Raw genomic sequence first — 72089 nt, 5'->3', positions numbered from 1 at the left:
GAGATGAGGCTGGGCTGGGTAGCATCACCCTGTATGGTTCCTTGCTCCATCTCATCATGCTCCGCCTGCAATGTCTCCTCATTAATTGTGAGCAGAGAGCGTTTCAGTAAACAGAGACGCGGGATGGTGACGCTAATAATGGCGTCATCGCCGCTCACCATCTTGGTGGAGTCCTCAAAGTTTTGGAGGAGGGCACAGATGTCAGACATCCCTCCCCTTATGTGCGGAGGCTGACCTGAATGCCGACGGACGTGTTGAAGCTGGTACTCAACAACTGCTCTCTGCTGCTCAAAATCATTCCAAACATCTGCAACGTTGATTTCCAATGCGTAGTCACATCACACACCAGTCGGTGAGCTGGAAGCTGCAAACACTGCTGAAACCCTGCCAGGGCGGCGGAAGCTGTAGCTGACTTTCTGAAATGGGCACACAGGCGGCGTACTTTCACAAGCCGCTCTGGCAGATCCATGTAGATTTTGAGAAACTGCAGAACACTAAGTGCCTAGCTTCAGAGCTGACACCAGGTTCTCTGATACAGCTTTCAACAACTCTGCAACGGTGTGCGGTTTGTTGCCTAAGCATACAGTCCTGCTTATTGTTATTGCCACACACAAAGTTTAAGTAAATAATCTGGAATATGTCCTGAAAAAATAAATCAAGTGATGGAGATGGAGGCTGAAGAGGAGAAGGAGGAGGTGATGCAGGAGCTGTAGAATGTAGGGGTAACCCTGATTGACCCAGGGCCCGCAATCCTCTGCGTCGGGAGGATGCATTCCATTCCAGGGTCCCACTGGGTCCCGGCTTCCACAATATCAATCCAGTGGAATGCGTCAGTGAGATGAACCGTCCCTGGCCACATTTACTTGTCCACGTGTTTGTGGTTAGGCGGTCCTTCCCACTTAAGTGCACTGGGGAGGGCACGGGTAATGTTCTGGGACTCGCGCTTGTGGAAGGCGGAGATGATACAGGGAGAAAAAGTGGTGGCTGGGAACCGAGTATGGACACCCAGCCGCCGCCGCCATGAGATTGTGAAAAGCTTCCGCCTCCACGAGCCTAAAAGGCAACATTTCAAGTGCAAGCAGTCCAGAAATGTGGCAGTTTAGCATTGCCACCTGTGGGCGGGTGGGTGATTGACTGCATACTTGCGCTTGCATTCCAAGTAACATAGCTAAGGAGATGGATGATCCAACTATCATGAATAATTTGGTCGTTGTCTAGGAGACTGAGCACAATATTAACCCAGTGACATGCGTCCGTGAGATGTACCGTCCCTGGCCACATTCACCTGTCCACGTGTTTGTGGTTAGGCGGTCCTTCACAGTAAGTGCACTGGGGAGGGCACGGGTAATGTTGTGGGACCCGTGCATGTGGAAGGCGGAGACGATACCGGGAGAAATAGTGGCGGCTGGGAACCAAGTATGGACATGGACTTTGGTCAGGGCAGTTTCAGTGGAGTGATGCAGTTGGAAGCCAGATTGTAAGCGGTCAGAGAGGGAGCAGGAGGAGAGGTGGGAGGACAGTTCAGAATGGATGTGTTGTTCCAGTGGTTTTGAGGCATAGGGGAGTAGGGATATGGGGCGATAGCTAGACACAGAGGATGGGTCAAGGGAAGGCTTTTTGAGGATGGGTGTGATTGAGGCGTGTTTGAAAAATGAGGGGAAGACACCAGTTGTTACTGACAGGTTGAAGAGGTGGGTTAGAGTTGGGATGAAGACTGTGGTGAGGTTAGGGATGAGGTGGGACGGGATTGGGTCAAGTTCACAGGTGGTGAGATGTGACTTGGAGAGTAAAGAGGAAAGTTGATCTTCTGTAATGGCGGAGAAGCTGGTTTTGGAGGAGGAGAGTTGAGTAGTTGTGAAGAGGGACTGGAGGGACTTATGGCCAAACTTTGCCTTATGTTGTCAATCTTCTGCTTGAAGAATGAGGCAGAGTCTTCAGCTGAGATGAGAGGAGAAGGAGGAGGTGCTGGAGGACAGAGGAGAGAATTGAAAGTACTGAATAGCTGTTTAGGGTTGTGCGACAGGGAGGATATCAGAGCTGAGAAGTAGGTTTGTTTTGCTGCAGTGAGTGTGGACCTGAAAGTAGTGAGGGACTGTTTGAATTCGATGAAGTGTGCGTTGGAGTGGGACCTTTTCCATCTCCGCTCAGCAACCCTGGAAGCCCGTCTCCGTTCTTTAGTCAGGCTGGTGTGCCAGGGTTGCCTGTTGATTATGCGAGCTTTGGTATGTGTGAGGGGGGAGACCGATTCAAGAGCTGCAGCTGTTGTGGTATTATATAAAGCGGCAGCAACATCTGCATTATGTAAAGAACTGATGTCTATAAGAGGGAGGAGGGATTCAGAGAGTGAATGTAGTTCAAAGTGTTTGAGATTTCTGCGAGGGTGTGCAAGTTTGTGGATGGGGGATTGTGGACCTGGAGAGGAGAGGGAAGAGAATGTAAGTAGATTGTGGTCAGAAAGAGGGAGAGGAGCGTTAGAGAGGATAGATGGGGAACAGAGGCGGATGAAGATGAGGTCCAGAGTGTGGCCACCTCTGTGGGTAGTTGCAGAAGACCATTGAGCGAGGCTGAAGGAGGAAGTGAGGGATAGGAGCTTAGAGGCAGCTGAGAGGGAAGTGTCAATGGGGATGTTGAAGTCGCCCATGATGATGGTGGGGATGTCAGCGGAAAGGAAGTGAAGTAGCCAGGTGGTGAAATGGTCGAAGAAGGTGGTGGCTGGTCCTGGAAGGCGGTATATCACAGCCAGTTGGAGGGGGAGTAAATGCACACACAGTGCACCTCAAAAGAGGGGAGAGTAACACAGGGTGGCAGTGGAATTGGGGTGAAGGAGCAGTTGTCTGATAGGAGAAAACCTACTCATCCGCCATGCTTGCCGCTGGAGCGGGGTGTGTGAGAAAGATGGAATCCGCCAAACGAAAGTGCAGCTGGAGAGGCCGTGTCAGAGGGGGTGAGCCAGGGTTCGGTGATGGCAAGGAAGGAAAGTTTGTTAGTGATGAAGAGATGATGGATGTAGGAAAGTAACATTCTAGGATTCCCACCATATTCCATCCTAGTTTTCCACCATTTCTTCTATTCTCTGTCATTTGTGCACATAGAAGCCTTGCACAGCTGTGACTCCTCCGACCTTCCCCGTGAACCCTCTGCAGCCTCAGCTTCACCCAAATTACCTCAGAAACGGGTTGGGGGGCTGGCATAATGCCGAGACTGAGCGGGCCACGGCCGAACATATTGAGGTTTTGTATGAACAGTAAATAACCAGAATTGGAAACGTCTGGAAAAAGTTTGTGCACAGTTTACATGAAGCAACGACTGGAGGAGGAGGCTCGTCAGACCTGGTGATTCATAGGGAACCGGTCAGAAGACCGTCATCAGTACTGGTGACCTGCATCCTGCAGTGTCTTCTTATAGTCCACACTGAGGCGTCAGCGAGCAGAAGTCTGATGACACCTGCACCGGATCCTGACCAGTTGTATCCAAGCAGGGGCGCTGCAGACACGTCAGGCAGGGTGGATGTCCCTGTGGACAGGATTTGTAGTGACATCTCGGTGCCACCAGGCACTAAAGGGGCAAAAAAGACCCGACAGATTCCCTTTAACCCCTTCCAGCACCTGCTATATCTTCTTTTTGCGCTTTCCTTTTACCTTCCCTTCTTCTAGGATCCATAACTTTCTTATTTTCCATCCTTGCACTTGGACGAGGGCTTGATTCTTGCAGGACGAGTTGTAGTTTTCTGCCCATTTTACTTTTTATGTGCTGAAAAATGGGAAAAAAAATCTGAGTGCAGTAAAATCAAAATAACACCGTTCTGCTGGAGTTTTTTGGGTTTTGTTTTCACGGTGCTGAATGTGCAGTAAGTATGACCTGGAGCCGGAGTCTCCGGGTCGCTGCGATCACTGCGGTGGTGTCACTGGATACAGCACCGCTCCAGTGGGGGTTTATCAGCGCTGGATTGTTGCACCCAATGGAAGGGTTCCCACCGTTTTTTAACTTTTTTAATTATGAATTTTTCGTTTATTTTTCCCGCCGCTCAGGACACTTCCCCTGCGGCCCCTTGTGCTGTACAATGACTCATCTGTCAGGATCTCAGACACGTCCGGTGTAGGACCCCAGGATGGTGGTGCGGGGGCTTTCCTGGATCCTCACACATCCATGGACACGCTGGAGTTGCCTTGTTGGGGTGATGGAGATAAGAAAGCCTGCGCCAGGCAACGCACCGCCCACGTGCTGCGCTCAGAGACTGACAGCCACATTTACACCATGTTCACACACACATTGTGTTCTTTTCTGCAGCTAAATCTACTGGAAATCTGCTGACAACTTTTCTCTAGCAGGAAAACAGCTGCGTCAAAAATGCAGGTTTTCCTGCATTTTTTCCACTGTTCTTCTGTCTCTATTTAGGCCTGTACATAAAGTTCTGTGAAAAAAAGAACCCCATTCTATTTTGCCATCAAAAACTCAGCAAAAAAAACGCAGGTACTTATTTTGCTGCATTTTTTTTCCACCACCCATTACTTCCTATGGGTGAAAATACCGTGAAAGAAGTGACTTGTTCTGTTTTCCAAATAAGCAAGCAAGGCAGAAAATACACAGCAAAAAAAAAAGCAACGTGTGAACAGAGAATTCCGGTTTCTCATAGGCTTTACTGGTACTGCAAAACGCAGCTGAAATAGTAATCCTCAGCGGAAATTTCCGCAGCATGTGCGGGACCATGGGGCACGTATTACTAAGTGGTTTTTAAGCGTTCTCGCTGCAAAAATTCTGCGGCAAAAACGCTTGAAAAACGCATAGTGGGCACACAGCCTTAAATAGAAATGTGACAGCTGCATAGTAAAATGAGAAAATAATGTAGGTGAGAAATGCAGGAAGCTGCAGCGGATCCCAGAGCCGGGGGTCGCCAGGAGCTCGGACACCGAGGACAAGAGGAGTCACACGCTGTGCTGCCGCCCGAGCCGAGTCCTGCAGCTGCGCACTGAGCTGCTGGATCCTGAGCCGGGCTGGTGATTGATCACATGCTCCTGACGTCATCAAAGGTCCTTCCGCTCAAAGCAGCAAACGATGACCCGGAGACTAACTCCACCCACACACGTGAGCGAGCACATGATCCTGACGTCATCAAAGGTCCTTGTGCTCACTAGGATGCAGCATCTAGAGCTCGGGAGAAGGACGATCTCTTGATGCTCAGCCGATTCATCGCACAGAGCCGCCGACTGTCCAGCATGGCGGTGCAGAGTCCCGAGTTCAAGGCTCTCTTCACGGAAGGCCTCAAAACCTTAACAGGTGAGAACTAGTGGGAAGGTGACAGCGCAGATAGCGAGGAGGCGACTGTACAGGTAAGGAGGAGGCGACTGTACAGGTAAGGAGGAGGCGACTGTACAGGTAAGGAGGAGGCGACTGTACAGGTAAGGAGGAGGCGACTGTACGGATAGCGAGGAGGCGACTGTACGGATAGCGAGGAGGCGACTGTACGGATAGCGAGGAGGCGACTGTACGGATAGCGAGGAGGCGACTGTACGGATAGCGAGGAGGCGACTGTACAGGTAAGGAGGAGGCGACTGTACAGGTAAGGAGGAGGCGACTGTACGGATAGCGAGGAGGCGACTGTACGGATAGCGAGGAGGCGACTGTACGGATAGCGAGGAGGCGACTGTACGGATAGCGAGGAGGCGACTGTACGGATAGCGAGGAGGCGACTGCACGGATAGCGAGGAGGCGACTGCACAGGTAAGGAGGAGGCGACTGCGTAGGTGAGGAGGCGACTGTACGGATAGCGAGGAGGCGACTGTACGGATAGCGAGGAGGCGACTGTACGGATAGCGAGGAGGCGACTGTACGGATAGCGAGGAGGCGACTGCACAGGTAAGGAGGAGGCGACTGTACGGATAGCGAGGAGGCGACTGTACGGATAGCGAGGAGGCGACTGTACGGATAGCGAGGAGGCGACTGCACGGATAGCGAGGAGGCGACTGCACAGGTAAGGAGGAGGCGACTGCGTAGGTGAGGAGGCGACTGTACGGATAGCGAGGAGGCGACTGTACGGATAGCGAGGAGGCGACTGTACGGATAGCGAGGAGGCGACTGTACGGATAGCGAGGAGGCGACTGCACAGGTAAGGAGGAGGCGACTGTACGGATAGCGAGGAGGCGACTGTACGGATAGCGAGGAGGCGACTGTACGGATAGCGAGGAGGCGACTGTACAGGTAAGGAGGAGGCGACTGTACGGATAGCGAGGAGGCGACTGTACGGATAGCGAGGAGGCGACTGTACGGATAGCGAGGAGGCGACTGTACGGATAGCGAGGAGGCGACTGCACGGATAGCGAGGAGGCGACTGCACGGATAGCGAGGAGGCGACTGCACAGGTAAGGAGGAGGCGACTGCGTAGGTGAGGAGGCGACTGCGTAGGTAAGGAGGCGACTGTACGGATAGCGAGGAGGCGACTGTACGGATAGCGAGGAGGCGACTGTACGGATAGCGAGGAGGCGACTGTACGGATAGCGAGGAGGCGACTGTACGGATAGCGAGGAGGCGACTGTACGGATAGCGAGGAGGCGACTGTACGGATAGCGAGGAGGCGACTGTACGGATAGCGAGGAGGTGACTGCACAGGTAAGGAGGAGGCGACTGCACAGGTAAGGAGGAGGCGACTGTACGGATAGCGAGGAGGCGACTGTACGGATAGCGAGGAGGCGACTGTACAGGTAAGGAGGAAGCGACTATACGGATAGCGAGGAGGCGACTGTACGGATAGCGAGGAGGCGACTGCACGGATAGCGAGGAGGCGACTGCACAGGTAAGGAGGAGGCGACTGCACAGGTAAGGAGGAGGCGACTGCACAGGTAAGGAGGCGACTGCACAGGTAAGGAGGAGGCGACTGTACGGATAGCGAGGAGGCGACTGCACGGATAGCGAGGAGGCGACTGCACAGGTAAGGAGGAGGCGACTGCACAGGTAAGGAGGAGGCGACTGTACGGATAGCGAGGAGGCGACTGTACGGATAGCGAGGAGGCGACTGTACGGATAGCGAGGAGGCGACTGTACGGATAGCGAGGAGGCGACTGCACGGATAGCGAGGAGGCGACTGCACGGATAGCGAGGAGGCGACTGCACAGGTAAGGAGGAGGCGACTGCGTAGGTGAGGAGGCGACTGTACGGATAGCGAGGAGGCGACTGTACGGATAGCGAGGAGGCGACTGCACAGGTAAGGAGGAGGCGACTGTACGGATAGCGAGGAGGCGACTGTACGGATAGCGAGGAGGCGACTGTACGGATAGCGAGGAGGCGACTGTACAGGTAAGGAGGAGGCGACTGTACGGATAGCGAGGAGGCGACTGTACGGATAGCGAGGAGGCGACTGCACAGGTAAGGAGGAGGCGACTGTACGGATAGCGAGGAGGCGACTGTACGGATAGCGAGGAGGCGACTGTACGGATAGCGAGGAGGCGACTGTACAGGTAAGGAGGAGGCGACTGTACGGATAGCGAGGAGGCGACTGTACGGATAGCGAGGAGGCGACTGTACGGATAGCGAGGAGGCGACTGCACGGATAGCGAGGAGGCGACTGCACGGATAGCGAGGAGGCGACTGCACGGATAGCGAGGAGGCGACTGCACGGATAGCGAGGAGGCGACTGCACGGATAGCGAGGAGGCGACTTCACGGATAGCGAGGAGGCGAATGCACGGATAGCGAGGAGGCGACTGCACAGGTAAGGAGGAGGCGACTGCACAGGTAAGGAGGAGGCGACTGTACGGATAGCGAGGAGGCGACTGTACAGGTAAGGAGGAGGCGACTGTACGGATAGCGAGGAGGCGACTGTACGGATAGCGAGGAGGCGACTGCACAGGTAAGGAGGAGGTGACTGCGTAGGTGAGGAGGCGACTGCACAGGTAAGGAGGAGGCGACTGTACGGATAGCGAGGAGGCGACTGTACGGATAGCGAGGAGGCGACTGTACGGATAGCGAGGAGGCGACTGTACGGATAGCGAGGAGGCGACTACGGATAGCGAGGAGGCGACTGTACAGGTAAGGAGGAGGCGACTGTACGGATAGCGAGGAGGCGACTGTACGGATAGCGAGGAGGCGACTGCACGGATAGCGAGGAGGCGACTGCACGGATAGCGAGGAGGCGACTGCACGGATAGCGAGGAGGCGACTGCACGGATAGCGAGGAGGCGACTGCACGGATAGCGAGGAGGCGACTGCACGGATAGCGAGGAGGCGACTTCACGGATAGCGAGGAGGCGAATGCACGGATAGCGAGGAGGCGACTGCACAGGTAAGGAGGAGGCGACTGCACAGGTAAGGAGGAGGCGACTGTACGGATAGCGAGGAGGCGACTGTACAGGTAAGGAGGAGGCGACTGTACGGATAGCGAGGAGGCGACTGTACGGATAGCGAGGAGGCGACTGCACAGGTAAGGAGGAGGTGACTGCGTAGGGGAGGAGGCGACTGTACGGATAGCGAGGAGGCGACTGTACGGATAGCGAGGAGGCGACTGTACGGATAGCGAGGAGGCGACTGTACGGATAGCGAGGAGGCGACTGTACAGGTAAGGAGGAGGCGACTGTACGGATAGCGAGGAGGCGACTGTACGGATAGCGAGGAGGCGACTGTACGGATGTCGAGGAGGCGACTGTACAGGTAAGGAGGAGGCGACTACGGATAGCGAGGAGGCGACTGTACGGATAGCGAGGAGGCGACTGTACGGATAGCGAGGAGGCGACTGTACGGATAGCGAGGAGGCGACTGTACGGATAGCGAGGAGGCGACTGCGTAGGTGAGGAGGCGACTGCACAGGTGAGGAGGAGGCGACTGTACGGATAGCGAGGAGGCGACTGTACGGATAGCGAGGAGGCGACTGTACGGATAGCGAGGAGGCGACTGTACGGATAGCGAGGAGGCGACTGTACGGATAGCGAGGAGGCGACTGTACAGGTAAGGAGGAGGCGACTGTACGGATAGCGAGGAGGCGACTGTACGGATAGCGAGGAGGCGACTGCGTAGGTGAGGAGGCGACTGCGTAGGTGAGGAGGCGGCGACTGTACGGATAGCGAGGAGGCGACTGTACGGATAGCGAGGAGGCGACTGTACGGATAGCGAGGAGGCGACTGTACAGGTAAGGAGGAGGCGACTGCACGGATAGCGAGGAGGCGACTGCACGGATAGCGAGGAGGCGACTGCGTAGGTGAGGAGGCGACCGTAGGTGAGGAGGCGACTGCACAGGTAAGGAGGAGGCGACTGTACGGATAGCGAGGAGGCGACTGCACGGATAGCGAGGAGGCGACTGCACAGGTAAGGAGGAGGCGACTGCGTAGGTGAGGAGGCGACTGCACAGGTAAGGAGGAGGCGACTGTACGGATAGCGAGGAGGCGACTGTACGGATAGCGAGGAGGCGACTGCACGGATAGCGAGGAGGCGACTGCACGGATAGCGAGGAGGCGACTGCACAGGTAAGGAGGAGGCGACTGCGTAGGTGAGGAGGCGACTGCACAGGTAAGGAGGAGGCGACTGTACGGATAGCGAGGAGGCGACTGTACGGATAGCGAGGAGGCGACTGTACGGATAGCGAGGAGGCGACTACGGATAGCGAGGAGGCGACTGTACAGGTAAGGAGGAGGCGACTGTACGGATAGCGAGGAGGCGACTGTACGGATAGCGAGGAGGCGACTGTACAGGTAAGGAGGAGGCGACTGTACAGGTAAGGAGGAGGCGACTGTACGGATAGCGAGGAGGCGACTGTACGGATAGCGAGGAGGCGACTGTACGGATAGCGAGGAGGCGACTGTACGGATAGCGAGGAGGCGACTGTACGGATAGCGAGGAGGCGACTGCACGGATAGCGAGGAGGCGACTGCACAGGTAAGGAGGAGGCGACTGCACAGGTAAGGAGGAGGCGACTGTACGGATAGCGAGGAGGCGACTGTACGGATAGCGAGGAGGCGACTGTACAGGTAAGGAGGAGGCGACTGTACGGATAGCGAGGAGGCGACTGTACGGATAGCGAGGAGGCGACTGTACGGATAGCGAGGAGGCGACTGCACGGATAGCGAGGAGGCGACTGCACAGGTAAGGAGGAGGCGACTGCACAGGTAAGGAGGCGACTGCACAGGTAAGGAGGAGGCGACTGTACGGATAGCGAGGAGGCGACTGTACGGATAGCGAGGAGGCGACTGCACGGATAGCGAGGAGGCGACTGCACGGATAGCGAGGAGGCGACTGCACGGATAGCGAGGAGGCGACTGCACAGGTAAGGAGGAGGCGACTGCACAGGTAAGGAGGAGGCGACTGCACAGGTAAGGAGGAGGCGACTGTACGGATAGCGAGGAGGCGACTGTACGGATAGCGAGGAGGCGACTGTACGGATAGCGAGGAGGCGACTGTACGGATAGCGAGGAGGCGACTGTACGGATAGCGAGGAGGCGACTGTACGGATAGCGAGGAGGCGACTGTACGGATAGCGAGGAGGCGACTGTACGGACAGCGAGGAGGCGACTGTACGGATAGCGAGGAGGCGACTGCACGGATAGCGAGGAGGCGACTGCACAGGTAAGGAGGAGGCGACTGCGTAGGTGAGGAGGCGACTGTACGGATAGCGAGGAGGCGACTGTACGGATAGCGAGGAGGCGACTGCACAGGTAAGGAGGAGGCGACTGTACGGATAGCGAGGAGGCGACTGTACGGATAGCGAGGAGGCGACTGTACGGATAGCGAGGAGGCGACTGTACGGATAGCGAGGAGGCGACTGTACAGGTAAGGAGGAGGCGACTGTACGGATAGCGAGGAGGCGACTGTACGGATAGTGAGGAGGCGACTGTACGGATAGCGAGGAGGCGACTGCACGGATAGCGAGGAGGCGACTGCACGGATAGCGAGGAGGCGACTGCACGGATAGCGAGGAGGCGACTTCACGGATAGCGAGGAGGCGACTTCACGGATAGCGAGGAGGCGACTGCACAGGTAAGGAGGAGGCGACTGTACGGATAGCGAGGAGGCGACTGTACGGATAGCGAGGAGGCGACTGTACGGATAGCGAGGAGGCGACTGTACGGATAGCGAGGAGGCGACTGTACGGATAGCGAGGAGGCGACTGTACAGGTAAGGAGGAGGCGACTGTACGGATAGCGAGGAGGCGACTGTACGGATAGCGAGGAGGCGACTGCACGGATAGCGAGGAGGCGACTGCACAGGTAAGGAGGAGGTGACTGCGTAGGTGAGGAGGCGACTGCACAGGTAAGGAGGAGGCGACTGTACGGATAGCGAGGAGGCGACTGTACGGATAGCGAGGAGGCGACTACGGATAGCGAGGAGGCGACTGTACAGGTAAGGAGGAGGCGACTGTACGGATAGCGAGGAGGCGACTGTACGGATAGCGAGGAGGCGACTGTACGGATAGCGAGGAGGCGACTGTACGGATAGCGAGGAGGCGACTGTACGGATGTCGAGGAGGCGACTGTACAGGTAAGGAGGAGGCGACTGTACGGATAGCGAGGAGGCGACTGTACGGATAGCGAGGAGGCGACTGTACGGATAGCGAGGAGGCGACTGCGTAGGTGAGGAGGAGGCGACTGTACGGATAGCGAGGAGGCGACTGTACGGATAGCGAGGAGGCGACTGTACGGATAGCGAGGAGGCGACTGTACGGATAGCGAGGAGGCGACTGTACGGATAGCGAGGAGGCGACTGTACGGATAGCGAGGAGGCGACTGTACGGATAGCGAGGAGGCGACTGTACGGATAGCGAGGAGGCGACTGTACAGGTAAGGAGGAGGCGACTGTACGGATAGCGAGGAGGCGACTGTACGGATAGCGAGGAGGCGACTGCGTAGGTGAGGAGGCGACTGCGTAGGTGAGGAGGCGACTGCGTAGGTGAGGAGGCGACTGCGTAGGTGAGGAGGCGGCGACTGTACGGATAGCGAGGAGGCGACTGTACGGATAGCGAGGAGGCGACTGTACGGATAGCGAGGAGGCGACTGTACAGGTAAGGAGGAGGCGACTGCACGGATAGCGAGGAGGCGACTGCACGGATAGCGAGGAGGCGACTGCGTAGGTGAGGAGGCGACCGTAGGTGAGGAGGCGACTGCACAGGTAAGGAGGAGGCGACTGTACGGATAGCGAGGAGGCGACTGCACGGATAGCGAGGAGGCGACTGTACGGATAGCGAGGAGGCGACTGCACGGATAGCGAGGAGGCGACTGCACAGGTAAGGAGGAGGCGACTGCGTAGGTGAGGAGGCGACTGCACAGGTAAGGAGGAGGCGACTGTACGGATAGCGAGGAGGCGACTGTACGGATAGCGAGGAGGCGACTGTACGGATAGCGAGGAGGCGACTGTACGGATAGCGAGGAGGCGACTGCACGGATAGCGAGGAGGCGACTGCACGGATAGCGAGGAGGCGACTGCACGGATAGCGAGGAGGCGACTGCACGGATAGCGAGGAGGCGACTGCACGGATAGCGAGGAGGCGACTGCACGGATAGCGAGGAGGCGACTGCACAGGTAAGGAGGAGGCGACTGCGTAGGTGAGGAGGCGACTGCACAGGTAAGGAGGAGGCGACTGTACGGATAGCGAGGAGGCGACTGTACGGATAGCGAGGAGGCGACTACGGATAGCGAGGAGGCGACTGTACAGGTAAGGAGGAGGCGACTACGGATAGCGAGGAGGCGACTGTACGGATAGCGAGGAGGCGACTGTACAGGTAAGGAGGAGGCGACTGTACAGGTAAGGAGGAGGCGACTGTACGGATAGCGAGGAGGCGACTGTACGGATAGCGAGGAGGCGACTGTACGGATAGCGAGGAGGCGACTGTACGGATAGCGAGGAGGCGACTGTACGGATAGCGAGGAGGCGACTGTACGGATAGCGAGGAGGCGACTGCACGGATAGCGAGGAGGCGACTGCGTAGGTGAGGAGGCGACTGCGTAGGTGAGGAGGCGACTGCGTAGGTGAGGAGGAGGCGACTGTACGGATAGCGAGGAGGCGACTGTACGGATAGCGAGGAGGCGACTGTACAGGTAAGGAGGAGGCGACTGTACGGATAGCGAGGAGGCGACTGTACGGATAGCGAGGAGGCGACTGCACGGATAGCGAGGAGGCGACTGCACGGATAGCGAGGAGGCGACTGCACGGATAGCGAGGAGGCGACTGCACGGATAGCGAGGAGGCGACTGCACGGATAGCGAGGAGGCGACTGCACGGATAGCGAGGAGGCGACTGCGTAGGTGAGGAGGCGACTGCGTAGGTAAGGAGGAGGCGACTGTACGGATAGCGAGGAGGCGACTGTACAGGTAAGGAGGAGGCGACTGCACGGATAGCGAGGAGGCGACTGCACGGATAGCGAGGAGGCGACTGCGTAGGTGAGGAGGCGACCGTAGGTGAGGAGGCGACTGCACAGGTAAGGAGGAGGCGACTGTACGGATAGCGAGGAGGCGACTGCACGGATAGCGAGGAGGCGACTGCACAGGTAAGGAGGAGGCGACTGCGTAGGTGAGGCGACTGCACAGGTAAGGAGGAGGCGACTGTACGGATAGCGAGGAGGCGACTGTACGGATAGCGAGGAGGCGACTGCACGGATAGCGAGGAGGCGACTGCACGGATAGCGAGGAGGCGACTGCACGGATAGCGAGGAGGCGACTGCACGGATAGCGAGGAGGCGACTGTACGGATAGCGAGGAGGCGACTGTACGGATAGCGAGGAGGCGACTGTACAGGTAAGGAGGAGGCGACTGTACGGATAGCGAGGAGGCGACTGTACGGATAGCGAGGAGGCGACTGCACGGATAGCGAGGAGGCGACTGCGTAGGTGAGGAGGCGACTGCGTAGGTAAGGAGGAGGCGACTGTACGGATAGCGAGGAGGCGACTGTACGGATAGCGAGGAGGCGACTGTACGGATAGCGAGGAGGCGACTGTACGGATAGCGAGGAGGCGACTGTACGGATAGCGAGGAGGCGACTGTACAGGTAAGGAGGAGGCGACTGTACAGGTAAGGAGGAGGCGACTGTACAGGTAAGGAGGAGGCGACTGTACGGATAGCGAGGAGGCGACTGCGTAGGTGAGGAGGCGACTGCGTAGGTGAGGAGGCGACTGCGTTGGTGAGGAGGAGGCGACTGTACGGATAGCGAGGAGGCGACTGTACGGATAGCGAGGAGGCGACTGTACAGGTAAGGAGGAGGCGACTGTACAGGTAAGGAGGAGGCGACTGCACGGATAGCGAGGAGGCGACTGCACGGATAGCGAGGAGGCGACTGCGTAGGTGAGGAGGTGACTGCACAGGTAAGGAGGAGGCGACTGCACGGATAGCGAGGAGGCGACTGCACGGATAGCGAGGAGGCGACTGCACAGGTAAGGAGGAGGCTACTGCGTAGGTGAGGAGGCGACTGCACAGGTAAGGAGGAGGCGACTGTATGGATAGCGAGGAGGCGACTGTACGGATAGCGAGGAGGCGACTGTACGGATAGCGAGGAGGCGACTGTACGGATAGCGAGGAGGCGACTGTACGGATAGCGAGGAGGCGACTGTACGGATAGCGAGGAGGCGACTGTGCAGGTAAGGAGGAGGCGACTGTACGGATAGCGAGGAGGCGACTGTACGGATAGCGAGGAGGCGACTGCGTAGGTGAGGAGGCGACTGCGTAGGTGAGGAGGCGACTGCGTAGGTGAGGAGGCGACTGCGTAGGTGAGGAGGCGACTGCGTAGGTGAGGAGGCGGCGACTGTACGGATAGCGAGGAGGCGACTGTACGGATAGCGAGGAGGCGACTACGGATAGCGAGGAGGCGACTGTACAGGTAAGGAGGAGGCGACTGCACGGATAGCGAGGAGGCGACTGCGTAGGTGAGGAGGCGACCGTAGGTGAGGAGGCGACTGCACAGGTAAGGAGGAGGCGACTGTACGGATAGCGAGGAGGCGACTGCACGGATAGCGAGGAGGCGACTGCGTAGGTAAGGAGGAGGCGACTGCGTAGGTGAGGAGGCGACTGCGTAGGTAAGGAGGAGGCGACTGTACGGATAGCGAGGAGGCGACTGTACGGATAGCGAGGAGGCGACTGCACGGATAGCGAGGAGGCGACTGCACGGATAGCGAGCAGGCGACTGCACAGGTAAGGAGGAGGCGACTGCGTAGGTGAGGAGGCGACTGCACAGGTAAGGAGGAGGCGACTGTACGGATAGCGAGGAGGCGACTGTACGGATAGCGAGGAGGCGACTGTACGGATAGCGAGGAGGCGACTGTACGGATAGCGAGGAGGCGACTGTACGGATAGCGAGGAGGCGACTGTACAGGTAAGGAGGAGGCGACTGTACAGGTAAGGAGGAGGCGACTGTACGGATAGCGAGGAGGCGACTGTACGGATAGCGAGGAGGCGACTGTACGGATAGCGAGGAGGCGACTGTACGGATAGCGAGGAGGCGACTGCACGGATAGCGAGGAGGCGACTGCGTAGGTGAGGAGGCGACTGCGTAGGTGAGGAGGAGGCGACTGTACGGATAGCGAGGAGGCGACTGTACGGATAGCGAGGAGGCGACTACAGGTAAGGAGGAGGCGACTGTACGGATAGCGAGGAGGCGACTGCACGGATAGCGAGGAGGCGACTGCACGGATAGCGAGGAGGCGACTGCGTAGGTGAGGAGGCGACTGCGTAGGTGAGGAGGCGACTGCGTAGGTAAGGAGGAGGCGACTGTACGGATAGCGAGGAGGCGACTGTACGGATAGCGAGGAGGCGACTGTACGGATAGCGAGGAGGCGACTGTACAGGTAAGGAGGAGGCGACTGTACGGATAGCGAGGAGGCGACTGCGTAGGTGAGGAGGCGACTGCGTAGGTGAGGAGGCGACTGCGTAGGTGAGGAGGCGACTGCGTTGGTGAGGAGGAGGCGACTGTACGGATAGCGAGGAGGCGACTACGGATAGCGAGGAGGCGACTGTACGGATAGCGAGGAGGCGACTGTACAGGTAAGGAGGAGGCGACTGTACAGGTAAGGAGGAGGCGACTGCACGGATAGCGAGGAGGCGACTGCACGGATAGCGAGGAGGCGACTGCGTAGGTGAGGAGGTGACTGCACAGGTAAGGAGGAGGCGACTGTACGGATAGCGAGGAGGCGACTGCACGGATAGCGAGGAGGCGACTGCACAGGTAAGGAGGAGGCTACTGCGTAGGTGAGGAGGCGACTGCACAGGTAAGGAGGAGGCGACTGTATGGATAGCGAGGAGGCGACTGTATGGATAGCGAGGAGGCGACTGTATGGATAGCGAGGAGGCGACTGTATGGATAGCGAGGAGGCGACTGTATGGATAGCGAGGAGGCGACTGCGTAGGTGAGGAGGCGACTGCACAGGTAAGGAGGAGGCGACTGTACGGATAGCGAGGAGGCGACTGCACAGATAGCGAGGAGGCGACTGCACAGGTGAGGAGGCGACTGCACAGGTAAGGAGGAGGCGACTGTACGGATAGCGAGGAGGCGACTGTACGGATAGCGAGGAGGCGACTGTACGGATAGCGAGGAGGCGACTGCACAGGTAAGGAGGAGGCGCCTGCACGGTTAGCGAGGAGGCGCCTGCACGGTTAGCGAGGAGGCGCCTGCACGGTTAGCGAGGAGGCGCCTGCACGGGTAGCGAGGAGGCGACTGCGTGCGGCTAGTGAGGAGGCGACTACAGATAATGAGGAGGTGCCTGTGTGCGGATAGCGGGGAGTATACTGTAATGAAGTGGTGACTGCAGATTTCGAGGAGGCGACGGTAAGCAGGTGAGGAGAAGGTGACTGCACACATATAAGCACTATACACAGGTCACAGGGGACTGCACACAATCCCTGTTTGTTGGTAACGAGGAGGTGACTGTACACATAGTGAGCACTGTACACGGGTCAGAGGGCCCTGCATCCACTCCCTGTACGCAGGTAATGTAACTTTTCGCCTTCCTGCTGCTGCAGACTTATTTGCACGGGAGAAGTACGAGTTGCGGATCGCGGGAGGAGCCGTCCGGGATCTTCTCGCCGGGAAGCAGCCGCACGACGTGGACTTCGCCACCACGGCCACCCCCGATCAGATGAAGGATCTGTTCCTGAAGGAGGGAATCCGGCTGATTAACAACAAAGGAGAGAAGCATGGCACGGTGACCGCCAGGGTGAGCGCTCACTGGGCGCCATGTTGTTTTCCTGCCTGGGGGATATTCTTATTCCATCTCCTCCACACGTGTCCTAGGATTTCCAGGGATGGGGGGAGCTCGTGAATTCGGGAGATTATTTTTTGGCGTTTTATGTCCTCTTTCTCCTTTTTTCTCAGATTAATGATCAGAACTTTGAAGTCACCACGCTGAGGGTCGACCTGCGGACGGACGGACGCCACGCAGAGGTGGAGTTCACTACGGATTGGGAGCAGGACGCAGAGCGGCGAGATCTCACCATCAACTCCATGTTTCTGGGTAATTGGGGGAAAGGGCCGGGGGTCCGCACACTGCTCACTAATGCAGGTGGGACGTTTGGGAAAGCTGTGTCCTACAGAAGCGGCGTGGCAGTGTCACTCTGCCGCTCACCTCCCCCAGGGTAGCTGTGGCCCCGCGATCAGTGCAGGTGTGCCCCGCGCTCACATTATTAAAGTTCTGCGTCTTCTCAGGATTTGACGGCACGCTCTACGATTACTTCAATGGTTACGAGGATTTGAAGAACCGACGCATCCGATTTGTGGGCGATCCCGCCAAGCGCATCCAGGAGGATTATCTGCGGATTCTGCGCTACCTCAGGTGAAGCTCTTCAGATGAGGGCGTTCGCTCTGGAGGACTGTTCACTACTACATATGTTCTGTCACATTCAGAGCTGCATTCACAACTCTGCTTGAGTCTTGTTCTGCTGCGCTGCATTGTTGAAGATGCAGTGTGGACAGCGGGCATGGTGCGGCTTTCTGGGGTAGACGAAGGCTTCACCTCCTGCAGTGCGGCACAATGTGGGCTCTCTTGAGAGCGTGAATGTCTGCACAGCTGAATTTTGAGTGCAGCTCTGGAGGTGACCAGAGCATAAGAGATGATGTAGATTTGATGTCCTACAGGTTTTATGGACGGATAGCGGAGAGATCCGGAGACCACAGTCCGTCCACCTTGGAAGCCGTACGGGAGAATGCGCCGGGGTTGGGCGGCATCTCTGGGGAAAGGATCTGGGTAGAACTAAAGAAGATTCTGGAAGGAAACCACGTCAATCATCTGATCCAACTGATCTACCAGCTGGGAGTCTCTGCTCATATTGGTGGGTTTCCGGCCCTCCTGAGCAACTCAAAGAGCGGTTTCGTGTCTGTGGATCGCGGTTTAGTTTTGATCCAATTCTGCTTTTATTTCAGGATTACCGGAGAATGGAAATCTGGAGGAGTTTTGTCGCGTCTGCTCCCAGGCCGGGCACTTGTCTCCTAAACCTATGACCCTTCTCACCGCATTGTTTTCACGCCCAGACGGAGTCCAGAAACTGGACCTGAGGCTGAAGATCTCCCGGGAGGAGAAGGGTCTGGCGTTATTCTTATTGAAAGAACGGAAGGAGCTGACGGTGGATCACTCAGAGCGCGAACCTCTGAAGCCGTACCAGGACTATGTGATCGATGTGAGCAACATAGGGTTAAACTCAGATCCGATCATACCTGACCACACAGTAGATCATATGGGACCGTAGACCCGACCGCGCGGCGCATCCTGCCGGACCGTAGACCCGACCGCGTGGCGCATCCTGCCGGACCGTAGACCCGACCGCGTGGCGCATCCTGCCGGACCGTAGACCCGACCGCACGGCGCATCCTGCCGGACCGTAGACCCGACCGCGCGGCGCATCCTGCCGGACTGTACTGGACCATGGTATATAGTCTGTACAGGATAGTTGACCAGTGACTCTCCGGCTGTTGCACAGCTACAGCTTCCATCATGCTTAAGCTGGTGGGGATAATGGGAGTTGTAGTTGTGTCAAAGGTTCAGGAACGTTGTATTGCGCCATTGAGCTTGCATTTCATCTATCTTCATTCTGTGCTTTACTGCCTTGAACAAGGATTGTTATATAATCCATCCTCTGTATCTTCCGCCCCAGTCTACACAGCAAAGCTCTAGAGTGAGCTGCAGGAAATGTCAGTCCCTTGTGCGCTCTAGTGGCCACTGTGAGAACTGCAGCATCTGTATATTACTAGTTACGATAATTGTGTGATTCCTCTTGTGACACGGAGCCGTCAGGTTTTTCTTATCCTCTTCTCTTCACTATTTGACTTTTCCGCTGGTTTCTCTTTCAGTCCCGCGAGCCTGACGCCCACAAGAAGGTGTGTGAACTGCTGAAGTACCAAGGTGAAGAACGACTCCTGAGCCAGATGGAGCACTGGACTTTACCTCGCTTCCCCGTCAGCGGGCACGACCTGCGGCGTGTGGGCATCTGCTCGGGGAAGGAGATCGGGAGGATCCTTCAGGAACTGAGGGAGCGATGGAAGGAAAGCGGCTACCGGGCCGGCAAAGAGGAACTGCTGAACTGTGTGTCCAGGAGTGAAGGCACCGAGTGAGACCCCGGGGCACAGCGACGGTGGGGGGGAGAGTCGTCATCTGCAGAATCAGGAGCGGCAGCCATATCTGTACGGTGCGACTCGACCTCCTCCCTGTAACACACGGGCGCCGCGTCTCGACCTCCTCCCTGTAACACAGGGGCGCTGCGTCTCGACCTCATCCCTGTAACAATGTCCAGTCACCTGAGAATTGGAAGTAGAAAAGTTGTAACTTCTGGTTGTTTTGCGTCAGATCCATAAAACTGTGGAAAAAGTGTTCGGGGCTCAGAAGTTGCAGAACTTTCCTCTCTTCTGCACTTGTATCACACTGGACGCCTGATATCACTCAGTCACCGAATCCATCCCGCTTTATATGAGGCGGTGGCTTCCTGCTCTTCGTAAAGTTTATTTTTTTTTATTTCACATGTCTTTATTCCTCAAAATCGGCATAACACAGATGCAGCCAGCCACGTCCTTGTGCACACAGGATTGGTTTTGTATGAAGATTTCACTGGAATATTCTACGTTTTTAATGACATTTTCATGGCATTTGTGTGAGAAAGCAGAACAAAAAGCTCCGGGCTTTCACCCCCACAGTCTAATGTTATGCAGCCAGCGAAGCGGAGACTAGAAAAGGGTTTCTGCATCTTCTGTTATTAGAATCGCCTCTCCCCCTTGTCTCACAGCTTCCCGAGGGGCGTTGTGCGCCTGCTGTACAGACGGTTCAAACCAGAACCATGATTGTGCTACTGACCCCAACGGTGCAGCCTGCACTACCAAGATACATATGATCCTGTCTGCAGCCACCACTAGGGGGAGCTCCCTGTATGCAGAGATACATGATAAGATTCTGTCTGCAGTCACCACTAGGGGGAGCTCTCTATATACAGAGATACATGATAAGATTCTGTCTGCAGTCACCACTAGGGGGAGCTCCCTGTATACCGAGATACATAAGATTCTGTCTGCAGCCACCACTAGGGGGAGCTCCCTGTATACAGAGATACATGATAAGATCATGTCTGCAGCCACCACTAGGGGGAGCTCCCTGTATACAGAAATACATGATAAGATTCTGTCTGCAGCCACCACTAGGGGGAGCTCCCTGTATACAGAGATACATGATAAGATCCTGTCTGCAGCCACCACTAGGGGAAGCTCCCTGTATGCAGAGATACATGATAAGATTCTGTCTGCAGCCACCACTAGGGGGAGCTCCCTGTATACAGAGATACATGATAAGATTCTGTCTGCAGCCACCACTAGGGGGAGCTCCCTGTATACAGAGATACATGATAAGATTCTGTCTGCAGTCACCACTAGGGGGAGCTCCCTGTATACAGAGATACATGATAAGATCCTGTCTGCAGCCACCACTAGAGGGAGCTCCCTGTATACAGAGATATATGATAAGATTCTGTCTGCAGCCACCACTAGGGGGAGCTCCCTGTATACAGAGATACCTGATAAGATCCTGTCTGCAGTCACCACTAGGGGGAGCTCCCTGTATACAGAGATACCTGATAAGATCCTGTCTGCAGCCACCGCTAGGGGGAGCTCCCAGTATACAGAGATACATGATAGATCCTGTCTGCAGCCACCACTAGAGGGAGCTCCCTGTAGAAAGAGATACATGATGAGATTCTGTCTGCAGCCACCGCTAGGGGGAGATCCCTGTATACAGAGATACATGATGAGATCCTGTCTGCAGCCACCACTAGGGGGAGCTCCCTGTATACAGAGATACATGATAAGATTCTGTCTGCAGCCACCACTAGGGGGAGCTCCCTGTATACAGAGATACATGATAAGATCCTGTCTGCAGCCACCGCTAGGGGGAGCTCCCTGTATACAGAGATACATCATAAGATCCTGTCTGCAGCCACCGCTAGGGGGAGCTCCCAGTATACAGAGATACATGATAGATCCTGTCTGCAGCCACCACTAGAGGGAGCTCCCTGTAGAAAGAGATACATGATGAGATTCTGTCTGCAGCCACCGCTAGGGGGAGATCCCTGTATACAGAGATACATGATGAGATCCTGTCTGCAGCCACCACTAGGGGGAGCTCCCTGTATACAGAGATACATGATAAGATTCTGTCTGCAGCCACCACTAGGGGGAGCTCCCTGTATACAGAGATACATGATAAGATTCTGTCTGCAGCCACCACTAGGGGGAGCTCTCTGTATACAGAGATACATGATGAGATTCTGTCTGCAGTCACCACTAGGGGGAGCTCCCTGTAGAAAGAGAGACATGATAAGATCCTGTCTGCAGCCACCACTAGGGGAGCTCCCTGTATACAGAGATACATGATAAGATTCTGTCTGCAGCCACCACTAGGGGGAGCTCCCTGTATACAGAGATACATGATGAGATTCTGTCTGCAGCCACCACTAGGGGGAGCTCCCTGTATACAGAGATACATGATGAGATTCTGTCTGCAGCCACCACTAGGGGGAGCTCCCTGTATACAGAGATATACAAGGTTCTGTCTGCAGCAACCACTAGGGGGAGCTCCCTGTATACAGAGATATACAAGGTTCTGTCTGCAGCCACCACTAGGGGGAGCTCCCTGTATACAGAGATATACAAGGTTCTGTCTGCAGCCACCGCTCTGGGCAGAGCTCACATCTCTTCTTTCCTCCTTGCTATCTCTTAGCTGCCAGGAGGAGCAGCAGAGGGGACTTTCTGCCTCACAGAATCAATGAATATTACCACTCAACAATCCTCAAATTCTCTACCGCCCCCTACAGACAGGATTAAGATCAGGTTCACGCTGTCGGAGTCATAAAAACAAGGGATTTTCCAGTTTTATATAATTACAGCTTAATCAATGCATATAAGTTTTACAACTTTCTCATAAATTCTCTACTTTCAAGATCTCTGCTTGCTGTCAGTGGCATGAAACATTTCTTTAGTTCTAATGATTCTTGCAGCTGAGGGTTTGTTACATTGTATCCAGTGCAGGCAATCCTCTGATCTGAACACTGTGGCAGTACAGATCTCTCCTGTCCTGAGTGCTACAATGTATCGGTCCAGGCTGTTTCCATTCACTGACAGCCGGTAGAGATCTCGCGAAGTAATGTATATTCGGATTTTCCTTGATGATTAGAATTTATTCACAGACGGATTTATGCACAGGGTCCGGGCGCGCAGGGTTGGGGCTCACTGGTGACCGGGCGCGCAGGGTTGGGGCTCACTGGTGACCGGGCGTGCAGGGTTGGGGCTCACTGGTGACCGGGCGCGCAGGGTTGGGGCTCACTGGTGACCGGGCGCGCAGGGTTGGGGCTCACTGGTGACTGGGCCCGCAGGGTTGGGGCTCACTGGTGACGGGGCGCGCAGGGTTGGGGCTCACTGGTGACCGAGCCCGCAGGGTTGGGGCTCACTGGTGACCGGGCCCGCAGGGTTGGGGCTCACCGGTGACCGGGTGCGCAGGGTTGGGGCTCACTGGTGACCGGGCGCGCAGGGTTGGGGCTCACTGGTGACCGGGCGCGCAGGGTTGGGGCTCACTAGTGACTGGGCCCGCAGGGTTGGGGCTCACTGGTGACCGGGCCGTTGCGCTTGACTCATGACGGCCGTTTATCGCTGTGCCGGACCGGTCCGGTCGCTATCACAATATTTGTGTCTATGAGCAGAGCAGGTAAAGTATCAGACAGAAGTGCGCGGTGCAGACAGCGGTGCGGCTCCAGGACACCGGGCCCCCTGCTCCATATCTGTGGCCAGGTCCTTGGGTCACATGCAGGGGCTGCACCACCCCACTCTATAGATCCACAGCAGCGCGGTGCGTCCATCACAGGCACAGGAGAGGGGACTGGTCCTGCCTCTCCTCCTCCTCTTCTGGCACTGGGATTCGAGGTTGCAGAGCAGAACGCGTCAGGCCCCAGAATCTCGGCGGGGACAGATCCTTCCGCACGGCGGTGAACTTCCAGCCCATGTGGCTGCGGCACGCTCTGCACTGCGCGATTGTCCATGCGTATCTGCACGGGGAGAAAAAGAAAAGGCTGATGCAGAGTGACGGATACATGCGGGACCGTGGGGCTTCTACCTCTAGTATATGTAGAAAATAGGCTATGACACCTGATAATCCAGAATATCTGATAATCCAGAGCCCAACATATTCCTTGTGCTGCAGGGCAGGAGCTGGTACATGAGGATGTACAGTGGTGTGAAAAGTGTTTGCCCCCTTCCTGATTTCTTATTCTTTTCCATGTTTGTCACTTCAATATTTCAGATCACAAAACAAATGTAAATATTAGACAAAGATAACACAAGTAATCACAAAATGCAGTTTGTTAAATGAAGGTCTTTATTATTAAGGGAAAAAGAAATCCAAACCTACAGGGTCCTGTGTGAAAAAGTGATTGCCCCTTAAACATTAATTGTGGTTTATGTATCACATCTTTGGGAAGCTGAGTACAATTTCCCTAGCCACACACAGGCCGGATTACTGCCACATCTGTTCTCAATCAAGAAATCACTTAAATAGGACCTGCCTGACAAAGTGGAGTAGACCAAAAGATCCTCAAAAGCTAGACATCATGCTGCGATCCAAAGACATTCAGAAACAAAGTAATTGGGATCTATCAGTCTGGAAAAGGTTATAAAGTAATTTCTAAAGCTTTAAGAGTCCAGCGAACCACAGTGAGAGCCATTATCCACAAATAGCGAAAACATGGAACAGTGGTGAACCTTCCCAGGAGTGGTCGGCCGACCAAAATTACCCCAAGAGCGCAGCGACGACTCATCCAAGAGGTCACAAAAGACCCCAAAACATCATCCAAAGAACTGCAGGCCTCAGTTAAGGTCAGTGTTCATGACTCCACCATAAGAAGCAGACTGGGCAAAAATGGCAGCAATGAGTTCCAAGACAAAAAAAACACTGCTGAGCAAAAAGAACATAAAGGCTCATCTCAATTTTGCCAGAAAACATCTTGATAATCGCCAAGACTTTTGGGAGAATACTCTGTGGACTGACGAGACAAAAGTTGAGCTTTTAGGACGGTGTATGTCCCATTACATCTGGTGTAGAAGTAACACTGCATTTCAGAAAAGGAACATCATACCAACAGTAAAATATGGTGGTGGTAGTGTGATGGTCTGGGGCTGTTTTGCTGCTTCAGGACCTGGAAGACTTGCTGTGGTAACTGGAACCATGAATTCTGCTGTCTACCAAAAAATCCTGAAGGAGAATCTCCGGCCATCTGTTCATGACCTCAATCTGAAGCGCACGAGGGTTATGTAGCAGAACAATGATCCAAAACACACCAGCAAGTCCACCTCTGAATGGCTTAAGACTTTGGAGTGGCCTAGTCAAAGTCCTGACCTTAATCCGATTGAGATGCTGTGGCCGGACCTTAAACAGGCGGTTCATGCTCGGAAACCTCCAATGTGGCTGAATTACAACAATTGGGCAAAGATGAGCAGCCAAAATTCCTCCAGAGCGTTGTAAAGACTCTTTGCCGTTATCACAAACGCTTGATTGCAGTTGTTGCTGCTGAGGGCTCAACCAGTTATTAGGTTTAGGGGGCAATCACTTTATCACACAGGACCCTGTAGGTTTGGATTTCTTTTCCCCTTCATAATAAAGACCTTCATTTATAAACTGCATTTTGTGGCTTCTTGTGTTATCTTTCTCTAATATTTACATAAGAAATCAGGAGGGGGACAAACACTTTCACATCACTGTATATACAGAGTCCATTCACCAGGGGTCAGAAACCTGTTGTAAAACTAACAACTCCCAGCATTTCCCCAAAGCCACAAGCTGTCAGGACATGCTGGGAGTTGTAGTTTCACAACAGCTGGAGAGGATGTAGATTACTGTGCCATACACATTAGATAACAGTGCCCAACCAAAGAAAGGCAGAGACAGAGGGTCAAGGAGGGCAGAGGGTCCCAGAGGAAGGAGGAGGCCAGAGACTAGAGGGTCCCGGAGGAAGGAGGGCAGAGACTAGAGGGTCCCGGAGGAAGGAGGGCAGAGACTAGAGGGTCCCGGAGGAAGGAGGGCAGAGACTAGAGGGTCCCGGAGGAAGGAGGGCAGAGACTAGAGGGTCCCGGAGGAAGGAGGGCAGAGACTAGAGGGTCCCGGAGGAAGGAGGGCAGAGACTAGAGGGTCCCGGAGGAGGGAGGGCAGAGACAGAGGGTCAAGGAGGGCAGAGGGTCCCAGAGGAAGGAGGAGGCCAGAGATAGAGGGTCCCGGAGGAAGGAGGGCAGAGACTAGAGGGTCCCGGAGGAAGGAGGGCAGAGACAGAGGGTCAAGGAGGGCAGAGGGTCCCAGAGGAAGGAGGAGGCCAGAGATAGAGGGTCCCGGAGGAAGGAGGGCAGAGACTAGAGGGTCCCGGAGGAGGGAGGGCAGAGACAGAGGGTCAAGGAGGGCAGAGGGTCCCAGAGGAAGGAGGAGGCCAGAGACAGAGGGTCCCGGAGGAAGGAGGGCAGAGACTAGAGGGTCCCAGAGGAAAGAGGGCAGAGACTAGAAGGTCCCGGAGGAAGGAGGGCAGAGACTAGAGGGTCCCGGAGGAAGGAGGGCAGAGACTAGAGGGTCCCGGAGGAAGGAGGGCAGAGACTAGAGGGTCCCGGAGGAAGGAGGGCAGAGACTAGAGGGTCCCGGAGGAAGGAGGGCAGAGACTAGAGGGTCCCGGAGGAAGGAGGGCAGAGACTAGAGGGTCCCGGAGGAAGGAGGGCAGAGACTAGAGGGTCCTGGAGGAAGGAGGGCAGAGACTAGAGGGTCCCGGAGGAAGGAGGGCAGAGACTAGAGGGTCCCGGAGGAAGGAGGGCAGAGACTAGAGGGTCCCGGAGGAAGGAGGGCAGAGACAGAGGGTCAAGGAGGGCAGAGGGTCCCAGAGGAAGGAGGAGGCCAGAGACAGAGGGTCCCGGAGGAAGGAGGGCAGAGACTAGAGGGTCCCGGAGGAGGGAGGGCAGAGACAGAGGGTCCCGGAGGAGGGAGGGCAGAGACAGAGGGTCAAGGAGGGCAGAGGGTCCCAGAGGAAGGAGGAGGCCAGAGACAGAGGGTCCCGGAGGAAGGAGGGCAGAGACTAGAGGGTCCCAGAGGAAAGAGGGCAGAGACTAGAGGGTCCCGGAGGAAGGAGGGCAGAGACTAGAGGGTCCCGGAGGAAGGAGGGCAGAGACTAGAGGGTCCCGGAGGAAGGAGGGCAGAGACTAGAGGGTCCCGGAGGAAGGAGGGCAGAGACTAGAGGGTCCCGGAGGAAGGAGGGCAGAGACTAGAGGGTCCCGGAGGAAGGAGGGCAGAGACTAGAGGGTCCCGGAGGAAGGAGGGCAGAGACTAGAGGGTCCCGGAGGAAGGAGGGCAGAGACTAGAGGGTCCCGGAGGAAGGAGGGCAGAGACTAGAGGGTCCCGGAGGAAGGAGGGCAGAGACTAGAGGGTCCCGGAGGAAGGAGGGCAGAGACTAGAGGGTCCCGGAGGAAGGAGGGCAGAGACTAGAGGGTCCCGGAGGAAGGAGGGCAGAGACTAGAGGGTCCCGGAGGAAGGAGGGCAGAGACTAGAGGGTCCCGGAGGAAGGAGGGCAGAGACAGAGGGTCAAGGAGGGCAGAGGGTCCCAGAGGAAGGAGGAGGCCAGAGACAGAGGGTCCCGGAGGAAGGAGGGCAGAGACTAGAGGGTCCCGGAGGAGGGAGGGCAGAGACAGAGGGTCAAGGAGGGCAGAGGGTCCCAGAGGAAGGAGGAGGCCAGAGACAGAGGGTCCCGGAGGAAGGAGGGCAGAGACTAGAGGGTCCCGGAGGAAGGAGGGCAGAGACTAGAGGGTCCCGGAGGAAGGAGGGCAGAGACTAGAGGGTCCCGGAGGAAGGAGGGCAGAGACTAGAGGGTCCCGGAGGAAGGAGGGCAGAGACTAGAGGGTCCCGGAGGAGGGAGGGCAGAGACAGAGGGTCAAGGAGGGCAGAGGGTCCCAGAGGAAGGAGGAGGCCAGAGACAGAGGGTCCCGGAGGAAGGAGGGCAGAGACTAGAGGGTCCCGGAGGAAGGAGGGCAGAGACTAGAGGGTCCCGGAGGAAGGAGGGCAGAGACTAGAGGGTCCCGGAGGAAGGAGGGCAGAGACTAGAGGGTCCCGGAGGAAGGAGGGCAGAGACTAGAGGGTCCCGGAGGAAGGAGGGCAGAGACTAGAGGGTCCCGGAGGAAGGAGGGCAGAGACTAGAGGGTCCCGGAGGAGGGAGGGCAGAGACAGAGGGTCCCGGAGGAAGGAGGGCAGAGACAGAGGGTCCCGGAGGAAGGAGGGCAGAGACAGAGGGTCCCGGAGGAAGGAGGGCAGAGACAGAGGGTCCCGGAGGAGGGAGGGCAGAGACAGAGGGTCCCGGAGGAAGGAGGGCAGAGACTAGAGGGTCCCGGAGGAAGGAGGGCAGAGACTAGAGGGTCCCGGAGGAAGGAGGGCAGAGACTAGAGGGTCCCGGAGGAAGGAGGGCAGAGACTAGAGGGTCCCGGAGGAAGGAGGGCAGAGACTAGAGGGTCCCGGAGGAAGGAGGGCAGAGACAGAGGGTCCCGGAGGAGGGAGGGCAGAGACAGAGGGTCAAGGAGGGCAGAGGGTCCCAGAGGAAGGAGGAGGCCAGAGACAGAGGGTCCCGGAGGAAGGAGGGCAGAGACTAGAGGGTCCCGGAGGAGGGAGGGCAGAGACTAGAGGGTCCCGGAGGAGGGAGGGCAGAGACAGAGGGTCAAGGAGGGCAGAGGGTCCCAGAGGAAGGAGGAGGCCAGAGACAGAGGGTCCCGGAGGAGGGAGGGCAGAGACAGAGGGTCAAGGAGGGCAGAGGGTCCCAGAGGAAGGAGGAGGCCAGAGACAGAGGGTCCCGGAGGAAGGAGGGCAGAGACTAGAGGGTCCCGGAGGAAGGAGGGCAGAGACTAGAGGGTCCCGGAGGAAGGAGGGCAGAGACTAGAGGGTCCCGGAGGAAGGAGGGCAGAGACTAGAGGGTCCCGGAGGAAGGAGGGCAGAGACTAGAGGGTCCCGGAGGAAGGAGGGCAGAGACTAGAGGGTCCCGGAGGAAGGAGGGCAGAGACTAGAGGGTCCCGGAGGAAGGAGGGCAGAGACTAGAGGGTCCCGGAGGAAGGAGGGCAGAGACTAGAGGGTCCCGGAGGAAGGAGGGCAGAGACTAGAGGGTCCCGGAGGAAGGAGGGCAGAGACTAGAGGGTCCCGGAGGAAGGAGGGCAGAGACTAGAGGGTCCCGGAGGAAGGAGGGCAGAGACTAGAGGGTCCCGGAGGAAGGAGGGCAGAGACTAGAGGGTCCCGGAGGAAGGAGGGCAGAGACTAGAGGGTCCCGGAGGAAGGAGGGCAGAGACTAGAGGGTCCCGGAGGAGGGAGGGCAGAGACAGAGGGTCCCGGAGGAAGGAGGGCAGAGACAGAGGGTCCCGGAGGAAGGAGGGCAGAGACAGAGGGTCCCGGAGGAAGGAGGGCAGAGACAGAGGGTCCCGGAGGAAGGAGGGCAGAGACAGAGGGTCCCGGAGGAGGGAGGGCAGAGACAGAGGGTCCCGGAGGAGGGAGGGCAGAGACAGAGGGTCCCGGAGGAGGGAGGGCAGAGACAGAGGAGTCTGGCATACATATATACACACATCCATTGGCGGCTGTGCAGACCCGGACGCGAGCGTTCACACTATCAGCCGCAGTGACCGCATGGTAACGACCCTCAGTGATTTCATACGTGGCACAAAAAAAAACACCATGGCGGAAACATTTGTCCCCCCCTTAAAATAATAAAGTGATATCAATGCACTTTCTGTAACCTCCAGCAATAAACGAGCTCTCATGTCGACTGCAGCGATGTTAATAAATTCTCAGGGGATGAAAACACACCCTGATGCTTCTCACAAGTGAGGGTTTGTTACACTGACATCCTATGTGGACTGTCTATATTGTATCTACATTGATAAATTGTAACAAACAGGACAGGAGACACCTGTACTACAGCTGCATTCATCTCCCAGAGGATCTGCGTGCCATTCAGCATTCATCCACCAGGTGGCACCACACTCTTATTTCTATCCGAACTAAAGACTCTCCTGCAGCCGGTACTTGGGGAATGATGGGAGTTGTAGTTTTACAAATGGATCCGCCTGGTGCATCAGCGACTGATACCACCATGTCCATGGGCGAGTTATAAATTCACACCGACCTTTTCTATATTCACTGTGACTATAACCTGGGAGACATTAATGGGGTCCTCTGCAATGGAGGGTTTAGATATTCGCGTGCTCAGCCCACCTGTGGTAGTCAAGAGCTATGCCTGTGGGAACCGATACCCTCCACTATCAGTATATATACACTGCTCAAAAATATAAAGGGAACACTTATACACCAGAAGATAACTCCAAGTAAATGAAACTTCTGTGAAATCAAACTGTCCACTTAGGAAGCAACACTGATTGACAATCAATTTCACATGCTGTTGTGCAAATGGAATAGACAATAGATGAAATTATTGGCAATTATCAAGACCCCCTCAATAAAGGAATGGTTCTGCAGGTGGGGACCACAGACCACATCTCAGTACCAATGCTTTCTGGCTGATGTTTTGGTCACTTTTGAATGTTGGTTGTGCTTTCACACTCGTGGTAGCATGAGACGGACTCTACAACCCACAGAAGTTGCTCAGGTAGTGCAGCTCATCCAGGATGGCACATCAATGCGAGCTGTGGCAAGAAGGTTTGCTGTGCCTGTCAGCATAGAGTCCAGAGGCTGGAGGCGCTACCAGGAGACAGGCCAGTACACCAGGAGACGTGGAGGGGGCCGTAGGAGGGCAACAACCTAGCAGCAGGACCGCTACCTCCGCCTTTGTGCAAGGAGGAACAGGAGGAGCACTGCCAGAGCCCTGGAAAATGACCTCCAGCAGGCCACAAATGTGCATGTGTCTGCACAAACGGTTAGAAACCGACTCCATGAGGGTGGTATGAGGGCCCGACGTCCACAGATGGGGGTTGTGCTCACAGCCCAACACCGTGCAGGACGCTTGGCATTTGCTACAGAACACCAGGATTGGCAAAGTGGCCACTGGCGCCCTGTGCTCTTCACAGATGAAAGCAGGTTCACACTGAGCACATGTGACAGACGTGACAGAGTCTGGAGACGCCATGGAGAGCGATCTGCTGCCTGCAACATCCTTCACCATGACCGGCTTGGCAGTGGGTCAGTAATGGTGTGGGGTGGCATTTCTTTGGCGGACCGCACAGCCCTCCATGTGCTCGCCAGAGGTAGCCTGACTGCCATTAGGTACCGAGATGAGATCCTCAGACCCCTTGTGAGACCATATGCTGGTGCGGTTGGCCCTGGGTTCCTCCTAATGCAGGACAATGCCAGACCTCATGTGGCTGGAGTGTGTCAGCAGTTCCTGCAAGATGAAGGCATTGAAGCTATGAACTGGCCGCCCGTTCCCCAGACCTGAATCCGATTGAGCACATCTGGGACATCATGTCTCGCTCCATCCAGCAACGTCACGTTGCACCACAGACTGTCCAGGAGTTGGCGGATGCTTTAGTCCAGGTCTGGGAGGAGATCCCACAGGAGACCATCCGCACCCTCATCAGGAGCATGCCCAGGCGTTGTAGGGAGGTCATACGGGCACGTGGAGGCCACACACAATACTCAGCCTCATCAGGAGCATGTCCAGGCGTTGTAGGGAGGTCATACAGGCACGTGGAGGCCACACACAATACTCAGCCTCATCAGGAGCATGCCCATTCGTTGTAGGGAGGTCATACAGGCACGTGGAGGCCACACACAATACTCAGCCTCATCAGGAGCATGCCCAGGCATTGTAGGGAGGTCATACAGGCACGTGGAGGCCACACACAATACTCAGCCTCATCAGGAGCATGCCCAGGCGTTGTAGGGAGGTCATACAGGCACGTGGAGGCCACACACAATACTCAGCCTCATCAGGAGCATGCCCAGGCGTTGTAGGGAGGTCATACAGGCACGTGGAGGCCATACACAATACTCAGCCTCATCAGGAGCATGCCCAGGCGTTGTAGGGAGGTCATACAGGCACGTGGAGGCCACACACTATACTCAGCCTCATCAGGAGCATGCCCAGGCATTGTAGGGAGGTCATACAGGCACGTGGAGGCCACACACAATACTCAGCCTCATCAGGAGCATGCCCAGGCGTTGTAGGAAGGTCATACAGGCACGTGGAGGCTACACACAATACTCAGCCTCATCAGGAGCATGCCCAGGCGTTGTAGGGAGGTCATACAGGCACGTCGAGGCCACACACAATACTCAGCCTCATCAGGAGCATGCCCAGGCGTTGTAGGGAGGTCATACAGGCACGTGGAGGCCACACACAGTACTCAGCCTCATCAGGAGCATGCCCAGGCATTGTAGGGAGGTCATACAGGCACGTGGAGGCCACACACAATACTCAGCCTCATCAGGAGCATGCCCAGGCGTTGTAGGGAGGTCATACAGGCACGTGGAGGCCACACACAATACTCAGCCTCATCAGGAGCATGCCCAGGCGTTGTAGGGAGGTCATACAGGCACGTGGAGGCCATACACAATACTCAGCCTCATCAGGAGCATGCCCAGGCGTTGTAGGGAGGTCATACAGGCACGTGGAGGCCACACACTATACTCAGCCTCATCAGGAGCATGCCCAGGCATTGTAGGGAGGTCATACAGGCACGTGGAGGCCACACACAATACTCAGCCTCATCAGGAGCATGCCCAGGCATTGTAGGGAGGTCATACAGGCACGTGGAGGCCACACACAATACTCACCCTCATCAGGAGCATGCCCAGGTGTTGTAGGGAGGTCATACAGGCACGTGGAGGCCACACACAATACTCAGCCTCATCAGGAGAATGCCCAGGCGTTGTATGGAGGTCATACAGGCACGTGGAGGCCACACACAATACTCAGCCTCATCAGGAGCATACCCAGGCGTTGTAGGGAGGTCATACAGGCACGTGGAGGCCACACACAATACTCAGCCTCATCAGGAGAATGCCCAGGCGTTGTATGGAGGTCATACAGGCACGTGGAGGCCACACACAATACTCAGCCTCATCAGGAGCATGCCCAGGCGTTGTAGGGAGGTCATACAGGCACGTGGAGGCCACACACAATACTCAGCCTCATCAGGAGAATGCCCAGGCGTTGTATGGAGGTCATACAGGCACGTGGAGGCCACACACAATACTCAGCCTCACCAGGAGCATGCCCAGGCGTTGTAGGGAGGTCATACATGCACGTGGAGGCCACACACAATACTCAGCCTCATCAGGAGCATGCCCAGGCGTTGTAGGGAGGTCATACAGGCACGTGGAGGCCACACACAATACTCAGCCTCATCAGGAGCATGCCCAGGCGTTGTAGGGAGGTCATACAGGTACGTGGAGGCCACACACAAAACTCAGCCTCATCAGGAGCATGCCCAGGCGTTGTAAGGAGGTCATACAGGCACGTGGAGGCCACACACTATACTCAGCCTCATCAGGAGCATGCCCAGGCATTGTAGGGAGGTCATACAGGCACATGGAGGCCACACACAATACTCAGCCTCATCAGGAGCATGCCCAGGCGTTGTAGGGAGGTCATACAGGTACGTGGAGGCCACACACAAAACTCAGCCTCATCAGGAGCATGCCCAGGCGTTGTAAGGAGGTCATACAGGCACGTGGAGGCCACACACTATACTCAGCCTCACCAGGAGCATGCCCAGGCGTTGTAGGGAGGTCATACATGCACGTGGAGGCCACACACAAAACTCAGCCTCATCAGGAGCATGCCCAGGCGTTGTAGGGAGGTCATACAGGCACATGGAGGCCACACACTATACTCAGCCTCACCAGGAGCATGCCCAGGCGTTGTAGGGAGGTCATACAGGCACGTGGAGGCCACACACAAAACTCAGCCTCATCAGGAGCATGCCCAGGCATTGTAGGGAGGTCATACAGGCACGTGGAGGCCACACACTATACTCAGCCTCACCAGGAGCATGCCCAGGCGTTGTAGGGAGGTCATACAGGCACGTGGAGGCCACACACAATACTCAGCCTCATCAGGAGCATGCCCAGGCATTGTAGGGAGGTCATACAGGTACGTGGAGGCCACACACAAAACTCAGCCTCATCAGGAGCATGCCCAGGCGTTGTAAGGAGGTCATACAGGCACGTGGAGGCCACACACAAAACTCAGCCTCATCAGGAGCATGCCCAGGCATTGTAGGGAGGTCATACAGGTACGTGGAGGCCACACACAAAACTCAGCCTCATCAGGAGCATGCCCAGGCGTTGTAAGGAGGTCATACAGGCACGTGGAGGCCACACACTATACTCAGCCTCACCAGGAGCATGCCCAGGCGTTGTAGGGAGGTCATACATGCACGTGGAGGCCACACACAAAACTCAGCCTCATCAGGAGCATGCCCAGGCATTGTAGGGAGGTCATACAGGCACGTGGAGGCCACACACTATACTCAGCCTCACCAGCATGCCCAGGCGTTGTAGGGAGGTCATACAGGCACGTGGAGGCCACACACAATACTCAGCCTCATCAGGAGCATGCCCAGGCGTTGTAGGGAGTTCATACAGGCACGTGGAGGCCACACACAATACTCAGCCTCATCAGGAGCATGCCCAGGCATTGTAGGGAGGTCATACAGGTACGTGGAGGCCACACACAAAACTCAGCCTCATCAGGAGCATGCCCAGGCGTTGTAGGGAGGTCATACAGGCACGTGGAGGCCACACACAATACTCAGCCTCATCAGGAGCATGCCCAGGCGTTGTAGGGAGGTCATACAGGCACGTGGAGGCCACACACAATACTCAGCCTCATCAGGAGCATGCCCAGGCGTTGTAGGGAGGACATACAGGCACGTGGAGGCCACACACAATCCTCAGCCTCATCAGGAGCATGCCCAGGCGTTGTAGGGAGGTCATACAGGCACGTGGAGGCCACACACAATACTCAGCCTCATCAGGAGCATGCCCAGGCGTTGTAGGGAGGTCATACAGGCACGTGGAGGCCACACACAATACTCAGCCTCATCAGGAGCATGCCCAGGCGTTGTAGGGAGGTCTTACTGGCACGTGGAGGCCACACACAATACTCAGCCTCATCAGGAGCATGCCCAGGCGTTGTAGGGAGGTCATACAGGCACGTGGAGGCCACACACAATCCTCAGCCTCATCAGGAGCATGCCCAGGCGTTGTAGGGAGGTCATACAGGCACGTGGAGGCCACACACAATACTGAGCCTCATCAGGAGCATGCCCAGGCGTTGTAGGGAGGTCATACAGGCACGTGGAGGCCACACACAATACTCAGCCTCATCAGGAGCATGCCCAGGCGTTGTAGGGAGGTCATACAGGCACGTGGAGGCCACACACAATACTGAGCCTCATCAGGAGCATGCCCAGGCGTTGTAGGGAGGTCATACAGGCACGTGGAGGCCACACACAATACTCAGCCTCATTTTGACTTGTTTTAAGGACATTACATCACAGTTGGATCAGCCTGTAGTGAGTTTTTCCACTTTAATTTTGGGGGTGACTCCAAATCCAGGCCTCCATTGGTTAATAAATGTGATTTCCATTGATGATTTTTGTGTGATTTTGTTGTCAGCACATTCAGCTTTGTACAGAACAAAGTATTCAATGAGAAGATTTCATTCATTCAGATCTAGGAGGGGGGATTTCAGGGGTCCCTTTATTTTTTTGAGCAGTGTAGTAAGAAAGGGGAGAAATCTAGGTGTCAGCCCCGGGGGGCCCGTCCATTCTGGGCACAGAGTCCCTGTCACGTTGCGGCCCACTCACCCTGGGAACCAGCTGTTCTCTATGGATGCGCGGCCCACCAGGCTCAGGTTTAAGGCTTTGTAGACGGTCAGGGTCTCGTGTACGTATCCGTGCGGGTTCACATAGGCGGCCATGGGGCCACAGAGCGAGAGGCTGCAAGAGAGGCGGCAGAGGGAGACTATAGGTAAATCCGCGGAGGCTTCTGTCACGGCCGCCCGCTCGCCCCCGCTCACCTGAAGATCTCATTCTTGGTTGTGATCTCCGTATCGTGACAGTGTTTACAGCAGAGAGACGTGCACTGGAACGAGAGAGGGGCAGGGGGTCACCACGGGGGGCACGGTGGTGATCGGGGTGGGCATTCAATCGCCGGGACTCACTTTGCTCATGATGTCCAGCTCGCAGCGCAGCCGCTGGATGGCGTTTCCGATCTTCAGCAGCTGGATGCGCAGCGTGTCGTCGATGGGCAGGCAGGCCGCCACTCGGTAGGAGAAATCTGACCGAAAAAAAGAGGGAGACAAATAAATAAAATCAGCTGCTGAGGAATAAAGACGAGCAAGTGCTCAAATATCAGAGAAAACGACATCTAGTCCTACACTCCAATCACATCCAGAGCTGCATTCACAGTTCTGCTGGCTTTCAGTTAGCTCTCAGGCTGCTTCCACCTGCGGCTGCATTGTATGCTCCAGGGAGCGGTGCAGTATGCGGCTTATTCATGCACTTGTAAAAAAAATTTCCTTTTATATTTTGATTTTTACAAACACGAATAAACCAAATACGTTCTTTATATTTCAATTTCTTAAACTTTTGATTAGAGGAATAAGGGACGGCCTCCCCTAGAGGAAATAAGGGACGGCCTCCCCTAGAGGAAATAAGGGACGGCCTCCCCTAGAGGAAATAAGTGACGGCCTCCCCTAGAGGAAATAAGGGACGGCCTCCCCTAGAGGAAATAAGTGACGGCCTCCCCTAGAGGAAATAAGGGACGGCCTCCCCTAGAGAAATAAGGGACGGCCTCCCCTAGAGGAATAAGGGACGGCCTCCCCTAGAGGAAATAAGGGACGGCCTCCCCTAGAGGAAATAAGGGACGGCCTCCCCTAGAGGAATAAGGGACGGCCTCCCTAGAGGAAATAAGTGACGGCCTCCCCTAGAGGAAATAAGGGACGGCCTCCCCTAGAGGAAATAAGTGACGGCCTCCCCTAGAGGAAATAAGGGACGGCCTCCCCTAGAGGAAATAAGTGACGGCCTCCCCTAGAGGAAATAAGGGACGGCCTCCCCTAGAGAAATAAGGGACGGCCTCCCCTAGAGGAATAAGGGACGGCCTCCCCTAGAGGAAATAAGGGACGGCCTCCCCTAGAGGAAATAAGGGACGGCCTCCCCTAGAGAAATAAGGGACGGCCTCCCCTAGAGGAAATAAGGGACGGCCTCCCCTAGAGGAAATAAGGGACGGCCTCCCCTAGAGGAAATAAGGGACGGCCTCCCCTAGAGAAATAAGGGACGGCCTCCCCTAGAGGAAATAAGGGACGGCCTCCCCTAGAGGAAATAAGTGACGGCCTCCCCTAGAGGAATAAGTGACGGCCTCCCTAGAGGAATAAGTGACGGCCTCCCTAGAGGAATAAGTGACGGCCTCCCTAGAGGAATAAGGGACGGCCTCCCTAGAGGAATAAGGGACGGCCTCCCTAGAGGAATAAGGGACGGCCTCCCCTAGAGGGAATAAGGGACGGCCTCCCCTAGAGGAATAAGTGACGGCCTCCCTAGAGGAATAAGTGACGGCCTCCCCCCCACCTCTCACCTATAGGATTAGCCGGCAGGGAATCGTCCCGCAGATTCTCGTCCCATTCGTGCAGCTGTCGCTTCACTCGCTCCATGAGAGAATCCTGATGACAGATCACCGCAGGTTATTATCGGTGCCGTTCCCCGACCACCTCCCCGGCGCCATCACAAAACCCGACCGCAGAGCTGACAATCTGTACTCACAGCGTCGTACAAGGCGTACAGCCACGACGGCCAGGACGTCAAATTGGCACCAAAGAACTTTCTCTGAAACAAATGAAAAATATGGAAAAAAAAAAACAAAACATTAAAATGGACAAAAAAAGGAAGAAGCTCAAAACAATTTCTGAAAGTTCATCCCAATAAGTCCTGAGAAATGAAGCAACTTTGCAAAAGATCTCTAGTAAAACTTTCCTTCAATTCTGTTACCACAGCGCCTCTGCCAACCGATGTGTCTCCATAGTAACAGACTACAAACAGGCCGCACGTTGTCAGATCCTGCAGTTGTCGGCCAATGGGAAACACAAAAAAATGATAAGAAAGGGATAAGTAGTTACCGTAAATTTAATTGGTGATCATTTTACCAAAGGAAAGATCTGAGAAATCTCATCTCTGCCCTGTGATGAAAAAGCCAATAAACGACCAACTTGGCTCCATTGTAAGTTTACAGAGCGGGATTACAGGAAGAAGACCCCGGGGAGAAGACAAAGGTGGGTTATTGCCGCTTCTGCCTTCTCTAATGCTCAGCTAGCGCCGCGCTACGTACAGAAGCGTCGGCTCTAGGATCTTGTGATCACACGATCATTAGGTCTCTGCTGAGCAAACCCCGATCAGCCCTGCCGGAACGCGGTTTCCCCTGTAACTGAACCTCCTATGGACGCCCCAGTTGCAGTGTGAAAAATTAGCAATTTAAAACATATATATGTTTCTCCGAGATCTCTGATGATCACTTTAGAGACAAACTATGTAAAAAAAAAAAAAAAAAGTTATATGTGCTGTATATATTCAGAAGTTATGTGATGCCAAATGTGAACAGTAAATACGATAAAAAAAAAATTCTAAAGCTAAAAAATTGCTTTTTTATATATATTTTTGTGGGGAAAAAAAAAATTACAACAGCGCAAAAAAAATTATAATTTCACAAAATGAAATGTCATGCAGCGATAAAAAATAAATTAATATATTTATGGCTGCTTACATGAGAAGGAAATATAGCCGAAAACTGGCCTGTCCCTAAAGGGGTTAAGGAAGACAGAAGGTGAAGATCCAGAAGCAGATGAAGGAGATCCAAGGGCTCATTAATCAGGAAGGCACCGGAGCTTGGGGGGCAGGGAACCTACAACCCCACTGGAAGAACCTCCTGATCTAGAGCTGCAACATCGGCATCACCTAAAAAGGGACAGCAATCCGGCCAGACCAGCGTGGTCCTATGCTAGGACCCCCGCCCCCGGGGGAAACGCCCGGCCCCTCGCCCCGGTGCACAACCTCCGGTCAGCAGGCGAGTATAAATGAGCTGTTTTTTTTTTTTTTTTTTTTTTACATATTCCATCCTATGGACAACCCCTTTAAGCAGAGGTAGCAGCCCTGAGGAGGGATACGTGCACTGCAGGACTACTCGACGGTCACATTAGCTGCAGTCCCTGCTGCTCCACCTTCGCGGCTGTACAAGGTCAAGAGGAAACTACTGAAGGAGGCGAGCGCTGTCTTACTATCTCCTCGGGCTCCCTGTCCACGTCCACTCTCACGGTTGCGGTCATGGGTGAAGGAAAAGTTTCTGAATATGATTTTGCAAAGTTCTTCCATTTCTTTTTTTTTATTATTCTAGGTATCTTGGGACTAATAAAAACTTTTTTTTTTCAGAGGTGGAATCCGAGCAGCATCCCTCACCCTGCGGTACTTGTGCAGCCACTCACTGCTGTTCTGGGGGCTCCGGGGGCCGAGGGTTTTACTGCACGGGACCACTTGATGGCGACTCTGAGAATCCAGCAGCACGGACGTCATTGGACATGGCAGGACCCTCTCCGGTAAGATCTGCACCCGAGCAAGCAGGATCCTGGGGGGGGGGGCAAAGACTCAATTAACGTGAAATTTCCCATAGCAAGCCCGGGGCCACTACAGGCCAGCTCCTCGCCCAGGGGCCGCTGCAGGCCCGTCACCGTGCCCAGGGGCCGCTGCAGGCCCGTCACCGTGCCCAGGGGCCGCTGCAGGCCCGTCACCGTGCCCAGGGGCCGCTGCAGGCCCGTCACCGTGCCCAGGGGCCGCTGCAGGCCCGTCACCGTGCCCAGAACCGCTGCAGGCCCGTCACCGTGCCCAGAACCGCTGCAGGCCCGTCACCGTGCCCAGAACCGCTGCAGGCCCGTCACCGTGCCCAGAACCGCTGCAGGCCCGTCACCGTGCCCAGAACCGCTGCAGGCCCGTCACCGTGCCCAGAACCGCTGCAGGCCCGTCACCGTGCCCAGAACCGCTGCAGGCCCGTCACCGTGCCCAGAACCGCTACAGGCCCGTCACCGTGCCCAGAACCGCTACAGGCCCGTCACCGTGCCCAGAACCGCTACAGGCCCGTCACCGTGCCCAGAACCGCTACAGGCCCGTCACCGTCCCCAGAACCGCTACAGGCCGGCCCCACACCCCGGGACCGCTACAGGGCCGTCACCGTGCCAAAACCACTGCAGGCCGGCCCCACGCCCCGGGACCGCTACAGGGCCGCCACCGTGCCCAGACCCACTACAGGCCGGCTCCACTACAGGCCCGTCACCGTGCCCAGAACCATTACAGGCCGGCTCCACTACAGGCCCGTCACCGTGCCCAGAACCGCTACAGGCCCGTCACCGTGCCCAGAACCGCTACAGGCCCGTCACCGTCCCCAGAACCGCTACAGGCCGGCCCCACACCCCGGGACCGCTACAGGGCCGTCACCGTGCCAAAACCACTGCAGGCCGGCCCCACGCCCCGGGACCGCTACAGGGCCGCCACCGTGCCCAGACCCACTACAGGCCGGCTCCACTACAGGCCCGTCACCGTGCCCAGAACCGCTACAGGCCCGTCACCGTGCCCAGAACCGCTACAGGCCCGTCACCGTGCCCAGAACCGCTACAGGCCCGTCACCGTGCCCAGAACCGCTACAGGCCCGTCACCGTGCCCAGAACCGCTACAGGCCGGCCCCACACCCCGGGACCACTACAGGGCCGTCACCGTGCCCAGAACCATTACAGGCCGGCTCCACGCCCAGGGGCCACTACATCACCACCATGCCCTGGGACAACTGTACAGGGCCGCCACTGTGCCCAGAACAACTACAGGCCGAATTTGCACCCGGGGCCACTACAGGCCGGCTCCACACCACGGGATTGAATCACCCACTTGTGCCATCACCAGATCTGCAAAAGAGCACTATCGGAGCGGGGACGTCCCTGGACAGCCGGCAGACGCCCCCTCTCCCCAGCAGAGATCACACCTTCCAGGGAAGAGCTGTCGGCACGGAGGTTACTTTGCCATTTTTTGCCCGTTTCTCCCCCTCTCACCCATCTGCCTGGGTTCTCATTTCCAGCACTTGGAATCGCTGCCGTCCGATGGCTTTCACCTTCACCGTCTCGATGCCGTACTCCTGCTCCTCGCGATACGCGTAGATTTCTGCAGTCGTTCCGAAGCGAGCGTCCCTCTGCAGACCCTCACTGCAATATAAAATGTACAGAAATGGTTAACGCTCCCACCGTGATGTTGCTGCCGATTATACATGGATATTCCTTTCATCAAACACCAACAAGAGGCAATAGATGCCGACTATACTCGGGGTGAGGCGAGTGTCATACAACCTACACCCGGCTGTAACTGTAGTGACCGGAGCTGCAGTTTAACCCCTTTGATCCCACAGTCAATTGTGACATCGAAGTGGATAAACAGGTGGTCCGTATCCCCCCACTCCCACCCACTATGCACAATGTGGTGCTTATGTGTCGTCAGAGCAGCCACAGGCTCGATGAAGGGCAGGACGGCCGTCTGTGAACCCCCTCATGGCAGATCTCAAAGTCTACTGTATCCTCCTGTACTGCAGGACTAAGAAATATAGGTTAAAAAATAATAGGAAAATTCTAAAAGTTTTAATCCCTCACTCACTTATTACATAACAAAAAAATGTAAAGAAAAAAAAAGGGGTATCATCAGGTCAGTAAAAGTTAAAAAAATTATATATAAAAGTTTTAATTAGTTTCCCACTTGTTAAAAAAAAAGAAAAATAAGAGGAAAAAATAAATACTCATAATCATCACTGCTGTAAATTTGTAAAAATATTACAGAATTTATTCTGTAGTTATCGCCAATAATAATAAAAAAAAATAAAAAATAAAAAAAAAAACACACTCCTGGTCTTGAAGGGGTTAAAGGGCTTTATACTGTATATACCGTATACCTGACGCACCTATAGGCCAGCACTGCGAAGGTCCTGTCCCGCTGGATGAGGCCGCGCACCATGCTGACCTCCTGCGGCCTGGAGAGGTGCAGCGGCAGCGTCTGGCCCGGGATTAGCATCACCTGGATGTGCGGCAGCACCGGGATCAGCTGGCAGCTGTCGTCGTCGTGCAGCGTCCTCCCATGGAATTCCTCCATGTCCACACCCAGGTACTGCGGGGGAAGAGGAGACACACTGCGGTCACTACAGAGGGGCACGGACGACCTCGTGGGGGGCAGGAGAGCTGCAACTCCTCCATTATTCACCATCAGGATCTCTGCTTGCTGTCACTTAATGAGAACATTATCTTTATAAGTCCAGAGGTGGCAAAACGCTTCTCACAGCTGAGGGGTCTTACAGCCCGGACCCCAGACTTCTATCACTGCACCGATACATAGTAACAGACTATGAGGCGAGGGGTGCACAACGTTATCTGGCGGGGGCCGCGCGGTCACTGTGCTGATTCGAGGGGCTGCAAAACATTCACTTTTGACAGTAGTTTAGGGGTTAAACAGCAGAGTTCTCACCGAGTCATTGAACCGCACAAGACGTAGAAACGAGTCGCAAAAGGCGGAATTGTGGATTTTCTACCATTTCACAGAAGTAGAATGTTATGTTCCCGTTTTTCAGCGCATTTTATGGTAAAGTGAACGACGACAGGCTGATAACAGAGAGCGACGGCTGCTGGAGGAAGAAGAGGGAACAAATGAAAGAGCAAAAACTAAACCTGGCAGTGATGGGACGAGGTTAAAGGGATTGTCCACAGAGGGCCGGAGAGAAGGCTGCCGAATAATGCTGTCACCAGTCACCTGACCCTGCAGCCAATCAGTGGCCTCGGAGGTCAGCTGACTTCCCCCTGGCCATTAGGTGGATGCGGTGCGGAGTCGAGGGGTTAACGCCCTGCAGAGGCAGATACACCAGCGAGGTCCGCGCGCCTGGATACTGAACACGGAGATGGAGGCACTACGATGAGCTCCAGTAGGGGGCGCTACACCACGGCCCTGAACGCAGCGATAGCCTCCTGCTCCCCATCTCCAGGACGTCCCGTCCGCTCGCCCCAATGTTGTAAAGTGCAGTTGTGGGTGGAGCTATGCGATGCCCCGCCCACGCGGTATTCACACCGGCACGGGCAGGTGCAGGACCGGCCGCAGTCCCGTCCATCAGACCCGACAGTGGCTGCAGCAGGATCCCCCGGCCCACACTACATACAACTGCACCAAACCCTCCGCTGTGACAGCGACCCGTTACGATTTTCGGCCTCTGGATATAAAAATTTTAAAAAAGTGAAATAAATAATTCCATTCACTGACAAGAAGCAGAGATCATGTAAGTAAGTGCCCCCCCCCCGCGGTACGCACGGCGTGAGACGTCGGCAGGCTGGTGTCGAAGTTGATGATGTTGGGCGCTTCCTGGTCTCCGCCATCAGGATCCTCCATCTCTACGTCATCGTCCTCTTCGCTTTCTGTTGGGGGAGAAGATGATTAATCTCAAGAGACATTTACACCAGAAGTCGCCACACGGTACCATGGCAACGAGAAAGTGGGGCAAAGCATGATGGGAAAAACAGCCCCATGTCCCCTGCAGGAATAAGTAACAACTAGTGTTGAGCATTCCGATACTGAAATATCGGGTATCGGCCGATATTCGCGGTATCGGAATTCCGATACTTAATTCCGATACTTTTACAATATCGAATACCGGAATCGGAAGTTCCCATAATGCCTGCGCTCTGCAGTGTCTCTGAAGGATGACAAGCTGGATGGCAGTTCTCAGCTGAGATCCAGCCTGTCATCAGAATGCCATCCCAGCGTGGGAGAATTCTCCTGATCGTTTAAAAGCCGGCGGGCGGTAAAAAGCCGTCGGCTTTTAAACAATCACACAGCCCCATACTGCTTCCCCGCAGCCTCCGACCCCGATCCTCCGCTCCCCTCACCACCTCCCATCCCGATCGTAAGTTAGGACCGGGCGGGGAGCGCAGCACCAAGGAGCGGGGAGCGAAGGACCCGGGCGGGGAAGCCGGCAGTGAAAAGACTTCACCGCCGGCTTTCCCGTTCTGTGCTGCGCTTTCCCGCCGGTTATTTCAAATGAACAGCTGAGGTATCAGGTGATGCCGATCAGCTGTTCATTTGAAGTCGCCGCGGTGCCCTCAGAGGGTTCATGTGAGTTCATGCTTGACTGCATTGCATGAACTCACATGAACTTTCCCATGGTCGCACAGGTCAGCCTCACCTCCCAGACCCGTCATGATTGGTGTGTGTGGGTGTCTGTGCGGGTGTGCGCGGTGTCTGTGCGATGTCTGCGGTGTCTGTGCGATGTCTGCGGGTGTGTGCGGTGTCTGTGCGATGTCTGCGAGTGTGTGCAGGTGTGCGCGGTGTCTGTGCGATGTCTGCGGGTGTGCGCGGTGTCTGCGGTGTCTGTGCGATGTCTGCGGTGTCTGTGCGGGTGTGCGCGGTGTCTGTGCGGGTGTGCGCGGTGTCTGTGCGGGTGTGCGCGGTGTCTGTGCGGGTGTGCGCGGTGTCTGTGCGGGTGTGTGCGGTGTCTGTGCGGGTGTGCGCGGTGTCTGTGCAATGACTGCGGTATCTGTGCAATGACTGCGGTGTCTGTGCGGGTGTGCGCGGTGTCTGTGCGGGTGTGCGCGGTGTCTGTGCGATGTCTGCGGGTGTGTGCGTGCAGGCAGACATAGGCCGATGTGACACTACTACTCCCATTGGCCTATGTCTGTCCCCCGTCCACTCCTGCCAGCAGGATCAGCTCGATGGGAGCAGTAGTTCCCATCAGCCTGATCCTGCTATTTAAATTGCCCTACTGTGTCCCCAATAAATGTTAAATACATGTCATTGGTGGCCAGTGGTTACCTACAATAAATTAGTTCATACATTACCTGTCCCCGCCGATCGCCACCTAAAATAAAGTAAAAAATAAAAAACTACACCTATACTCACCTAGACACCTAATTCCCCGAAGCCATCGATCTCCTGTAATAAAATATAAAATAATAAACCACAACCTTATCCTTACCCCTCCGTAGTAGTCCACGAGTGTCCCACGAAGATCTCCAGCTTAGAGCAGCCACATAGAATGTGACCGCTCTGAACCGCTGCCGCCGCTAGAATGACGGGGCCGTAAAGCAGCACCGTCATTGCATAAGCGGGTTCGCCGGAGTTCAGGCAGCGCTGCTCCGGTTAGCTGCTTTACGGCCCTGCTGTATCGTGAGAAATTCCCACGGTACAGCAGTGCCGTAAAGGAGGTCTCCGGAGCTGCGCTGCCTGTATGCACTCCGGTGACCTCAGTCAGTGGCTCCTGCTGCCGGGAGCGGACGTGTTCCCGGCAGTGTGAGCTTACAGCAGCCATGCACAGCTGTCACCATCTCCAGATGTGACAGCTGTGCATGGGAGATCAGCGCAGGAACGTGGACAGGTAACTATTTTTAGTAAACTAAGAATTCAATAAAATTGTGTGTTTTATTTCCAATAAATTATTTTTTTCTGGGTGTTTGTGTTTTTTATTTTCAACACTTTGTAGGTTAGTAATGGGGGTGTCTTATAGACGCCCATCATTACTAACCTGGGCTTCATGGCAGCTGGCGCTGACATGAACCCCACCACTATTACCCCACTGCCACCGCACCAGGGCAGCGTGGAAGAGCGAGGCTAAGTGCCAGAGTTGGCGCATCCTATGAATGCGCCATTTCTGGGGCGGCTGACGGCTGGTGTTTCTAGCCTGGGAGGGGGCCAATATTCATGGCACCCTTCCTGGGCTATTAATATCAGCCCCCAGCTGTCTGCCTAGCCTTTGCTAGCTATTAAAATAGGGGGGACCCCACGTCATTTTTTTGGGGGGGTCCCCCATTTTAATAGCTAGTAAAGGCTAGGTATTCAGCTGGGGGCTGATATTAGTAGTCTGGGAAGCTCCGTGGGTATTACCCCCTTCCCAGGCTTCAAACATCTGCCCCAGCCGTCTGCTTAACCTCCGCTAGAGACTAAAATTATAGGGGATCCCACGCCAATTTTTTTTTTAAATAAATCCTTTATTTTAACACTAAATTACATTTGAGGAGTTAATAAAGATGCAGTCCCTAAATTATTATTTATTTTTTAATTAATTTTTCCCAAAAATTTTGACGTGGGCTTTGCCATATTTTTGTATGCCAGCCAGGTACAGCATCCAGCTTCTATGAACGCGCCATTTTCCGGGGCGGCTGCGGACTGCAATTTGCAGCGGGTGGGGCCCAGAAAGCTTGGTCCTCCCTGCGCTGCAGATTCCAGCCCCCAGCTGCCTAGTTGTACCTGGCTGGACACAAAAATAGGGAGAAGCCCCACGTATTTTTTTTTTAAATTATTTCATGAAATATTTTTTTTTAAAAAGGGCTTCCCCATATTGTTGTGTCCAGCCAGGTACAAATAGGCAGCTGGTGGTTGGGGGCAGCCCGTTCCTGCCTGCTGTACCTGGCTGGACACAAATATAGTGCGAAGCCTCACGTCAATTTTTTTTTAATTATTTCAGGAAATTCATGAAATAATTAAAAAAAAAAATATGTGGGGCTTCGCCTTATTTTTGTGTCCAGCCAGGTACAACTAGGCAGCTGGGGGCTGGAATCTGCAGCGCAGGGAGGACCAAGCTTTCTGGGCCCCACCCGCTGCAAATTGCAGTCCGCAGCCGCCCCGGAAAATGGCGCGTTCATAGAAGCGCCATCTTCTGGCGCTGTACCCAACTCATCCAGGGCCCTGGTGCGGTGGCTCACTGGGTAATAAAGGGGTTAAGGCCAGCTTGGCATTATCAGCTGGCCCTAAGCCCGAAATTCATGGGGTCACGCCAATATTAGACATGACCGCCATGAATTTCTAGTAAAGTATGTAAAAAAAACACAACACCCAGAAAAAAGTCCTTTAATTGAAATAAACACACAATTCTTTATTGTTCTAAATTAAACTATACTTACCATCACGCCCATTCCAGCTGAAGCCAACGATCTCCTGCAATAAAAGAAAAATAATAAACCAACCTCATCCTTACCTTCCCATGGTTCCCAGGACGGCTTCAGCTCTGCTACATCGAGATGACAGGCTGGACCGCAGCAGAACGCTGCCATCCAGCCTGTCATCCCGCGGACACTGAGAAGCGCAGGCATGCTTGCGCTCCTCAGTGTCTCTCTGTGACGTCATCCAGATGAGCCGAGTTCATGTCCAATGAACTCAGCTCACCTCATGCACGTCACTGACAGCGTGGGAAGATTCTCACGCTGAAGAGCTGAGTGCAGGAGAATTCTCCCACGCTGTCAGTGACGTGCATGAGGTGAGCTGAGTTCATTGTCGGCTCATCTGGATGCCGTCACAGCGAGACACTGAGGAGCGCAAGCATGCCTGCGCTTCTCAGTGTCTGCGGGATGACAGGCTGGATGGCAGCGTTCTGCTGCGGTCCAGCCTGTCATCTCGATGTAGCAGAGCTGAAGCTGTCCTGGGAAAAAAACATGGAAAGGTAAGGATGAGGTTGCTTTATTATTTTTCTTTTATTGCAGGAGATTGTTGGCTTCAGCTGGAATGAGCATGATGGTAAGTATAGTTTAATTTAGAACAATAAAGAATTGTGTGTTTATTTCAATTAAAGGACTTTATTCTGGGTGTTTGTGTTTTTTTTTTTTAACTTTGACTATGGGGTTAGTAATGGGGGTGTCTTATAGACGCCTCTCCATTACTAACCTGGGCTTGATGTCAGCTGGCATTATAAGCTGACATCAACCCCAGCCCTATTACCCCACTGCCACCGCTACAGGGCAGTGGGAAGAGCGAGGCTAAGTGCCAGAATTGGCGCATCCTATGGATGCGCCATTTCTGGGGCGGCTGACGGCTGGTGTTTCTAGCCTGGGAGGGGGCCAATATTCATGGCACCCTTCCTGGGCTATTAATATCAGCCCCCAGCTGTCTGCCTAGCCTTTGCTAGCTATTAAATTAGGGGGGATCCCACGTCATTTTTTGGGGGGGGGTCCCCCATTTTAATAGCTAGTAAAGGCTAGGTATTCAGCTGGGGGCTGATATTAGTAGCCTGGGAAGCTCCGTGGGTATTACCCCCTTCCCAGGCTTCAAACATCTGCCCCAGCTGTCTGCTTAACCTCCGCTAGAGACTAAAATTAAGGGGAACCCCACGCCAATTTTTTTTTTTAATAAATCCTTTATTTTAACACTAAATGACAAGTACAGTAACCAACACTATCACTGTACTTCATATATATATGTGACTGACATGTTTCTATCTATCTAATCTATGTGTGATTCTCTATTCCTTCTATTCTAAATTGTTGGGTACCGCTGCTGAATTGCCGGCCGGCTTTTTTAAAGAGACGGTGCACGAAAACACTAATATTTTTTTTAATAAATCCTTTACACTAAATGACAAGTACAGTAAGCAACACTGTCACTGTACTTCATATATATGTGACTGACATGTTTCTATCTATCTAATCTATGTGTGATTCTCTATTCTTTCTGTTGTAAATTGTCGGGTACCGGTGTATGCCGCTGATGAATTGCCGGCTTTTCGCTTAATACATTCTACATTAGTTGTTTTCCTTCATGTAGAATTAACCTACAAGGAAAGAAAGGGTTTATTTTCATTCCGATATTTGTGTCCCATTGACTTGCATTGGTTTCCGGTATCGGAATCGGCGATATCCGATACTTTTTGAGTATCGGTCCGATCCAATCCGATATTTCCTGATATCGGAAGGTATCGCTCAACACTAGTAACAACCAGTAAGAATCCAGGTAACATTTTACTAGTGAAGGTTTGAAAATGAAAGCAGCGTTCTGATAGGCTGCCAGCACTGCACCATCTGTAGCCGAGGAGCAGGACGCGGTGCATTATGGGAAGCAGTACAAACACAAGAGACGTGACAGCGGCGGCGCCCTCCTCCGTGACCGTGTGATACGTTACCGGGGATGAGCTGCAGCTGGTTGCCCATGTTATTTACACCGGGATCGCCCTCCTCTTCCTCATCCGCCATACCTGTTTACCAGCGGTGCATGCTGGGAGCCAGGGAAGCGCAGACACCCAATGAGACCACGCCCCCTGTCAGTTCTCCGGATCACGCCCCCGACAGAGGTGATTGGTTAATAGTAAGCCACGCCCGCAGTGTCCTGTGCACATGGCAACGGCAAACTAGAAGGACGCGGAATCCAAAGCCAGAGGCGGGACTACAACTCCCAGCATCACCCGGGAACGCAGCGGATCAGTCATAAGCATCCAGCAGCACATTACTGAGAAGAGGGAAACCAGGACTGCGATCATCATCAGGCGAATGTGCCCACAAAATACAGCCGCCACATCCTCTATGCTAGAGCCCCCCACAGCTCCTCTAATAGACCCCCACATCCCCATAACAGAGCCCCCCACAGCTCCTCTAATAGACCCCCCCACAGCCCCTATAATAGAGCCCACACAGCTCCTATAATAGACCCCCACAGCCCCTCTAATAGAGCCCCCCACAGCCCCTCTAATAGAGCCCCCCACAGCCCCTCTAATAGAGCCCCCCACAGCCCCTCTAATAGAACCCCCACAGCCCCTCTAATAGATACTCCCACAGCCCCATTAATAGAGCCTGCCACAGCCCCTATAATAGAGCTCCTCACATCCTATATAATAGAGCTCCTCACAGCCCCTATAATAGAGCCCGCCACATACACTATAATAGACCCCTCCACAGTCCCTATAATAGACCCCTCCGCAGCCCCTATAATAGACCCCTCCGCAGCCCCTATAATAGACCCCTCCGCAGCCCCTATAATAGACCCCTCCGCAGTCACTATAATAGACCCCTCCACAGTCCCTATAATAGACCCCTCCACAGTCCCTATAATAGACCCCTCCACAGTCCCTATAATAGACCCCTCCACAGTCCCTATAATAGACCCCTCCGCAGGCCCTATAATAGAACCCTCCGCAGCCCCTATAATAGACCCCTCCGCAGCCCCTATAATAGACCCCTCCGCAGTCCCCATAATAGACCCCTCCACAGCCCCTATAATAGACCCCTCCACAACCCCTATAATAGACCCCTCCGCAGGCCCTATTATAGACCCCTCCGCAGCCCCTATAATAGACCCCTCCGCAGCCCCTATAATAGACCCCTCCGCAGTCCCCATAATAGACCCCTCCACAGCCCCTATAATAGACCCCTCCACAACCCCTATAATAGATACTCCCACAGCCCCATTAATGGAGCCTGCCACAGCCCCTATAATAGAGCTCCTCACATCCTATATAATAGAGCTCCTCACAGCCCCTATAATAGACCCCCACAGCCCCTCTAATAGAGCCCCCCACAGCCCCTCTAATAGAGCCCCCCACAGCCCCTCTAATAGAGCCCCCCACAGCCCCTCTAATAGATACTCCCACAGCCCCATTAATAGAGCCTGCCACAGCCCCTATAATAGAGCTCCTCACATCCTATATAATAGAGCTCCTCACAGCCCCTATAATAGAGCCCGCCACATACACTATAATAGACCCCTCCACAGTCCCTATAATAGACCCCTCCGCAGTCCCTATAATAGACCCCTCCGCAGCCCCTATAATAGACCCCTCCGCAGCCCCTATAATAGACCCCTCCGCAGCCCCTATAATAGACCCCTCCGCAGCCCCTATAATAGACCCCTCCACAGTCCCTATAATAGACCCCTCCACAGTCCCTATAATAGACCCCTCCACAGTCCCTATAATAGACCCCTCCACAGTCCCTATAATAGACCCCTCCGCAGGCCCTATAATAGACCCCTCCGCAGCCCCTATAATAGACCCCTCCGCAGCCCCTATAATAGACCCCTCCGCAGTCCCCATAATAGACCCCTCCACAGCCCCTATAATAGACCCCTCCACAACCCCTATAATAGACCCCTCCGCAGGCCCTATTATAGACCCCTCCGCAGCCCCTATAATAGACCCCTCCGCAGCCCCTATAATAGACCCCTCCGCAGTCCCCATAATAGACCCCTCCACAACCCCTATAATAGATACTCCCACAGCCCCATTAATGGAGCCTGCCACAGCCCCTATAATAGAGCTCCTCACATCCTATATAATAGAGCTCCTCACAGCCCCTATATTAGAGCCCCCACAGCCCCTATAATAGAGCCCGCCACATACTCTATAATAGACCCCTCCGCAGTCCCTATAATAGACCCCTCCGCAGTCCCTATAATAGACCCCTCCGCAGCCCCTATAATAGACCCCTCCGCAGCCCCTATAATAGACCCCTCCGCAGTCCCTATAATAGACCCCTCCACAGTCCCTATAATAGACCCCTCCACAGTCCCTATAATAGACCCCTCCACAGTCCCTATAATAGACCCCTCCGCAGCCCTATAATAGACCCCTCCGCAGCCCTATAATAGACCCCTCCGCAGCCCCTATAATAGACCCCTCCGCAGCCCCTATAATAGACCCCTCCGCAGCCCCTATAATAGACCCCTCCGCAGCCCCTATAATAGACCCCTCCGCAGCCCCCATAATAGACCCCTCCGCAGCCCCCATAATAGACCCCTCCACAGCCCCCATAATAGACCCCTCCACAGCCCCCATAATAGACCCCTCCGCAGCCCCTATAATAGACCCCTCCGCAGCCCCTATAATAGACCCCTCCGCAGCCCCCATAATAGACCCCTCCGCAGCCCCCATAATAGACCCCTCCGCAGCCCCCATAATAGACCCCTCCGCAGCCCCTATAATAGACCCCTCCGCAGCCCCTATAATAGACCCCTCCGCAGCCCCTATAATAGACCCCTCCGCAGCCCCTATAATAGACCCCTCCACAGCCCCTATAATAGACCCCTCCGCAGCCCCTATAATAGACCCCTCCGCAGCCCCCATAATAGACCCCTCCGCAGCCCTATAATAGACCCCTCCGCAGCCCCTATAATAGACCCCTCCGCAGCCCCTATAATAGACCCCTCCACAGTCCCTATAATAGACCCCTCCACAGTCCCCATAATAGACCCCTCCACAGCCCCTATAATAGACCCCTCCACAGTCCCTATAATAGACCCCTCCACAGTCCCTATAATAGACCCCTCCACAGTCCCTATAATAGACCCCTCCGCAGCCCTATAATAGACCCCTCCGCAGCCCCTATAATAGACCCCTCCACAGCCCCTATAATAGACCCCTCCACAGCCCCTATAATAGACCCCTCCACAGCCCCTATAATAGACCCCTCCACAGTCCCTATAATAGACCCCTCCACAGCCCCTATAATAGACCCCTCCACAGTCCCCATAATAGACCCCTCCACAGTCCCTATAATAGACCCCTCCACAGTCCCTATAATAGACCCCTCCGCAGCCCTATAATAGACCCCTCCGCAGCCCTATAATAGACCCCTCCGCAGCCCTATAATAGACCCCTCCACAGCCCCTATAATAGACCCCTCCGCAGCCCCTATAATAGACCCCTCCACAGCCCCTATAATAGACCCCTCCGCAGCCCCTATAATAGACCCCTCCGCAGCCCCTATAATAGACCCCTCCGCAGCCCCTATAATAGACCCCTCCACAACCCCTATATTAGAGACCCCACAGAGATCTTTCAGTAGAAGTGAAGAAACACCTTGTTGTGAGTCCTGCTTTGCTCTGGTAAGATCGATCTTTATTTCTTATGTTAGATTTTATGGGGTCCCGGCCGCGCTCCCTCCATGCTGGGGGATATCACTGTCCTGTATGGAGGGAGACTTCTCTGCAGAGTGGTCATGCACACGGTGCCCAGGAGATGGCGCACTCTGTGTATTATTAGAACTTGGGAGTTTGTGCTTCCATTAGAAAGATGAAAGGTTCCTGCGGCTCAGATTGATCTTGGTGCGGACCCCCATCATCTGTCAGTAAGATCACCAAGTGCTTACATCTCCACGCATCATCATTTGTGTAACATTCAGGAAATGAAAGCATTTCATAACTGATACATGTTGGTTTCCTTGCATTAGTGAAGCCAGAACATTACAACGGCATCGTGGCCCGGAGCCCGAAGGGCCCGTATAAGAGAACATCAGCAAAGGTGGATAGACGATCCTTTGACTCTCTGTGGGACCAAATGGAAATTAGTGTCATCTACAAACAGACATTGATATGCGCCATCATGAACGCCTATTTCTGTGCAAGTTATGTTAAATGTTGGCGACTGGAAGGCGGCTCCTTCTTGCGGGAGTCCGGCAAGGCGGCTCCTTCTTGCGGGAGTCCGGCAAGGCGGCTCCTTCTTGCGGGAGACCGGCAAGGCGGCTCCTTCTTGCGGGAGTCCGGCAAGGCGGCTCCTTCTTGCGGGAGTCCGGCAAGGCGGCTCCTTCTTGCGGGAGTCCGGCAAGGCGGCTCCTTCTTGCGGGAGTCCGGCAAGGCGGCTCCTTCTTGCGGAAGTCCGGCAAGGCGGCTCCTTCTTGCGGGAGTCCGGCAAGGCGGCTCCTTCTTGCGGGAGTCCGGCAAGGCGGCTCCTTCTACGAGGTGGCTCCTCTTTCTGGGAGTTTGGGCAGTTGTTCCTTCTTCTGGGAGTTTGGGCAGTTGTTCCTTCTTCCAGGTGTGTGGCAGGTGGCTCCTTCTTCCAGGTGTGTGGCAGGTGGCTCCTTCTTCCAGGTGTGTGGCAGGTGGCTCCTTCTTCCAGGTGTGTGGCAGGTGGCTCCTTCTTCCAGGTGTGTGGCAGGTGGCTCCTTCTTTTGAAACTCTTGGAGGTCACTTTTTCTACCGGGACACTTGCGGGTCTCTTCCTTCCTCTGAAAGTCTGGGAAGTCACTCCTTCCACGTGTCTGGGAGGTGACTCCACCATCTTGGAGTTTGGGAGCTTGTTCCTTTTTCTTAAAGTTTGGGAGGAGGCTCCTTCTTTTTGGAGTCAGAGGTGGTTCCTTCTTCCTAAAGTTTGGGAGGAGGCTCCTTCTTTTTGGAGTCAGAGGTGGTTCCTTCTTCCTAAAGTTTGGGAGGTGGCTCCTTCTTTTTGGAGTCAGAGGTGGTTCCTTCTTCCTAAAGTTTGGGAGGCCGCTCCTTCTTCCAGGAGTCTTGGCTGTCACACCTTCTTCTTGGACTGTGGGATAATTCTCTTTTTTCTGGAGGTCTTTGAAGTCGCACCTTTTTCGCCCCCAAGCCTTGGTGGTGCTTTCTTTCCACAGTAGACTAGGATGTCACTCCTTCTAGAAGTATTGGAAGTCGCCCCTTCTTCCAGGAGTCTTGGCTGTCACACCTTCTTCTTGGACTGTGGGATATTTCTCTTTCATCTGGAGGTCTTTGAAGTCGCACCTTTTTCCCCCTCGAAGCCTTGGTGGTGCTTTCTTTCCACAGTAGACTAGGATGTCACTCCTTCTAGAAGTCTTGGAGGTCGCCACTTCTTCTGGGAGTCTTGGTGGTCTCTGATTCCTCAAGTGGTCTGGGAGGTCACTCCTTCTGGGAGTTGTACAAGTTAAAGAGCTCACTGTTCTTGACTGTTTTACACGATACCACAATCCTGCAGAACCCCTTTAATTCCCTGAACCCTGCAGTCTTCACCCCAGCCGCCGTCTGCAGAGTATTACCTTCTCTGCAGCACATTATCTTCCCTCCCGTCTGCAGAGACACTCATCCCTCATTGTGACGCACCTCACCTAGGACTGCAGATCCCTCTAGACTGCAGGAACACCTTATCCTGCAAGGACAATGACTGATCAAGGTGACCTCCAGAAACCACAAGAGATTCCATCATCTTCCAGCCACCCCCATTTTCCCTCTTCTTCCCAGTAGACCAGCGCTGCCTCTCCCTGGTCATTACTGAGAACCTTCATTGCCGTCCACCTTCTCGGAGCGGCGGTGATGAGCCCTGTGAGACTCTCAGAGTTGTGTTGTCTCTCTATATATAGCTCTTCATGAGTCAGGAGAAGATTCTGCCGCTGTTGCATTTTCTTCTTTCTGATGAGCTGTTACCCTGTGGAGCGTTTCTTCACTATATACCAGGTAACGATCACCTGCAACAGCGGCGTGTGCCCAAGAGCAGCCCTCACCTGCGGGGAGTCACCGTTCTGCCAGCACAGCAATTTCATTAATTGTGGCCTCATTGGTCCTTATTCACGTAAAGGACAACTCCAGTCATTGCTGATATTAACATCAATGACGCGATAATCACCACAAGATAACATTTCTGGAAATCATCCTACTTTCATGACCCAGGAAAAAGCACAGATTTACTATGTCCTTTCCACTAGGATGAACCTTTCCCTGCACTTAGTGTCACGTCCTGCTGAATAATGTACCGTGTATGAGCTGCCAAGAAGAGCAAAGAGGGGAGCTGGCAAAGGCTCAGAGCTCTGGTATATACCTACTATAATACTGCCCCCTTGTACAAGAATATAACTACTATAATACTGCCCCCTATGTACAAGAATATAACTACTATAATACTGCCCCCTATGTACAAGAATATAACTACTATAATACTGCCCCCTATGTACAAGAATATAACTACTATAATACTGCCCCCTATGTACAAGAATATACCTACTTTAATACTGCCCTCTATGTACAAGAATATAACTACTATAATACTGCCCTTATGTATAAGAATATAACTACTGTAATACTGCTCCTATGTACAAGAATATAACTACTATAATACTGCCCCTATGTACAAGAATATAACTACTATAATACTGCCCCCTATATACAAGAATATAACTACTATAATACTGCCCCCTATATACAAGAATATAACTACTATAATACTGCCCCCTATATACAAGAATATATCTACTATAATACTGCTCCTGTGTGCAAGAATATAACTACTATAATACTCCTCCTATGTACAAGAATATAGCTACTATAATACTGCTCCTATGTACAAGAATATAACTACTATAATACTCCTCCTATGTACAAGAATATAACTACTATAATACTGCCCCTATGTACAAGAATATAACTACTATAATACTGCTCCTATGTACAAAAATATAACTACTATAATATTGCCCCTATGTACAAGAATATAACTACTATAATACTGCTCCTATGTGCAAGAATATAACTACTATAATACTGCTCCTATGTGCAAGAATATAACTACTATAATACTGCCCCCTATATGCAAGAATATAACTACTATAATACTGCTCCTATGTACAAGAATATAACTACTACAATAATACTGCCCCTATGTACAAGAGTATAACTACTATAATACTGCCCCCTATATACAAGAATATAACTACTATAATACTGCCCCCTATATGCAAGAATATAACTACTATAATACTGCTCCTATGTACAAGAATATAACTACTATAATAATACTGCCCATATGTACAAGAATATAACTACTATAATACTGCCCCCTATATGCAAGAATATAACTACTATAATACTGCTCCTATGTACAAGAATATAACTACTATAATAATACTGCCCCTATGTACAAGAATATAACTACTATAATACTGCCCCCTATATACAAGAATATAACTACTATAATACTGCCCCCTATATACAAGAATATAACTACTATAATACTGCCCCCTATATGCAAGAATATAACTACTATAATACTGCTCTTATGTACAAGAATATAACTACTATAATAATACTGCCCATATTTACAAGAATATAACTACTATAATACTGCCCCCTATATGCAAGAATATAACTACTATAATACTGCTCCTATGTACAAGAATATAACTACTATAATAATACTGCCCCCTATGTACAAGAATATAACTACTATAATACTGCCCCCTATATACAAGAATATAACTACTATAATACTGCCCCCTATATGCAAGAATATAACTACTATAATACTGCTCCTATGTACAAGAATATAACTACTATAATAATACTGCCCATATGTACAAGAATATAGCTACTATAATACTAGCCTTATGTATAAGGATATAACTACTATAATACTGCCCCTATGTACAAGAATATAACTACTATAATACTGCCCCTATGTACAAGAATAAGACTGCTATAATACTGCCTCCTATGTACAAGAATATAACTTCTATAATACTGCCCTTATGTATAAGAATATAACTACTATAATACTGCCCTTATGTATAAGAATATAACTACTATAATACTGCCCCCTATGTACAAGAATATAACTATTGTAATACTGCCCCCTATGTACAAGAATATAACTACTATAATACTGCCCCCTATGTACAAGAATATAACTACTATAATACTGCCCCCTATGTACTAGAATATAACTACTATAATACTGCCCCCTATATACAAGAATATATCTACTATAATACTGCTCCTGTGTGCAAGAATATAACTACTATAATACTCCTCCTATGTACAAGAATATAGCTACTATAATACTGCTCCTATGTACAAGAATATAACTACTATAATACTCCTCCTATGTACAAGAATATAACTACTATAATACTGCCCCTATGTACAAGAATATAACTACTATAATACTGCTCCTATGTACAAGAATATAACTACTATAATACTGCCCCTATGTACTAGAATATAACTACTATAATACTGCCCCCTATATAGAAGAATATATCTACTATAATACTGCTCCTGTGTGCAAGAATATAACTACTATAATACTCCTCCTATGTACAAGAATATAGCTACTATAATACTGCTCCTATGTACAAGAATATAACTACTATAATACTCCTCCTATGTACAAGAATATAGCTACTATAATACTGCTCCTATGTACAAGAATATAACTACTATAATACTCCTCCTATGTACAAGAATATAACTACTATAATACTACCCCTATGTACAAGAATATAACTACTATAATACTGCTCCTATGTACAACAATATAGCTACTATAATACTACCCCTATGTACAAGAATATAACTACTATAATACTGCCCCTATGTACAAGAATATAACTACTATAATACTGCCCCCTATGTACAAGAATGTAACTACAATAATACTGCCCCCTATGTACAAAAATAAGACTACTATAATACTGCCCCCTATGTACAAGAATAAGACTACTATAATACTCCTATGTACAATAATATAGCTACTATAATACTGCTCCTATGTACAAGAATATAGCTACTATAATATTGCCCCTATGTACAAGAATATAACTACTATAATACTCCTCCTATGTACAAGAATATAGCTACTATAATACTGCCCCTATGAACAAGAATATAACTACAATAATACTGCCCCCTATGTACTAGAATAAGACTACTATAATATTGCTTCCTATGTACAAGAATATAACTACTATAATACTGCCTCCTATGTGCAAGAATATAACTACTATAATACTGCCCCTATGTACAAGAATATAACTACTATAATACTGCCCCCTATGTACAAGAATATAACTACTATAATACTGCCCTTTTTTATAAGGATATAACTACTATAATGCTGCCCCCTATGTACAAGAATATAACTACTATAATACTGCCCCCTATGTACAAGATTATAACTACTATAATACTGCCCCCTAAGTACAAGAATATAACTACTATAATACTGCCCTCTATGTACAAGAATATAACTACTATAATACTGCCCTCTATGTACAAGAATATAACTACTATAATACTGCCCTTATGTATAAGAATATAACTACTATAATACTGCCCCCTATGTACAAGAATATAACTACTATAATACTGCCCCTATGTACAAGAATATAACTACTATAATACTGCCCTCTATATACAAGAATATAACTACTATAATACTGCTCCCTATATACAAGAATATAACTACTATAATACTGTCCCTATGTACAGGAATATAACTACTATAATCCTGCCCCCTATGTACAAGAATATAACTACTATAATACTGCTCCTATGTACAAGAATATAACTACTATAATACTGCCCCTATGTACAAGAATATACTATAATACTGCCCCCTATGTACTAGAATATAACTACTATAAAACTGCCCCCTATGTACTAGAATATAACTACTATAATACTGCCCCCTATGTACAAGAATATAACTACTATAATACTGCTTCTATATACAAGAATATAACTACTATAATACTGCCCCCTATATGCAAGAATATAACTACTATAATACTGCTCCTATGTACAAGAATATAACTACTATAATACTGCCCCTATGTACAAGAATACAACTACTATAATACTGCTCCTATGTACAGGAATATAACTACTATAATACTGCCCCTATGTACAAGAATATAACTACTATAATACTGCCCCTATGTACAAGAATATAACTACTATAATACTGCCCCTATGTACAGGACTATAACTACTATAATACTGCCCCTATGTACAAGAATATAACTACTATAATACTGCCCTCTATGTACAAGAATATAACTACTATAATACTGCCCTCTATGTACAAGAATATAACTACTATAATACTGCCCTTATGTATAAGAATATAACTACTATAATACTGCCCCCTATGTACAAGAATATAACTACTATAATACTGCCCCTATGTACAAGAATATAACTACTATAATACTGCCCTCTATATACAAGAATATAACTACTATAATACTGCTCCCTATATACAAGAATATAACTACTATAATACTGCCCTCTATGTACAAGAATATAACTACTATAATACTGCCCCCTATATACAAGAATATAACTACTATAATACTGCCCCCTATGTACAAGAATATAACTACTATAATACTGCCCCCTATATACAAGAATATAACTACTATAATACTGCTACTATGTACAAGAATATAACTACTATAATACTGCCCCCTATATACAAGAATATAACTAATATAATACTGCCCTTATGTATAAGAATATAACTACTATAATACTGCCCCCTATGTACAAGAATATAACTACTATAATACTGCCCTCTATGTACAAGAATATAACTACTATAATACTGCTCCCTATGTACAAGAATATAACTACTATAATACTGCCCTTATGTATAAGAATATAACTACTATAATACTGCCCCCTATGTACAAGAATATAACTACTATAATACTGCCCCCTATATACAAGAATATAACTACTATAATACTGCTCCTATGTACAAGAATATAACTACTATAATACTGCCCCCTATATACAAGAATATATCGACTATAATACTGCCCCCTATGTACAAGATTATAACTACTATAATACTGCCCTTATGTATAAGAATATAACTAATATAATACTGCCCTTATGTATAAGAATATAACTACTATAATACTGCCCCGTATGTACAAGAATATAACTACTATAATACTGCCCCTATGTACAAGAATATAACTACTATAATACTGCCCTTATGTATAAGAATATAACTACTATAATACTGCCCCCTATGTACAAGAATATAACTACTATAATACTGCCCTCTATGTACAAGAATATAACTACTATAATACTGCTCCTATGTACAAGAATATAACTACTATAATACTGTCTCCTATATACAAGAATATATCGACTATAATACTGCTCCTATTTACAAGAATATAACTACTATAATACTGCCCTTATGTATAAGAATATAACTAATATAATACTGCCCTTATGTATAAGAATATAACTACTATAATACTGCCCCCTATGTACAAGAATATAACTACTATAATACTGCCCTCTATGTACAAGAATATAACTACTATAATACTGCCCCCTATGTACAAGAATATAACTACTATAATACTGCCCCCTATGTACAAGATTATAACTACTATAATACTGCCCCTATGTACAAGAATATAACTACTATAATACTGCCCTTATGTATAAGAATATAACTACTATAATACTGCCCTTATGTATAAGAATATAACTAATATAATACTGCCCTTCTGTATAAGAATATAACTACTATAATACTGCCCCCTATGTACAAGAATATAACTACTATAATACTGCCCTCTATGTACAAGAATATAACTACTATAATACTGCCCCCTATGTACAAGAATATAACTACTATAATACTGCCCCCTATGTACAAGATTATAACTACTATAATACTGCCCTTATGTATAAGAATATAACTAATATAATACTGCCCTTATGTATAAGAATATAACTACTATAATACTGCCCCCTATGTACAAGAATATAACTACTATAATACTGCCCTCTATGTACAAGATTATAACTACTATAATACTGCCCCCTATGTACAAGAATATAACTACTATAATACTGCTCCTATGTACAAGAATATAACTACTATATTACTGCTCCTATGTACAAGAATATAACTACTATAATACTGCCCCCTATGTACAAGAATATAGCTACTATAATACTGCTCCTACAGTGCTGGCCAAAACTATTGGCACCCCTGCAATTCTGTCAGATAATACTCAGTTTCTTGCAATCACAAATTCTTTGGTTTTATTCTCTTCATTTAATTTGCTTGCAAGGAAAAAACACAAAAGAGAATGAAGCAAAAATCAAATCATTGATCATTTCACACAAAACTCCAAAAATGGGCCGGACAAAAGTATTGGCACCCTCAACCTAATACTTGGTTGCACAACCTTCAGCCAAAATAACTGCGAACAACCGCTTCCAGTAACCATCAATGAGTTTCTTACAATGCTCTGCTGGAATTGTAGACCATTCTTCTTTGGCAAACTGCTCCAGGTCCCTGATATTTGAAGGGTGCCTTCTCCAAACTGCCATTTTGAGATCTCTCCACAGGTGTTCTATGGGATTCAGGTCTAGACTCATTGCTGGCCACCTTAGAAGTCTCCAGTGCTTTCTCTCAAACCATTTTATAGTGCTTTTGGAAGTGTGTTTTGGGTCATTGTCCTGCTGGAAGACCCATGACCTCTGAGGGAGACCCAGCTTTCTCACACTGGGCCCTACATTATGCTGCAAAATTTGTTGGTAGTCTTCAGACTTCATAATGCCATGCACACGGTCAAGCAGTCCAGTGCCAGAGGCAGCAAAGCAACCCCCAAAACATCAGGGAACCTCCGCCATGTTTGACTGTAGGGACCGTGTTCTTTTCTTTGAACGCCTCTTTTTTTTCCTGTACACTCTATGTTGATGCTTTTTCCTATCTACTTTTGTCTCATCTGACCAGAGAACATTCTTCCAAAACGTTTTAGGCTTTCTCAGGTAAGTTTTGGCAAACTCCAGCCTGGCTTTTTTATGTCTCGGGGTAAGAAGTGGGGTCTTCCTGGGTATCTTACCATACAGTCCCTTTTCATTCAGACGCCGACGGATAGTACGGGTTGACACTGTTGTACCCTCGGACTGCAGGACAGCTTGAACTTGTTTGGATCTTAGTCGAGGTTCTTTATCCACCATCCGCACAATCTTGCGTTGAAATCTCTCGTCAGTTTTTCTTTTCCGTCCACATCTAGGGAGGTTAGCCACAGTGCCATGGGCTTTACACTTCTTGATGACACTGCGCACGGAAGACACAGGAACATTCAGGTCTTTGGAGATGGACTTGTAGCCTTCAGATTGCTCGTGCTTCCTCACAATTTGGTTTCTCAAGTCCTCAGACAGTTCTTTGGTCTTCTTTCTTTTCTCCATGCTCAATGTGGTACACACAAGGACACAGGACAGAGGTTGAGGCAACTTTAATCCATGTTAACTGGCTGCAAGTGTGATTTAGTTATTGCCAACACCTGTTAGGTGCCACAGGTAAGTTACAGGTGCTGTTAATTACACCAATTACAGAAGCATCACAGGATTTTTCAAAGGGTGCCAATACTTTTGTCCACCCCCTTTTTTAGGTTTGGTGTGGAATTGTATCCAATTTGGCTTTAGGACAATTCTTTTTGTGTTTTTTCATTGAAGACAAATTAAATGAAGAGAATAATACCAAAGAATTTGTGATTGCAATCATTTTCAGGAAGAAACTGAGTATTATCTGACAGACTTGCAGGGGTGCCAATACATTTGGCCAGCACTGTATGTACAGGAATATAACTATAATACTGCTCCTATGTACAGGAATATAACTACTATAATACTGCTCCTATGTACAAGAATATAACTACTATAATACTACCCCTATGTACAAGAATATAACTACTATAATACTACCCCTATGTACAAGAATATAACTACTATAATACTGCCCCCTATGTACAAGAATATAACTACTATAATACTGCTCCTATGTACAAGAATATAACTACTATAATACTGCTCCTATGTACAAGAGTATAACTACTATAATACTGCCCCCTATGTACAAGAATATAACTACTATAATACTGCCCCCTATGTATAAGAATATAACTACTATAATACTGCTCCCTATGTACAAGAATATAACTACTATAATACTGCCCTTATGTACAAGAATATAACTACTATAATACTGCCCCCTATCTACAAGAATATAACTACTATAATACTGCCCCTATGTACAAGAATATAACTACTATAATACTGCCCCCTATCTACAAGAATATAGCTACTATAATACTGCTCCCTATGTACAAGAATAAGACTACTATAATACTGCCCCCTATGTACAAGAATAAGACTACTATAATACTGCCCCCTATGTACAAGAATAAGACTACTATAATACTGCCCCCTATGTACAAGAATAAGACTACTATAATACTGCCCCCTATGTACAAGAATAAGACTACTATAATACTGCCCCCTATGTACAAGAATATAACTACTATAATACTGCCCCCTATGTACAAGAATATAACTACTATAATACTGCTCCTATGTACAAGAATATAACTACTATAATACTGCTCCTATGTACAAGAATATAACTACTATAATACTGCCCCTATGTACAAGAATATAACTACTATAATACTGCTCCTTATGTACAAGAATATAACTACTATAATACTGCCCCTATGTACAAGAATATATCTACTATAATACTGCCTCCTATTTACAACAATATAACTACTATAATACTGCTCCTATGTACAAGAATATAACTACTATACTGCTCCTATGTACAAGAATATAACTACTATAATACTGCTCCTATGTACAAGAATATAACTACTATAATACTGCCTCCTATTTACAAGAATATAACTACTATAATACTGCTCCTATGTACAAGAATATAACTACTATCATACTGCCCCCTATGTACAAGATTATAACTACTACTAGATGGTGGCCCGATTCTAACGCATCGGGTATTCTAGAATATGTATACGGCCGACCGGGCACAATCAGCAGAACGTTGTTTAAATTTGGCGCCAAAATCGCTGAATGGTCGCAGACGGCAACCGCGACTAATCAGCAAAACGTTGTTTAAATTTGGCGGCAATATCGGTGATTGGTCACGGGTGGCGGCCGCGACCAATCAGCGAACTGTGTTAGTGAGGACCGGAGAGCTTGTTTAAATTTGGCGATAAAATCGACCAATCAGCAGAGCGTTGTTTAAATTTGGCGGCAATCTCGCTGAGTGGTCTCGGCCGGCCGGCGGCCGGGACCAATGAGTAGAGCGGTGTTTAAATTTGGCGTCAAAATCGCTGATTGGTAGCGGTCGCCGGCGGCCGCGACCAATCAGCACAGCGGTGTTTACATTTGGCGCCAATCTCACTGATTAGTCGCAGTCGGCCGGCCACCGCGACCAATCAGCAGAGCGGCGTTTAAATTTGCCGCCCATCTCGCTGATTGGTCGCGGCCGGCCACCGCGACCAATCAGCACAGCAGCCTTTAAATTTGCTGCCCATCTCGCTGATTGGTCGCGGTCGGCCGGCCACCGCGACCAATCAGCAGAGCGGCGTTTAAATTTGCCGCCTAACTCGCTGATTGGTCGCGGCCGGCCACTGCGACCAATCAGCGTCGTATTAGTGAGGACCGGGGAGCGGCGCTGCCTGTGCGGCTCCTTCTGCTGCGAGAAGCCGGGAGATGAGCGGCTGCTCGCAGCAGAAGCATCCCGACCGGCGGCGCCGCTCCCTGGTCCTCCGTTCACACTTGCTGTCGGGAGATCAGCGGGCCAAGCTGTTGATCTTCCGACGTTAGCCGCATGGAGGTCAGCGGCGCCGGTCGGAGTAGTTGTGCTGCTAGAGCCGTTCATCTCCCCGCTGCATCGCCGCTGACCTCCGTCCGCCAGATGAGCCGCTAACGGCCGCCATCTTTTTTCAGAAATCCCGCGGCGCTGATTGGCTATAATACTGCCCTCTATGTACAAGAATATTACTACTATAATACTGCTCCTATGTACAAGAATATAACTACTATAATACTGCCTCTATGTACAAGAATATAACTACTAGAATACTGCCCCTATGTACAAGAATGTAACATCCCTGGCGGCGTGCTTGCATAGTGCACCACCTCCCAATATAACTACTATAATACTGCTCCTATATACAGGAATATAACTACTATAATACTGCCCCCTATGTACAAGAATATAACTACTATAATACTGCCCCCTATGTACAAGAATATAACTACTATAATACTGCCCCTATGTACAAGAATGTAACATCCCTGGCGGCGTGCTTGCATAGTGCACCACCTCCCACTATGCAAGACCGCAATCTTACCTGTCAGTCCAGCCTGCAAACCTTGCTCCAGTTCATGCTGTGTGCATGTCCCTTCACTGACTCCTTAGGGCGGTGCCCGGTTACTTCCTGATTCTTATAGCTGCTGTGGGCGCACCCCTAATGCATCTCCAGCCTATTGCTATGAGTCTCTGGATATTTAAACCCCCTCCACCCAGTAGGAGGTGCCTGAGCAACACTAACATTCAGTGTGCTCCTTGACTCTGAAGTTGCCAGGTCCAGTTCTACTTCTGTCCCTTTCCGCCATCTCTGGGGGCTGTATATACAGGCTCATTCTTGTATCTCTTTGCAGTAGCAGTTCCTGTCTGAACTGTTTCCTAGCCTGTTACCTGTTTTTCTCTATGTCCGTACATTCCCTTTTCCTGCAGTATCTGAACCTGCACCTAACTCCTACTCGTTGTCTCTGTACTTCTGTTTGTGAGTTTTGTGTCCACTCGCTACTTCATAGTAAGTACCTTGTGTGTATCTGGTTCTGCTTGTCCCTTTTCCCTTCCTCCATATCTTCCTGTATTTTCCAGTCTGTTCCATGTGAACAGAGCCCTGTTCTCTCTGCCTTGTCCACCGCACCTACGGTTTTCGCTCCACTCTACTTGCTCACTGCACCAGCAGTTCCTCTCTGCTTTGCCTTGTCCTCCGCTCCGGCGGTTTCGCTTTACTCTGCTTGTCTACCGCATCTGCAGCTCCGTACCTGTCTCCCAGTCTGTACTGGACCCTATCCAGCCTGCGCTCCAACCTGCTAGTACCTCCCAGTCTGCACTCCAGCCGTGCTTGCCAGTATATCCCTGTCTGCACTCCAGCCTTACTTGCCAGTACCCACCTGTCTGCATTCCAGCCTTACTTGCCAATACCCACCTGCCTGTATGCCAGTCTACCTGCCTGTTCCTGCATTCCCCGGTGTGGGTCAACAACTGTGACCGGGGTCTGACCTGGAGTCGCACCTGGTCCCTCTGCTCGGTTCCTTCTTGGTCCACGGAGTCGACAAAGCCGCCGTGCGATCTTCGTCGGATAGGGTTGATACTTAGTTACGCACCTCCAGGCACTCCTCGGTTCATGGTACAGTGGGATCACTAATCACGCTCATGCCAGTCAGTCCGGGTGCGAGCGTAACAAAGAATATAACTACTATCATACTGCCTCCTATGTACAAGAATATAAGTACTATAATACTGCCCCCTATGTACAAGAATATAACTACTATAATACTGCCCCCTATGTACAAGAATATAACTACTATAATACTGCTCCTATGTACAAGAATATAACTACTATAATACTGCCCCCTATGTACAAGAATATAACTACTGTAATACTACCCCCTATGTACAAGAATATAACTACTATAATACTGCCCCTATGTACAAGAATATAACTACTATAATACTACCCCCTATGTACAAGAATATAACTACTATAATACTGCCCCTATGTACAAGAATATAACTACTATAATACTGCCCCTATGTACAAGAATATAACTACTATAATACTGCCCCTATGTTCAGGAATATAACTACTATAATACTGCCCCTATGTACAAGAATATAACTACTATAATACTGCCCCCTATGTACAAGAATATATCTACTATAATACTGCCCCCTATGTACAAGAATATAACTACTATAATACTGCTCCTATGTACAAGAATATAACTACTATAATACTCCTCCTATGTACAAGAATATAACTACTATAATACTGTCCCTATGTACAGGAATATAACTACTATAATACTGCCTCTTATGTACAAGAATATAACTACTATAATCCTGCCCCCTATATACAGGAATATAACTACTATAATACTGCCTCCTATGTACAAGAATATAACTACTATAATACTGTCCCTATGTACAGGAATATAACTACTATAATCCTGCCCCCTATGTACAAGAATATAACTACTATAATACTGCTCCTATGTACAAGAATATAACTACTATAATACTGCCCCTATGTACAAGAATATACTATAATACTGCCCCCTATGTACTAGAATATAACTACTATAAAACTGCCCCCTATGTACTAGAATATAACTACTATAATACTGCCCCCTATGTACAAGAATATAACTACTATAATGCTGCTTCTATATACAAGTATATAACTACTATAATACTGCCCCCTATGTACAAGAATATAACTACTATAATACTGCTTCTATATACAAGAATATAACTACTATAATACTGCTCCTATGTACAGGAATATAACTACAATAATACTGCCTCCTATGTACAAGAATAGAACTACTATAATACTGCCCCTATGTACAAGAATACAACTACTATAATACTGCTCCTATGTACAGGAATACAACTACTATAATACTGCCCCTATGTACAAGAATATAACTACTATAATACTGCCCCTATGTACAAGAATATAACTACTATAATACTGCCCCTATGTACAGGAATATAACTACTATAATACTGCCCCTATGTACAAGAATATAACTACTATAATACTGCTCCTATGTACTAGAATATAACTACTATAATACTGCTCCTATGTACAAGAATATAACTACTATAATACTGCCCCCTATGTACAAGAATATAACTACTATAATACTGCCCCCTATGTACAAGAATATAACTACTATAATACTGCTCCTATGTACAAGAATATAACTACTATAATACTGCCCCCTATGTACAAGAATATAACTACTATAATACTGCCCCTATGTACAAGAATATAACTACTATAATACTGCTCCTATGTACAGGAATATAACTACTATAATACTGCCCCTATGTACAAGAATATAACTACTATAATACTGCTCCTATGTACAAGAATATAACTACTATAATACTGCCCCCTATGTACAAGAATATAACTACTATAATACTGCTCCTATGTACAAGAATATAACTACTATAATACTGCCCCCTATGTACAAGAATATAACTACTGTAATACTACCCCCTATGTACAAGAATATAACTACTATAATACTGCCCCTATGTACAAGAATATAACTACTATAATACTACCCCCTATGTACAAGAATATAACTACTATAATACTGCTCCTATGTACAAGAATATAACTACTGTAATACTGCTCCTATGTACATGAATATAACTATTATAATACTGCTCCTATGTACAAGAATATAACTACTATAATACTGCTCCCTATGTACAAGAATATAACTACTATAATACTGCTCCCTATGTACAAGAATATAACTACTATAATACTGCTCCCTATGTACAAGAATATAACTACTATAATACTGCTCCCTATGTACAAGAATATAACTACTATAATACTGCCCCCTATGTACAAGAATATATCTACTATAATACTGCCCCCTATGTACAAGAATATAACTACTATAATACTGCTCCTATGTACAAGAATATAACTACTATAATACTGCTCCTATGTACAAGAATATAACTACTATAATACTGTCCCTATGTACAGGAATATAACTACTATAATACTGCCTCTTATGTACAAGAATATAACTACTATAATCCTGCCCCCTATATACAGGAATATAACTACTATAATACTGCCTCCTATGTACAAGAATATAACTACTATAATACTGTCCCTATGTACAGGAATATAACTACTATAATCCTGCCCCCTATGTACAAGAATATAACTACTATAATACTGCTCCTATGTACAAGAATATAACTACTATAATACTGCCCCTATGTACAAGAATATACTATAATACTGCCCCCTATGTACTAGAATATAACTACTATAAAACTGCCCCCTATGTACTAGAATATAACTACTATAATACTGCCCCCTATGTACAAGAATATAACTACTATAATACTGCTTCTATATACAAGAATATAACTACTATAATACTGCCCCCTATGTACAAGAATATAACTACTATAATACTGCTTCTATATACAAGAATATAACTACTATAATACTGCTCCTATGTACAGGAATATAACTACTATAATACTGCCTCCTATGTACAAGAATAGAACTACTATAATACTGCCCCTATGTACAAGAATACAACTACTATAATACTGCTCCTATGTACAGGAATATAACTACTATAATACTGCCCCTATGTACAAGAATATAACTACTATAATACTGCCCCTATGTACAAGAATATAACTACTATAATACTGCCCCTATGTACAGGAATATAACTACTATAATACTGCCCCTATGTACAAGAATATAACTACTATAATACTGCCCCTATGTACAGGAATATAACTACTATAATACTGCTCCCTATGTACAAGAATATAACTACTATAATACTGCTCCCTATGTACAAGAATATAACTACTATAATACTGCCCCCTATGTACAAGAATATATCTACTATAATACTGCCCCCTATGTACAAGAATATAACTACTATAATACTGCTCCTATGTACAAGAATATAACTACTATAATACTGCTCCTATGTACAAGAATATAACTACTATAATACTGTCCCTATGTACAGGAATATAACTACTATAATACTGCCTCTTATGTACAAGAATATAACTACTATAATCCTGCCCCCTATATACAGGAATATAACTACTATAATACTGCCTCCTATGTACAAGAATATAACTACTATAATACTGTCCCTATGTACAGGAATATAACTACTATAATCCTGCCCCCTATGTACAAGAATATAACTACTATAATACTGCTCCTATGTACAAGAATATAACTACTATAATACTGCCCCTATGTACAAGAATATACTATAATACTGCCCCCTATGTACTAGAATATAACTACTATAAAACTGCCCCCTATGTACTAGAATATAACTACTATAATACTGCCCCCTATGTACAAGAATATAACTACTATAATACTGCCCCTATGTATGTTATGCACACGCCCGGGCTAAGCGGCGTGTGCGTGTGATTGTAGTGATTCCACTGGACCGTGCCGGAGAGTGAATGCCTGGAGGGGCGTGACTAAGTATTCACCCGATCCGACCAGGGTCGCACGACGGCATACGACGCCAGTGCACCAAGGAGGAACCGAGCAGAGGGACCAGGTGCTACTCCAGGACAGACCCCGGACACGGCTGTTGACCCACACAGGGGAATACAGGAACAGGCTGGTAGGCTGGCAGGCGGGTATGCAGGCAGGGGGGTAAAGGCAAGCACAGCTAGAGTGCAGACAGGGAGGCACTAGCAGGTAGGAACACAGGCGGGATAGGACCCAGTACACACCGGGACTCAGGAACAATACAGGCAGAGGGTTACAGGCAAGCACAGCTAGAGTGCAGACAAGGCTGAGCAGGGAGGACAGGGCTCTGTTCACACGGAACAGACAGGAAGGGAAAGACAGAGCCAGATACTCACACAGTACTTGCAGAGACAACAAGCAGGAGTTAGGTACGAGTTCAGACTCTGCAGAAAAAGGAAGGGAACGGACATAGAGGCAAAACAGGTAAAGGACAGGAGAGAGTTCAGACTGGAACTGAGTGTACGGAGGAGACCGACACTACAGAGGGATACAGGAGCGGGTCTGGGAATACGGCCCCCAGAGAGGCGGAACGAACAGGCAAGGAGCGTGTTCAGACAGGACAGACCAGACACAGGAGCGGGTCTAGGAAATCGGCCACTAGAAGGCGGAGCGAACAGGCAAGGAGCGTGTTCAGACAGGTCAGACAAGATACAGGAACGGGTCTAGGTAATCGGCCCCTAGAAGGCAGGAGGAACAGGCTAGGAGCGTGTTCAGACAGGACAGACCAGAGAACACAAAAAGGACACAGTTCAGACACGGGAGCTGATACCGCAAAGCAGGAGACATACAAGACTCAGTTCAGACACGGGAGCTGAAACCGCAAAGCAGGAGACATACAGGACTCAGTTCAGACACGGGAGCTGATACCGCAAAGCAGGAGACATACAGGACTCAGTTCAGACACGGGAACTGATACAAAAAGCAGGAGACAAGAGACGGGACCTGGCACCTTCAGAGTGCAAGCACACACTGAAGGAAACACTATGCTCAGGCAGGGATAGAAGGGAGCTGCTGAGCTATATACCAAGTGACAGACAGCAATAGGCTGAGGACGCACAAGGGGTGTAACCCACAGCAGGTACAAAAGGCAGGAAGTGATCGGGCGCCGCCCTTAAGCAGCAGAAACAGACACAAACAGACAGCATGGAGGGAAGCCAGAGAGACATTCTGGACAGGAGATCAAGTGCGCCCTCTTGCACAGTGGGAGATGGACCACCATGCAAGGACGCCGCCAGGTATGTTACAGTACCTCCCCCCTTACGCCCCCTCTTCTTCAGGCCTGCCAGAATCTTCCGCAGGGAATTCGAGGGCCAGTCGTTCACTGGGTTGGAGGGGGACAGAGACTTAAGGGTAATCTCTGCTTCGAGGTACATCTTGTCAAGCTCACAGGAAGAAATAGACGGGTTATCAGGTACATAATGAGGAAAAGTCACTGTCTCTTTGTTATCTGGTGATATCCCGGAGGATTCAGGAAACAACTGGAGGTCCTCCGCCGGGTCAGAAGAGTGCAGAGGCTCAGAGAAAACAACTGCTTCAGAGTACACTAGGTCGGACTCATTGGAGGAAGCAGGCGAGGTATCGGGTACCGAGTATAGGAAAGTCTCTGTCCATTCACCACCAGGTGGCACCCCGAAGGGTTCTGGAGACAGCTGGCGGACCTCCGCCTGGTCAGAGGGGTGTAGAGACTCACGGGTAACCTCTGCTTCAGAGTACACTAGGTCGGACTCACTGGAGGAAGCAGGCGAGGTATCGGGTACCGAGTATAGGAAAGTCTCTGTCCATTCACCACCAGGTGGCACCCCGAAGGGTTCTGGAGACAGCTGGCGGTCCTCCGCCTGGTCAGAGGGGTGTAGAGACTCACGGGTAACCTCTGCTTCAGAGTACACTAGGTCGGACTCACTGGACGAAGCAAGCGAGGTATCAGATCCAGGATATAGGAAAGTCTCTGTCCATTCACCACCAGGTGGCACCCCGAAGGATTCTGAACACAACTGGAGGTCCTCCGCCTGGTCGGAGGGGTGTAGAGACTCAGGAGTAACCTCTGCTTCGGAGTACACTAAGTTGGACTCACTGGACGAAGCGAGCGAGGTATCAGGTACAGAGTATAGGAGAGTCTCTGTCCTTTCGCTACCAGGTAGCACCCCGAAGGGTTCAGGAGACAACTGGAGGTCCTCCGCCTGGTCGGAG

General features: G+C 51.0%; 2 protein-coding genes across 3 annotated transcripts; one reads left to right on the top strand and one right to left on the bottom strand.

Moving 5' to 3' along the window:
* Positions 1-5071: 5071 nt before the first annotated feature.
* TRNT1 (tRNA nucleotidyl transferase 1) lies at positions 5072-19990 on the top strand. The gene is made up of 7 exons (XM_073645048.1): positions 5072-5274; positions 16914-17107; positions 17266-17404; positions 17596-17722; positions 18025-18218; positions 18310-18563; positions 19234-19990. The coding sequence occupies exons 1-7, from the start codon at positions 5172-5174 to the stop codon at positions 19492-19494; spliced, it is 1272 nt and encodes a 423-aa protein (XP_073501149.1). The 5' UTR covers positions 5072-5171; the 3' UTR covers positions 19495-19990.
* A 2287-nt stretch (positions 19991-22277) lies between these two features.
* CRBN (cereblon) lies at positions 22278-48542 on the bottom strand. Of its 2 annotated transcripts, none has more exons than XM_073645047.1 (11): positions 48419-48542; positions 42778-42881; positions 41390-41592; positions 40497-40646; positions 38863-39028; positions 37180-37242; positions 36995-37079; positions 35586-35701; positions 35442-35506; positions 35230-35361; positions 22278-23456 (listed from the first exon to the last, which is right to left on the bottom strand). In XM_073645047.1, exons 2-11 carry the CDS (start codon positions 42853-42855, stop codon positions 23270-23272), a joined length of 1245 nt encoding a protein of 414 aa, XP_073501148.1. In that variant the 5' UTR covers positions 42856-42881; positions 48419-48542; the 3' UTR covers positions 22278-23269. The 2 variants fall into 2 exon arrangements, with proteins under 2 accessions (XP_073501148.1, XP_073501147.1); XM_073645046.1 differs by having other exon boundaries at positions 48347-48507.
* Between the last annotated feature and the right edge of the window lie 23547 nt (positions 48543-72089).

Source organism: Phyllobates terribilis, unplaced genomic scaffold (assembly GCF_046119375.1).
Source record: "Phyllobates terribilis strain yellow unplaced genomic scaffold, ASM4611937v1 Scaffold_8__6_contigs__length_399053987, whole genome shotgun sequence".
Lineage (NCBI taxonomy): Eukaryota > Metazoa > Chordata > Amphibia > Anura > Dendrobatidae > Phyllobates > Phyllobates terribilis.
The sequence above is the reverse complement of the archived record's forward strand: the minus strand, read 5'-3'. Positions and strand labels throughout refer to the sequence as shown.

Coding starts and splice junctions, on each gene's coding strand:
- TRNT1 (XM_073645048.1), top strand. CDS start 5,172: ATGCTCAGCCGATTCATCGCACAGAGCCGCCGACTGTCCAGCATGGCG. Junction 5,275..16,913: donor AGGCCTCAAAACCTTAACAG/GTGAGAACTAGT, acceptor CTGCTGCTGCAG/ACTTATTTGCACGGGAGAAG. Junction 17,405..17,595: donor CATCAACTCCATGTTTCTGG/GTAATTGGGGGA, acceptor GCGTCTTCTCAG/GATTTGACGGCACGCTCTAC.
- CRBN (XM_073645046.1), bottom strand. CDS start 48,416: ATGGCGGATGAGGAAGAGGAGGGCGATCCCGGTGTAAATAACATGGGC. Junction 39,029..40,496: donor ATGAGAACCCAGGCAGATGG/GTGAGAGGGGGA, acceptor CCCCCCCCCCAG/GATCCTGCTTGCTCGGGTGC. Junction 23,457..35,229: donor GAGAACAGCTGGTTCCCAGG/GTGAGTGGGCCG, acceptor CTCCCCGTGCAG/ATACGCATGGACAATCGCGC.